The sequence below is a fragment of the Pristiophorus japonicus genome, chromosome 15 (assembly GCF_044704955.1).
Source record: "Pristiophorus japonicus isolate sPriJap1 chromosome 15, sPriJap1.hap1, whole genome shotgun sequence".
Lineage (NCBI taxonomy): Eukaryota > Metazoa > Chordata > Chondrichthyes > Pristiophoridae > Pristiophorus > Pristiophorus japonicus.
Genome location: NC_091991.1, coordinates 92615833 through 92687921, shown reverse-complemented (window position 1 = coordinate 92687921; position 72089 = coordinate 92615833). Strand labels below are relative to the sequence as shown.

Here is a 72089-nt window from a genome sequence, read left to right as displayed (position 1 = left end):
CACTGAGCAGCACGCACATGGTGCTGCTCTGGTATAAAAGGCCAGCCATTTTGTGAGTCAGGCACTTTGGGCCGTAATAAAGCAGAGCCAAGGTTATACCTTGTTCAGTTAAACAGTACTCAGTTTGTACCTTTATTGCATACATAACAGACACACTGGAGGAGGAGCTGCCCAGGTTATTTCCAAACATCCTGTCTCTCTACAAGAAGCAACCCGGGCATTTTTCCATCACAGAATGTACTGGATATTACCATAGAGATGAGCTATCTGGGGCTGAAAACACAGATGGACAGTCTGCTTAAAGGTCTCGACTAGCAGGTGTGTGTTGTGGGTGGTCCCCACCAGCAGGTGTGTGTTGTGGGTGGTCCCCACCAGCAGGTGTGTGTTGTGGGTGGTCCCCACCAGCAGGTGTGTGTTGTGGGTGGTCCCCACCAGCAGGTATGTGTTATGGGTGGTCCCCACCAGCCGGTATGTGTTGTGGGTGGTCCCCACCAGCCGGTATGTGTTGTGGCAGGGTATAATAACCATGTTGCTGCGAAGAAACGCTGTTTGGGAGTTCTGGCCCCAGCTTATGCAGACTCAATACTCAAACTTCTCCTCTCGCAGTTAGAGAACGCTGACAAAAAAATGAGGGTAGGAACACTCTATGTACTTAGGCACCTCAGCATATCGGTCTCTGCATATTTTCAGAGGAAGGCGGCTCAGATTGTGGCCGCCATAAAAGCACTGCTCCTGGACAAGAGCAGCAATCAGAAGAAGCTCATTGCCTAGGTGACCTGTGTCATGGCCCAGCAAGGTTACCTTGAGCTAGAGGGAGGAAAGGCAATGGTGGAACAGTGTGCTTCATCCGTTGATTCAAGGACCTTGGTATTGCCCAATCACCAGCCAGACCAGGTTACAGATGAGGAATTAGTCACTATGTGTGATCACAACTGCAGTTAAGATAACCCAGTACACCAGAGGCTAAATTTTAGGCTGTTCTGTTTTTGGGGCGGGAAAGTTTCTGGCTGGGAATCGTCTGCACTTTGGTAAGGAATTTTTGTCATCTGGGCCCTGTGTCAGGGGGCGCAGCGCGAAGGGAGGCGTTGTACACTTTTCAAGGGGCAAAAATAGGAAACTCGTAAACTAAAGAGCTGGGCCGTGTGCGCTCCGAGAGGCATTGGGGTGGGGGGGGGGAAACTTAAAATAAAATACAAAAACATTCCCAAAACATGACCCACGTCACCACAACACAAATCGCTAAAACAATGACGAGAACAAACACTCACACTCGTACTTTAGGTTCCTCACTGCTGCCGGCATGGTTGGACTGCTTTGGTTTCCCAGGCGGTCATTGTGAGGCGCGATCCCAGGCGGACGAGTCGGGTTCCAGTCAAAACGAGAGAGGTTGCACATCCGACGCAGCTCTTCCCGGCGGTGCTGCAAAAACAGATCGGAGGATGGCGGCGGGACGCAGGAGACCTGAACGCTGCCTTTCACGCCGCTCCGGGGCGAAACTCCGAGCGCAAAGGACCGGAAAATCAAGCCCCAAGGCTTTAACAATTATCTGTAACTGATTAGCACATCTTGGAAAAAAGAAACTGCAAGCCAACAGTGAAAGATTTTTCCTCACTTGCAATGAAGATGTCAATCTCCCTGCTGATCCGGCTCCTCGTCGTGTCTTGTTGGCCATATCAGGGAGAAGACCGAGGAGCGGCAGCACTGTGGCTAATGCAAGTCCTGAGCCTCTATATCCAGTGAGGGGGTGGGAAGAGGAGCTTCCTTCATTGGTTGGACAATTGCTGAAGAGTTCAAAGGAGTCACTGGCCCAAACGGAGTGGGAGGATAAATTATTGCTGGTCTTGTGCGGAACTCTCAGTACCATTGATGAGGTGTCAGCTCACTGATCAAATACATAAAGGGATCGACACCAGCAATCTTTCCCCACAAGAGAAGGGCTTTCTCTATAAAACGCTTGGGACAGTGCTCCATCAGACCCGCACAAAGGAAATAAAGGGGGAACTTTCCAAAATGCTACTGAGTGTGCAGCACAGCGAGAGTGCGGAGAGAGAGGGTGCAGCCCTCACCATTGGTTTCCGTGCCATGACACACTTTGATGTAAACCAAAACTGCATGCAGTATTCCAGGTGTGGTCTCACCAATACCTTATATAGCTATAGCAAGACTTCCCTGCTTTTATACTCCATCCCCTTTGCAATAAAGGCCAAGATACCTTCCTGATCACTTGCTGTACCTGCATACTATCTGAATATATGTGGAAGTGTATTTACTCTGTACAGCCACCAGAGGGCTCATTCCCCGGAGTCCCAAGGGATCCCATAATCCCTTGGGAGTACAGGTATTTAAGAAGGCTTCACAGGTTGGAGAGGCACTCTGGAGACCTGCAATAAAAGACTAAGGTCACACTTTATTTGAGCTCACAGTGTTCAGTCTGACTCTTTCTCCATACACAACAATTGGCGACGAGATACAGATAATGAACCCAAAGATGCAGAGAACAGTGGGCATCCTAGATAAATTTTCAGAGGGAGATGAAAACTGCACCGATGCTCTCAGTAGGGTGCCATTGCCCACCACCGGGGTGGAAATGGCGCAGCCCGCAGATCTAGCCATGGTAATGGAAGCGTTTGAGAGTAAGCAATCACCCATCACTGACCAGCAGATCAAAACCTGAACAAGCCAGGACCCCTTATTATCTCAAGTCAAAAGCTGTGTGCTTCACGGGAGCTGGTCCAGTGTTCCAGTGGAAATGCAGGAAGAGATAAAGCTGTTCCAGCAGTGCAAAGATGAAATGTCTATACAGACAGACTGCCTTCTGTGGGGCAATTGAGTAGTGGTCCCCAAGAAGGGCAGAGACAGCTTCATCAATGGCCTCCACAGTACCCACACAGGCATCGTAATGATGAAAGCGATAGCCAGATCCCACGTGTGGTGGCCTGGTATCGATGCGGACTTAGAGTCCTGCATTCACAGATGTAATACGTGCTCGCAGTTAAGCAATGTACCCAGGGAGGCACCGCTAAGTTTATGGTCTTGGCCCTCCAAATCATGATCTAGGGTACACGTTGATTATGCAGGCCCGTTCTTGGGTAAAAATGTTCCTTGTGGTTGTAGACGCGTACTCCAAGTGGATTGAATGTGAGATAATGTTGGCTCACACGTCCGCTGCCACTACTGAAAGCCTGCGGGCCATGTTTGCCACACACTGCCTACCCGATGTTCTGGTGAGCGACAACAGGCCATGTTTTACCAGTGCTGAGTTCAAAGAATTCATGACCCGTAACGGGATCAAACATGTCACATCTGCCCCGTTTAAACCAGCGTCCAATGGTCAGGCAGAGAGAGCAGTGCAAACCATCAAACAAGGCTTGAAGAGGGTAACTGAAGGCACACTGCAGACTCGTCTATCCCGAGTCCTGCTTAGCTACCGCACGAGACCTACTCACTCAATGGGATTCCACCTGCTGAACTGCTCATGAAAAGAGCATTTAAGACAAGACTCTCGTTAGTTCACCCTGATCTATATGAACAGGTAGAGAGCACAGGTACAAAGTGCATATCATGATAGCGCAATTGTGTCACGTGATCCTGTAGTTGTATTAAATTATGGACAAGGTCCCAAGTGGCTTCCCGGCACTGTCATAGCCAAAGAGGGGAGCAGGGTGTTTCGGGTCAAACTTTCAAATGGACTCACTCACCGGAAACACTTGGACCAAATCAAACTCAGATTCACGGACTATCCTGAGCAACCCACCTTGGACCCTACCTTTTTTGATCCCCCAACACACACACCAGTGGCAACCGACATCACGGTTGACCACAAAGCAGAACCCATCATCCACAGCAGCCCTGCAGGCCCAACACACCAGGCAGCCCAGCAAGGCCAGCTGCACAGCAGCCCAGCGAGGGCCCAACAAATGATTCAACAACACCAGCTTTCACACCGAGATGATCAACCAGGGCAAGAAAGGCTCCAGATCGACTCACATTCTAAATAGTTACACTATTGCTTTGGGGGGAATGTTGTTATATATCTGGACTTGTATTTACTCTGTACAGCCACCAGAGGGCTCATTCCCCGGAGTCCCAATGGATCCCATAATCCCTTGGGGGCACAGGTATTTAAGAAGGCGTCACAGGTTGGAGAGGCACTCTGGAGACCTGCACTAAAAGACTACGGTCACACTTTACTTTGAGCTCACAGTGTTCAGTCTGACTCTTTCCCCATACATAACACTATCCTTTTGTGTTTCATACACAAGAATCCTCAGATCCCGCTGTACTGCGGCCCTTTGCAATCCTTCTCCATTTAAATAATAACTTGCTCTTTGATTTTTTTCTGCCAAAGTGCAGGACCTCACACTTTCCAACATTATACTCCATCTGCCAAGTTTTTGTCCACTCACTTAGCCTTTTTGTCCTTTTGCAGATTTTTTGTGTCCTCCTCACACACTGTTTTTCCTCCCATCTTTGTATTGTCAGCAAACTTGGCTACGTTACACTCAGTCCCTTCTTCCAAGTCGTTAATATACTTTGAATCGGGTAGAAGTCTGGATCATTTCAACAGAAGCTCAGCAACAAGTGGGAGCCATAGACATGGCCTTAGAGTTCATGACATTTTACTGGGACAAGCTCGATGTTCATAATGTAGCAGCTGGAAATAACACAGGGACTTTCACTGGACGACTGATGCCGCGCTCTGTGGAACTATCGCTTCCCATTCGACACATGGCCCTGGACACCTTGAGCATCATACTGGCCATTCAGTTATCGTATGAAGGCACCAATCGGGATCAGCGAAAGGAGCAGTTGGAGGTTCTGAAAGCAGTCAAAGAACAGTTAGTTAACCCTGATGCTTCTCTCCTCTTTCAAACATGCTACCAGATCTCGGAGATCATTTCCAAGTGTTTGCCCTATGACCAGCTGGCCAACTTGCTCTTCGTGGCCTTCAAAGGACTCTCTAACCAACACCCCAGCTGTTCCAGTGCAGCCACTGTGCTCCTGCAAACCATCATTGAAAGACGTGGCAGTGAACTTCGGGATCGGTCTCAGAGATACTTCACTGTGATATCTTCTCTACGGCATCACAGACATTTAGACTTTACAAGATGGCTCCAATCATCATGGGACTTATATTGTATATATAGCAGTAGTTGCATTACCACAGTAGCCCACTAGGTTGTGTAGTAGTACACTGGGGGTGCTCTACTACACTTCTACCTCCTTAATGAAGAAGTAATCATAACAAAGTAATCATCATACATAACTTGCATGGTTATACACAACAAAAGATATGGACTTATTTTGCCATATTTAGAAATCAAACTTAACCACTGGTTTTCTGTTTTGAAGAGGATATCTTCACTCTCGAACAGATCTTTCCAAACTTGGTGTTAAACTTAGACTCATTCTAGGCTGAGCCTGCGGAGAGTTTATCTCCAAGGGCAATTTTTGATCTACATTTTGACTCTCTACAACTTCAGACTGTTTGTCTGCCTGACTCGGACTCAGACTGAAATTCTGGCTTTCTCTTGGATTTGTTTCTCGAACATCTGATGTCGGATTTGTTACTGGTACTCTATTTGTAACAAAACTATCTGATGAGTCAGAAATAATCGAATCATTCCAACTCAACTGCTTCCACATCTGTGGGTAAAATATGATCAATGTGAACAAACCTAACCTTTACATGATCAAACATCTTGACCAAATATGTACGAGGGCCACATAGCTTCACCACTCTCCCTTGTAAACACTTTAACCATTTATGGTGATGGTTCTTCACTCTCACCTTCTGATTCAATTTCACATTTCTCTCTTTTACTCTACCTCTATATGATAATCTTCTGCCTTAATTGTTTCTCTTCTACTACTGTCAGGTTTGGCTTTAACTACGAGCACCTGGGTCATGGTTGTCATTTAAGAAACAACTCTGCTGGTGTTCTACCAGCAGTTATCTGAGGAGTATTATGAAAAGTAATCAGAAAATTTTCCAATTTGTGGTCCAATGACAACTTATTTGGATTTGGATCCAACATCTGTTTGATGAGGGCACATTTTACAATTTGTACTGTGCACTCTGCTGCACCATTTGAAGCAGGGTGGCACGGTGGAACCTTGGTATGTTTCACACCATTTCTGCTCATGAATTCTTCTGAACAAAATTGTGGCCCATTATCAGACACAATCTCTTCTAGGAGGTCATATCAAGAAGATAATCTTCGCAAATTGTCTAGTGTTTTACTTGTTTTTTTCTGCATCGGAAACACCTCTACCCAGTCCAAATGGGTATCAACCATAATGAACAATTGCTGTCCTTCTAGCTCAGCAAAATCTACATTTAACCTTTGCCACACCCTGGGAGGCCATTTCCATGGCTGTAATGGTGTTTTTTTGCTTACCGATTGACATGACTAACGATGTACTTTATGGGCTAGACTTCCCACTTCACATCGCCCATCTATGGCTCATATATCACCCAAAATGAACCTCTCTCACCCATTTTGAGGAAAAACTGGAAACTAGGCCAGAAAGATTGCCGGAAAAATAAGCCCCCAAGTTTCGGCTCATTTCGCTGAACTGATCGCCGAGCTGATCGCCCACACATGCCCCAGCCCAACTTTCGGCACATCACCTTCACAAGGCCGGGCTGATCACTCACCGAGAACAAAGCTGGGTAATAGTTTCTTTTCCCGGTCTTTACAGAAGGGCACTATGGTCACCATTTTGAAGATCGGAGGAAGGGTGGAGGCAGCTAAAAAATCATGCTTAGATAGTTGTGAGTTATTTAAGGGAGCTGTATAGATAGATCTACTCAGATAATTAATTATGTTTAATTTTAATAAAACTAGCCTAGTGGATTAGGCATTTTTTAATAAAAAGTGCATTTATAGCAAGTGAAAATAATTATTGAAAGTGATGGCGCCTAGTGAACATTACCAAGAGATGTTACATATCAATATTTTTTACAACCCCAGAAAGCTGTAGCTGCTGCAATCCCTGCTTCTTATGCATGCATGAAATGACATGACATCATTAGTACATCATAAGCACATTACAAGTATATTGCATTTTGCATTATAATTACAGGACATTAGATCAGTTACATACTTAAGTTTTTAATACTGTTTTTAATACAGTTCGACAAATTACAAATTACTCACGGGACGCATGGCTGGGTTCGGCCAGACCACGGGTGGTGGCCGAACGGTTATCACGGCCAACCAGCGCGACTGCACACTCTTCGATTTCAGGTAATGGCTGCAGCTGAGCAATGCCGCCACCCCCGTCCGCCGTTGCTCGGTGCGAGTGATAGATATCTTCTTCTGAAAAAGAGAAAAGAGCATGGCATGGCATGGCATAAGCTAATGGACTAGGTAGTATCTTGAGGTCACAACAGTTTAAAATGTTTAAAATGTTACATGCTGCTGGTTCAGAACACTGTCTGGATCTTAACAATATTTACCTAACACATTTAAGAATGACAAACATAAATTCAATACAGGAGATTCATTGTTATAATAAAAATTTGCATGCATGCATCAGTAAAGTATTAAATATAAAATTTGGAATAGAAAATGAAACATACTGTCAACATGGTTTCATTAATACAATAAAGAATATCCAACTTGAATTAAATGCAGGACATTCATTGCTCTAATAAAAATGTCCATGCAAAAGTAAAATATTACATATAAATTATAAAATATTAAGTGCAAATTACTGTTAACATGGTTTAACTAATACATTCAAGAATTAGATTAAATGCAGTAGATTCATTGTTCGAATAAAAATTTGCATGCATCAGTAAAATAAAAAATAGAAAAAACAACTTACTCTTACTGCAGCCACCAAGCTATTCCAGCGTTTTCTGCACTGGTCAGCCCCCCTCGCTTCATGGGATGAAGACGAAACCACGGCTGCAATCTCCGCCCAAATTTTTCGGTAGACACGGGGAGGAGGTTTCCCATGCACACCCCATGTCAAATTCGCCCACCTGGCATGCACCTCGTCGACCAGGGTCTCGTTTGCCTCATCACTAAAGGGTTTAGCACTTTTCCTCTTTGATTCAGTCTCCGAAGTCATTTTCAGAATGGATATACTATCATACAATTATTTAGATACAATTATTTCGATTTAAATTTTATTTTTCAATTGGAATCGCTGCAAATATATCGAGTCTAACCTTCCTGCTTCCTCCTCTATCAATCTCCTCTCTCTCTCCACCCCTCCCTCAACCTTCTGAGCATGTGTGATGACCCCTGACCTTCAGAAACACGGTAAAACCAGTTGGCCAAAAAAAAACCTCACACATGCGCAGAAGGCCGTTGATAGAGAAGCTTTTGACTGGCTCACTCGGTGAGCGAACACAACATCACCGAAAAATCAGATCGCCCATTCCACATTGCCGGCCTAAGGCCGAGTGGAAAATCGCAAAAAATTTGGCCATGTAACAGCGATCAGCAAGGCTGAGACATCCTATATCACTGGAACAAGGCCCATCTTTTGGGGCGATGGCCACCTAGTGGAAAGTCTAGCCCTCTATATCTTTATCAAGACCTGGCCACCATAAGTAACTGCACGCAAAACTCTTGGTCAAGCACATTCCCAGGTGCTGGTCATGAAGAGTTAATAATAATTTGGACCTGAATTTATTTGGTATAAACTCCTGCACCACACATGATACAATCTTTATCGACTGATAATTCATTCCTATGAATGAAGAATGGATGAATATCTTTGTCTGTTACCTGGTTTGGCCAGCCATTTGCGATGCAATCATACACCTTTGACATAACTGGGTTACGTTTGGTTGTTCTACCAATCTCTTCAGCTGTGACTGGCAGTTCATCAATGTATGAAAAATAGAACACTTCTTCCCTATTGGGTGTAACTTGTGATGGGGATGGAAACCTAGACATAACATTAGCATTACCATCTGACTTAGGTGCAACAACAATGGGTGTAGCCCTATTTCTTAGATCTACCTTAGAGATAATGTTCTCAGTTTCTAGTCTTTTGAGTTCTTGCTCAACTCTCTTTGAGTGCGTATGGTACAGGACGTGGCTTGTAGTAAACTGGTCTTGCGTTCTTCTGCACCTTGACACTCATATTGAAGCCTTGGATCCGACTGCCTGTTTCACAGAACACCTTCGGATATTGCTTGATGACATCATCCTTCGATGCAAATAACGTTTCAATACAAAAAATCTTATTCCAATCCAGCTTCAGTGATTCCAATCAATTTCTACCTATCAAGGCAGGCTTGGCTCCTGCCAGTACTAAGAGAGGCAAGCTCTGAAACTTATCCTTGTATTTCACCGGTACGGTGATATGTCCTACCACAGGGATTTGCTCTCCTGAGTAGCCTCACAGCTCAATCTTCGACTTCTCCAGTGGAAAATCACTCAACTTATCGAGATAAAGCGAATCAGGTACTGTGCTCACAGATGCACCAGTGTTGATTTCCATGAGTATCCTGGTTTGCTGTTAGATACCCTCACGCTCCTGATGACATATATCTCCAGAACCTCCTCGTCCTGTTGCTTCTCTTCAATTCTATGTCGTCTCTGGCAATTTCTACTTATAGCTTTAAAAGTTGGTTTATTCTTCAGTTGGCATGTCCTGTTTTCTTGCAGAAGAAACATTCTGCCTTCACGTATGGATAGCTTTGAGTGAGATTTTGCCCCAGGCACCGATAGCATGACTTCAATGTACTGTTACCATGGCCAGTTGCTGAGATCTTGGGGCCCAGCTGCCTTTTACGTTTAACTTAGCAGGTGATTCACCTCGGTTGTCTGACGGCTGGAAATCGTGCAATCTCTGGAGTATTGACCAGCCATATGCATCGACATAGCATCTGACAAGCTAAATCAAAAGTCAAGTTAGAGGTTGTCAACAATTTTTTTCGGATTGCTTCATTTTTCATTCCACAAACAAAGCGGTCACGCAATGCTCGGTCCTGAAAGTTTCCAAAATGACAGTGAATGGATAGCTTCTTTAAAGCTACAATGTACTCACTGATACTCTCAGCATTCAACTGATTTCATGTTCAAAAACAATAACTTTCAATGATTTCCAGGGTCTCAGGACTGTAGTGCTGGTTAGAATCTCTGTAAGTGGCTTATCCTTTGGCTTGACAGGAACAAGCAATTTTTTCAGGGTTTCATACACCTCGGGGCCTTCTTCAGTCAAGAAAATAGTCTGTTTTCATTCTAAAACCACCCAGTTACGGTTTTCATCATCGGGGACTTTGATGACACTATTCATGGTGAACAACATTTCTAGCCATTTCACACATGCTCTGAAAGTTTCTTGGTCACGCTGGATCTCACCCAAGGGCCCTATTATTCCCATAGCCGCAGCCATCTGGATTCCAAGTTCAGCCAATTGTGCTTGTAACTTACAGTGGGTTTTTAGCTGTGCTGCAAAACAAAGAACCTCTCAAAGTATCTCTGTCAGTTGGCCGAATCATCCACCAACAAAAATTTCAGTTAAGGAATCCAATTATCCTATCTATGTCGCCAATGTAATATCTTCTTTACGACATCACAAACACAGGCATTACAATATGGCTCCAATCATCATGTGACTTTTATTGTATAAACAGCAGTAGTTGCATTACCACAGTAGTCCACTAAGTAGAGCAGTAGTCCACTAGGTGGAGCTATATTACATTTACGTGCTGAGCATTCAATTGTAGTCAGTTCCTTATGAGGAGGTGAAGCTTTTGGTTCTACGGAGTATCGCCATACTGGCCTCACACAACACAGCAACAGTTGTGTCCTATCTCCTCATGTATCCCCCTGTCCCTTTGGACAAGTACATCAATGGCATGTGGCGATCACTGGCCGAGGACACAGAATGTGCCACAAGTAAAATGGGAGAGCTGCTGGACAGACTAAACAAAGAGTTACGATTTGCGAAAAGCAAAACCTATCCCGTCAGAGATAAGACAACCCAGCATTCGACCCTTGAATGCCTGGCTGCCATCGATGGTCTGCATGAAATGATAACTGAGCCTGAGTCAGCAAAGCGGTGTTTACGTTATTCCCGCAGATATTTAATGCCCTACTCATTAATCTGAAGTCTTGTGTGAATGTTTGTCTGGGCAATGGTTTTACTCCTGATGATCAATCGCAGCAGAGAGAATTCTCAGTTGAGCCTCTAACACCTGAAAGCAGCACTGTGTGTGTGGACCGTGTGGAGACACTGAAGGACCTGCTAGCTCAGATAGATAATGAACCAGTGCCTAATGTCATGCTGCAAAGTGGAGGATGGGACCAGATGCTGGATCTCTGCAAGTCCGACAAGCGTGTCCTGCTGGCCAGAGCAATGGTGAAATATGCTGGCCCCAGACTGACTGGCATTGTGAAACAGCTGGCAGCTCAAAATCTTACGGTCCAAGATTGTCAGCCAGTCACCGTGGTTTCCTTTGGAGAGCTTTTAAAATCTCCCCTGGTTTCACAGCTGCAGCTCACAGACGCTCTGGTGAGCAGATTGCTAAGATGTTTGCTCTATGTTTGCCCAGCTGCTGTGTGTCAGGTGCCTGAGCAACATTACAATTGGAACACATCACAAGACTGAAAGCTGGTCCTGGAAAGTGATGCACACAATGATTGCTCTGTTGGGGAAGCAAGAGAACCAGAAGGAGGTGCTAATATTTGAGGTGCTGTCGTGCCTCTCGAAACACTTCATTCAGTTGTGAGAAAACACCATACAACCCTTTGGAAGGAAATTCCTCGCCAGGATTCAACCACTCTTTGAGGCAGAGTGTGATCACGTGCGGGTTGAAGCATTCAGCGTGTTGGGGAACTCGGCCAAATGTGGAATCAGAGGTTCCCGATCCTCCTCCTGCCGACGGGTCCACTCCGACCTGGTGCGATTGTTGTTGTACCTGGATGGACAGAGTGAGGAGGTCACCAGGTCTTGTTGTTCAACACTACGGTTGTCATTGGCTCTGTCGAGGCTTCCTCGTTGATTGAGGAGTATCAGGAGAAGCCCACCAGGAGCTACATGCACTTCCTAAGTGCCTTTCACAGCAGTTGGCTCAAGATATCCCCAAATGGATCATCTCATATGTCACTGATTGTGAGTCCTACTTCCAGAACCCCCAGGAGTAACTGTGATCACATGCAGTGGCCTTTGCATCTTTACTTCACCGACGGTCAGGACCTGTCCAACCCACGTGGAGGGTCACCTGGTGGAACATGTGCGTCATGACCTGCTACTGTTCACCATCAGACTGAAGACTAAAGGCTCAGGCCACCAACCTTCTCCACCTCCTCTTAGCGGCAGACTGATCATTCATTTAACATCATTTATAAATATGTAATTTTGTGGATTGTAAATAAATCGGTATCCTGTTGTTCCATTGTAATTATTGATGGATCTTCAAACGCTGCAGGTCCCGTTGTTGCGTGACTGGGAGTGAACTCCCCTGATACTCTCTCACACACACCTGACATTACACACAGATCCTGCTCCTCACTCCCTGCAATTCCTCGCTGGATCACCATATTTTATTTATAGACGCCCGTGCACTCCCAAAGTGCCTCACTTCACACGTATTCACATTAACTTGTATCTGCCATGTGTTTGCCCATTTCACCAGCCTGTGTGCCCCTGAAGTCTGATACTATCCTGCTCACTAGTTACTGTGTTGCCAACTTTTGGATCATGCGCAATCTTTGACATTGTTCTCCCTAGCTTAGAGTTTCCACTAGGTAGCGCTGTTTTTTTCACGGCAATCTGCCTGAAATCGGCCAATCCCGCGCAAAAGATCACGGAATTTCAAGCACAAATTATGTTTAGCACTAATCGAGTGTCTGCAGTCTCAGGCTATGGCATAAAACTTTGGGCTGGAAGATGGCCCCGTCCACATAACTAGCCCCGCCCCCAGGCTGAATCAATCACCATGGTGAGTTTCCGCTGATTGCGCTTGTTTGTGGGCCTTTGAGGAGGCTCCTAAAATCAAGCATTTTTTAAAGGGGCAAGGACAATAATAGGTGCATTTTAAAAGTTTTTAAAATATAAAAAAGTGGAACGAGAATTCCGGCCTCGCTGGGTGCGTACGAAGTGCGCATGGATCCAGCGAGGTCTGATGCACACGCGCCATAAACCGGCTTTTCCAATCTGTCAAGATTTCTCTTGACAGATCGAACACATCCCCGGGTGAAGGACATCTGCCCGGACATCCCTGCACTGTTTGTAAGGGGACTGCGTCTATAAATAAAATACGGTGATCCAGCGAGGAATTGCAGGGAGTGAGGATGTCCTTCAGAAGAGGTACTGCAGAAGATAAAGGTATGCAGGGCCAGTGGAAATGTATTAGCATGGATAGAGAATTGGCTGGCTAACAGAAAGCAGAGAGTCGGGATAAATGGGTCCTTTTCGGGTTGGAAATCGGTGGTTAGTGGTGTGCCACAGGGATCGGTGCTGGGACCACAACTGTTTACAATATACATAGATGACCTGGAGGAGGGGACAGAGTGTAGTGTAACAAAATTTGCAGATGACACAAAGATTAGTGGGAAAGCGGGTTGTGTAGAGGACACAGAGAGGCTGCAAAGAGATTTAGATAGGGGTTAAGCGAATGGGCTAAGGTTTGGCAGATGGAATACAATGTCGGAAAGTGTGAGGTCATCCACCTTGGGAAAAAAAACAAAAAAAGGGAATACTATTTGAATGGGGAGAAATTACAACATGCTGCGGTGCAGAGGGACCTGGGGGTCCTTGTGCATGAATCCCAAAAAGTTAGTTTGCAGGTGCAGCAGGTAATCAGGAAGGCGAATGGGATGTTGGCCTTCATTGCGAGAGGGATGGAGTACAAAAGCAGGGAGGTCCTTCTGCAACTGTATAGGGTATTGGTGTGGCCACACCTGGAGTACTGCGTGCAGTTTTGGTCGCCTTACTTAAGGAAGGATATACTGGCTTTGGAGGGGGTACAGAGATGATTCACTAGGCTGATTCCGGAGATGAGGGGGTTACCTTATGATGATAGATTGAGTAGACTGGGTCTTTACTCGTTGGAGTTCAGAAGGATGAGGGGTGAAACATTTAAAATAATGAAAGGGATAGACAAGATAGAGGCAGAGAGGGAGACTAGAACTATGGGGCACAGCCTCAAAATACGGGGGAGCCAATTTAAAACCGAGTTGAGAAGGAAGTTCTTCTCCCAGAGGGTTGTGAATCTGTGGAATTCTCTGCCCAAGGAAGCAGTTGAGGCTAGCTCATTGAATGTATTCAAGTCACAGATAGATAGACTTTTAACCAATAAGGGAATTAAGGGTTACGGGGAGAGGGCGGGTAAGTGGAGCTGAGTCCACGTCCAGATCAGCCATGATCTTTTTGAATGGCGGAGCAGGCTCGAGGGGCTGGATGGCCTACTCCTGTTCCTCATTCTTATGTTCTTATGTTCTTATGAGAGATCGGACTATTTGCCCAACTCATGCCCAGCGAATGTCCTTCAAACTCTTACGCCTGGCAAAAGCAGGCATATAGCTTACTTTTACCAGTGTAACAGTTTTAAAACATATAAAAATGTAATTTAAACACTCATTTTTATATTATAAACCTTGTCCATTAAGGTAAGTTTATTTTTAACACTATTAAAACACAGTTAAAAAAATTCCAAAAATATATATTTTTTCTAAAACATTTAATTACATTTTATTTCAATTAATTTTAAATATGTGAGGTGTTTTATTTATTTATTATGCTGTGTTTCGGTGTTTTAGGGGGTTTTCTCATTGATAGTTTTGTGAGCCCATACAAACAGAACTCCCATTTTTATCAGTGAGAATACTGCATCGTTATTGGTGGTCCAGGTCCATGTAACTCTAGCTTGTACGTACGTACCTGAAAGGCATCTCCCCGTGCCCTGTGCAGTGAATCTCAGCCTCCGGCCGGACTCTCTACGTTTCTCTGGGACCACCAGGTACTTTTGTAAGTTTTTTTCGGGTCGGAGGCATTTGTACGAAGGAAGCCTCCGATCGCAATTTCCCCCAATAGTTAATTTGCTAAGAAACTGACCGCTGTACACCAATGAAATAGTAAATGGTTCTGTATAGTTTTTAAAACTCATTTTCACTTATTTAAAATCAGGTTACTCACAGGTGGTGGATCTTAATAAAAATGTTTTTTGTGTGATAAACCCATTTCCAGGGGTATTAATCAAACTGCACCAGGTTGCCCCTCTTAAATATAAAAGCAATATTTTTCATGCAAGAAACTTATGGGGGCCGATTTTCAGCACCTCTCTGCCTGCTGTCGCTCGCTGCCGTTGATATTCCTCCTGCAGATCCGCCCAGTGCCACTTTCGGGGTGGGCTGGAGCGAGCGGGAGGGGAGAGCAACTGAGCTCCCGCCCGCCGAGCTCCCAGATTCCTGCTGGCGGGACTCGGCGGCAAAACGGGGATGGATCGCTGGCTGGAGGCTGGTCTGTCCCCGACGGTGAGTCTGAAGAATCTGTAAAAAGGTTAGTGAACATTTTAATACTTTTTTTCAACAGCGACTTACCTGGATGGTCCCCTGAAGCTCCTTGGATATTTAAAAAAAATTTTTGCTATTGTTTTTTTTTCAGCTCTTAGACCCTGTGTGGGCCCAACTCCATCCTCGGCGGCACTTGGGCAGCAAGCGCCTCTGCTGCCGAGAATGAGAGCTCCTGCCCGCTGCCGCCCAGATTGGTGGCGTATGTCGTCCATTTGTCGTCCGCCAACCTTCGAGGGACCTTCTTCCAGAATATCCTGCCCAAAGTACCGTCCGGTACCTCGGCGGCCATCGGCGGCACTTTGGGCGGCACTTGGGCGGGTGGAGGCCTTGCTGAAAATCGGCCCCATGGTGTTGTAAAATGCTGCTTGATTGAGCTGGTTCAGGGAAGGGTTTACAGTTGGCAATATGCAAATGTGCTTGAGGGAAACGAGCAAAAATTTCAATTTGGAAACAAGTGCAATTCGAGCGCAATTTGCGCCTGATTGCCGATTGCGCCTAAAGCAAAACCTCTTCCTCTCCAAACCCAAGTCCAGGCCAATTTGTATAACAATCACACCAATGGTCCTAATACCGACCTTACTGCATACTTCTCTCCAGTCAGAAAACACCCGTTCACCACTCATCTCTGCCTCCTGTCCCTTAGCCAATAACGCACCCAAGTTACCATCATCTCTTTAAGAACACGTGCTTCTATTTTCCGAATCAATCTGTTATATGGTACTTTATCAAATGCTTTTTGAAAGTCCATTCCAATCTGCCTTCTAATTTTCATTTTGGGGTTGTGGCCCCTTGAAGGGTATGTGCGACCCATTCAAAGTTTTCCGCACGCATGAAATTTCACATCTGAAAAGCTGTCCAGGGCTGCACGGGACCAGCATACAGCTGTACGGCTCACAGAGAATGCTGGTCCATACATGTACTGCACCACCATTACCAACCCTCTCTGATACTTCATCAAAGAACTCAAATCGGGTTAATCAGACAAAGAATCATAGAAATTTACAGCACGGAAGGAGGCCATTTCGGTCCATTGTGTCCGTGCCAGCTGACAAATAGCTATCCAGCCTAATCCCATTTACCAGCTCTAGGTCCGTAGCTGTGTACGTTATGGCACTTCAGGTGCACATCCAAGTACTTTTCAAAGGTGGTGAGGGTTTCTGCCTCTACCACCCTTTCAGGCAGTGAGTTCCAGATCCCCACCACCCTCTGGGTGAAGAAATTTTCCCTCAAATCCCCTCTAAACCTTCTACCAATTACTGTAAATCTATTACCACTGGTTGTTGACCCCTCATGCTAAGAGAAATAGGTCCCTCCTATCCACTCTATCTAGGCCCCTCATAATTTTATACACCTCAATAAAATCTCCCCTCAGCCTCCTCTGTTCCGAAGAAAACAAACCCAACCTAGCCAATCTTTCCTCATAGCTAAAATTCTCCAGTCCAGGCAACATCCTCGTAAATCTCCTCTGCACCCTCTCCAGTGCAATCACATCTTTCCTGTAATGTGGTGACCAGATTTGAAAACAGTACTCCAGCTGCAGCCTAACCAGTGTTTTATATAGTTCAAGCATAACCTCCTGCTCTTGTATTCTATGCCTCGGCTTGTCATGTATTCAACCAGCATTGTAACCCATGTATAATCTGACCTAAGTTGTGCACTGTGAGAACAATGACCACTAGGTGGGAGACACTCCTAACCTGGACCTTCAGGTATAAAAGGGGAAGCTCCACCCACCTTCATCACTTGAGTGCGAAGGAATAAAGGACAGGTCACAGACTGACCTTCTCTCAAGCATGGGCCTCGTGTGCATTTATACTGTATAGTAAGGACGTATCAATGGCGACGAGAAACTGGGATTTAAACCACATGAGCATGGCCACTAGCAGAACAGACGAGAGGTACTGTGTTAAGGAATGGTTGGGACAGAGATTCAACATTGTTAAAGCAGCACACAGTTCTCCAGGCAGACAAGGGCAGTCGGGCATGCCCCAACATGTAGTCAAACCCAGAGAGGGAGTTCGACAGAGACAATGGCAAGTTGAACGGCGATTAACGCCATTGCAAGGGACAATGCGACCAGTAATGGGGCCATCAACACCTGTCAATGGCACACTCAAGGACAGTCACAGGGGCAGTCAGGGATGATCAACTGGCAAGGGACCTTTTGTTTCCAACAGCAGCCCATGTTGGAGGCGTGGAGGCACACACTCAGCCAGAGTTTGCAGAGATGAGCAAAATACCTGCAGAAATTGCAGAAATGAATGCTGGGGGAAATCGCTGGAAGCTGAAGTTCAGCGAGTTCATGTGGAGCACGTATACAATTCATATACCAGGACGCCACCGATAATGATGAAAGTGCTCCTCAATGGCATCCCAGTATCAATGGAGTTAGATACGGGGGCCAGCCAATCCCTGATGGGTATCAAACAGTTCGAAAAGTTGTGGGGGTCCAAGGCCAGGAGGCCAAAATTATCGCCGATTGACGCACAGCTAGGGACTTACACAAAGCAGATCATTCCGGTGCTAGGCAGCGCCACGGTAGTCGTGACCCACAAAGATTCGGAGAACAGGTTGCCACTCTGGATTGTACAAGGGGACGGTCCTGCACTACTGGGGAGGAATTGGCTTGCTGTCATGAACTAGAAATGGGGCGATGTCAATGCAATTTCCTCTGTGGAGGGAGTATCATGCTCACAGATCCTGGACAAATTTGGCTCATTATTTCAACCCGGCATCGGCACTTTCATGGAGGCCAAGGTAGTGATTCACATAAACCCGGACGCCAGGCCAGTACACCACAAGGCCAGAGCGGTGCCGGACATGATGCGGGAAAAGATAGAAGGCAAATTGGACCGCCTGCTGAGGGAAGGCATCATCTCGCCAGTCGAATTCAGTGACTGGGCGAGCCCAATCGTGCCGGTGCTCATGGCGGATGGGTCGGTCAGGATATGTGGTGATTACAAGGCTACCATCAATTGGGTGTCACTCCAAGACCAGTACCCGCTACCGAGAGCGGAGGACCTCTTTGCGACGCTATCCGGTGCCAACCTTTTTCAAAATTGGACCTGACCTCAGCTTACATGACCCAGGAGCTGGCGAGTGAGTCGAAGAAGCTGACCACCATCATGACACATAAGGGGTTGTTTGAGTACAACAGATGTCCGTTCGGGATTCGCTCGACCGCCGTGATCTTCCAACGAAATATGGAAAGCCTCCTCAAGTCGATTCTAGGGACGGTGGTTTTTCAGGACGACATCCTCATCACGGGTTACGATACTGAAGAACCTGGAGGAGATGCTACGCAGACTGGACCGGGTAGGGCTGCGACTGAAAAAGGCGAAGTGCACCTTCCTAGCTCCAAAGGTAGAATTTCTGGGGATGAGGATAGCAGCAGACGGGATCAGCCCGACTGCATCCAAGACAGAAGTGATCCAGAAAGCACCCAGACCTCATAACATGACGGAGCTGCGTTCGTTCCTGGGGCTCCTGAACTATTTTGGAAACTTTCTTCTCAAATTGAGCACGCTGTTAGAGCCGCTACACGTGCTCCTATGCAAAGGTCGCAAATGGGTCTGGGGGGACAGCCAGGAAAGGGCTTTTAATAGAGCTCGCAATTTGTTATGTTCCAACACTCTGTTAACACTATACGACCCATGTAAGAAACTTATGTTAACGTGCGATGCGTTGTCCTATGGTGTCAGGTGTGTGTTGCAGCATGTCAATGTCAAGGGTCAGTTACAGCCGGTAGCTTATGCCTCCAGGACTCTGTCCCAGGCAGAAAGGGGTTACGGGATGGTAGAAAAGGAGGTGCTCGCTTGTGTATATGCGATAAAGAAAATGCACCAGTACCTGTTTGGCAGGAAATTTGAACTGGAGACAGATCACAAACCCCTAACGTCCCTTTTGGCCGACAACAAGGCCATACATGTTAAACGCATCGGCCCGCATACAGAGGTGAGCACTCACGTTAGCCGCCTATGACTATACAATTTGGCACAGACCGGGCACCGAAAACTGCGCCGATGCACTCAGCAGGCTCCCACTAGCCACCACTGAGGGGGCTACCGAGCATGCTGCTGAGATGGTCATGGCTGTTGAAGCTTTCGGAAGCGAAGGCTCACCCGTGACAGCCCGTCAGATTAAAGTCTGGACAAATAGAGACCCGCTATTGTCTCTAGTTAAGAAATGTGTCCTGAATGGGGACTGGGCAGCCACGTAAAGGGCAAGCCCTGAGGAATTTAAACCATTTCACAGGTGCAGGGATGAACTCTCGATTCAGGCCAATTGCCTACTGTGGGGAAACCGCGTAGTCATGCCCCAGATGGGCAGAGAGGTGTTCATCAGAGAACTCCACAATGGGCACCCGGGCATTGTCACGATGAAGGCTATTGCCAGGTCACATGTTTGGTGGCCAGGTGTAGACGCAGATCTGGAACTTTGTGTTCGCAGGTGCAACACGTGTGCCTAGCTGGGCAATGCGCCCAGGGAAGCCCCCCTTAGCCCCTGGCCATGGCCTGCCAAGCCTTGGTCACGCATCCGTGTGGACTACGCAGGTCCTTTCATGGGAAAAATGTTTTTGGTTGTAGTAGACGCCTACTCCAAATGGATCGAGTGTGACATTTTAAATTCAAGCACATCCTCTGCCACGGTAGAAAGTCTACAGGCAATGTTCGCCACCCACGGTCTACCGGACGTCTTGATCAGTGACAATGGCCCGTGCTTCACAAGCACTTAATTCCAGGACTTCATGGCAGGCAATGGAATTAACCATGTCAGAACGGCACCGTTCAAGCCGGCCTCAAACGGCCAGGAAGAACAAGCAGTGCAGATAATCAAACAGGGGATGCTCAGAATCCAAGGCGGTTCCCTACAAAGGCGCTTATCACGCCTCCTGTTGGCCTATAGATCCCGACCACACTCGCTCACAGGGGTTCCAGCCCCAGAGCTGCTAATGAAAAGGACGCTCAAAACCCGGCTATCCCTTATACACCCCACCATGAGAGAAATTGTCGAGAGCAGGCGCCAGCCACAATATGACTACCTTGACAGGAATGCGAGGGCGCGATGTATTGATGTAAATGATCCTGATTTTGTCCTCAGCTACGCTGCAGGGCCCAAATGGCTCGCAGGCACTGTGATTGCCAAAGAGGGAAATAGGATTCTGGTAGTTAAACTTATCAATGGACAAATCTGCCGCAAACATGTGGATCAAACAAAAAGGAGGTTCAGCAACCCCATAGAAGAAGCAGAGGAAGAACACAATATAGAGTTCACTCCACCACAGGTGACCGCACACCGGAACCAAAGAGAGGAGAGCCCAATCACTGTGGGCAGTCCGGACAGGCCTGAGGCACCGCAAACAGCAGACACTCAGGCCAGCGCCTAACAACCGGAGCCCCAACTCAGGCGCTCTACAAGAGAGCGTAAACCACCAGAGAGACTCAACCTGTGATCCCAATAAGACTTTGGGGGGGAGGTGATGTCATGTATTCAACCAGCATTGTAACCCATGTATAATCTGACCTAAGTTGTACACCGTGAGAACACTGACCACTAGTTGGGAGATACTCCTAACCTGGACCTTCAGGTATAAAAGGGGAAGTCCACCCACCTTCATCACTTGAGTGCTAAGGAATAAAGGACAGGTCACAGACTGACCTTCTCTCAAGCATGGACCTCGTGTGCATTTATAGTATAGTGTGGAAATGTATTTTTATTTAGGCTGATACCACATGGTATTTTTGTGCCCTTTTTAATATATAACAAAATGGGGTCCTGGTCCTTCCAGAAATTTCTGCATAAAGCAGTCGCTTGCATAAACAGCTAAACCTGGCTTGAAAGGGCTGATAGCCACCAGACAGCTAGGAGGCAAGTCCTGCTGAGACAAGTAATCTCCCCCCCCCATGGTGCTCTCCTATTGTCTATACGACACCAGTTCCACACCACCACACCCTTTTCGAAGTACTCAAACCACCAGCCATTATCTCTTGTAGAGACCTCATCCATTTGATGCAAAAAGATTACTGACTAGGAAACTGGACAATCCTGACACAATGCAACGCAGGTAATAGCTCATTACCACACTCTCATCGAATAATGGCCGGCTGGCCAACTAATAACCTTGACAAAAGGAAATATCTGGAAACCATGTCAGGACAAGGATGTAGTAATTAACTCTTTATCTGTATTCACTGACTGCGAGACAGAGCCAATACACAGGGAGAGGCCATAACTTGGGTTTTACTGTATAAATATCTCGTGAAACTGTACCATTTGGGAGGTGTTCACTTAGCCATTGACTGAGTGCGACCTTTCCCTTGCTAGCAAGTAAATTAAAGAAACTTCTGCCGGAGCTGAAGGTGTCTGAGTCATTTATCGGAGGTTGAGATTTCGACAGTTACTTCTTGGAGGTTCCCCCGAGATGCATACTCTCTGTCCTGTGAGTAAAACGGATACAGGCATAGTGCCTCTCCAGTGAAAGGCTTCAGTGGCCAAAACAAGGTGAGCCTTTTGCTCACAAGAGGTTTCTTCACTGTTGAATCGCATATGTAATCTGTTGTCCACAGGGGAGGTACTGCAATCTACGAGACTCGACATTTAAAAGCAAAAGTTATTTTTTATAATCATTTCTTTCTCCGCTCGCAAGCAGAAGAGAACTGGTTCTGGAAAAATCTCGAAACAGCCCGGGGAAGGTTTCAGTAGGTAAGGTGGAAACAGTGCTATTAGGGGAAAAAAAAGGTTCTTAAAGGTTCTTATGTGATAAGATTAGAAAAAAAGTGCTAATCGATCGAAGGTTCTTATGTGATAAGAGTTAATTTGGAAAAGGTTCTTATGTGATAAGAGTAGGAAAAAAAAGCGCAATCGATCGAAGGTTCTTATGTGATAAGAGTTACGGTAATGGAACCATAAGTTTTATAAGTTTTATTAGGATAAGTTAAGGACTCGGTCTGTAGTGGCGTACAATGCAGACTGAGAATTGATTATTTGTTTAGATAGAGTTTAAGGTTATGATTTGTGTACTTGCGTGAATGTTGTTTGTCCTAGCTGTCCTTGTTATACTGTTGTGTGCGACATTGCAATTAGAGAAACGGGAAGAGTCACTGGGGAAAATTGTGATTTGGAAAAAAAAACAAGGATTGATTGAGAAAAGAAACAGTAACTGATTGATCAACTACGGTTGGTTCGTGCCAACATATCTCACACACCCAGACTGAGCCCGAATTAAGAGCCTTTTCAGGCCACGTAACGGCCAGGAGAAGTGGGCGTAGAGAACTCGGTTGGCCGAAAGGATTGTGAGATCAGAAACTGTGGAAAATCTTAATCATCCAGAATGGGCTGTCACAGGTGAGCCTTCGCTTCCGAAAGCTTCAACAGCCATGACCATCTCAGCAGCATGCTCGGTAGCCCCCTCAGTGGTGGCTAGTGGGAGCCTGCTGAGTGCATCAGCGCAGTTTTCGGTGAATGGTCTGTGCCGAATTGTATAGTCATAGGCGGCTAACGTGAGTGCCCACCTCTGTATGCGGGCCGATGCGTTTGCATTTATGGCCTTGTTGTCGGCCAAAAGGGACGTTAGGCGTTTGTGATCTGTCTCCAGCTCAAATTTCCTGCCAAACAGGTAATGGTGCATTTTCTTTACCGCATATACACATGCGAGCGCCTCCTTTTCTACCATCCCGTAGCCCCTTTCTGCCTGGGACAGACTTCTGGAGGCATAAGCTACTGGCTGTAACTGACCCTTGGCATTGACATGCTGCAACACACACCCGACACCATAGGACGACGCATCGCACGTTAAAACTAGTTTCTTACACGGGTCATATAACATTAATAGATTGTTGGAGCATAACAAATTGCGTGCTCTATCAAAAGCCCTTTCCTGGCTGTCCTCCCAGACCCATTCGCAACCTTTGCGTAGGAGCACGTGTAGCGGCTCTAGCAGCGTGCTCAATTTGAAGAAAGTTACCAAAATAGTTCAGGAGCCCCAGGAACGAATGCAGCTCCGTCGTATTACGGGGTCTGGGTGCTCTCTGGATCGCTTCCGTCTTGGACGCAGTAGGGCTGATCCCGTCTGCAGCTACCCTCATCCCCAGGAATTCTACCTTTGGAGCTAGGAAGACGCACTTCATCTTTTTCAGTCGCAGCCCTACCTGGTCCAGTCTGCGTAGCACCTCCTCCAGGTTGTGGAGGTGTTCTTCAGTATCGCAACCCGTGATGAGGATGTCGTCTTGAAAAACCACCGTCCCTGGAATTGACTTGAGGAGACTTTCCATATTTCGTTGGAAGATCGCGGCGGCCGAGCGAATCCCAAACGGACATCTGTTGTACTCAAACAATCCCTTGTGTGTCGTGATGGTGGTCAGCTTCTTCGACTCACTCGCCAGCTCCTGGGTCATGTAAGCTGAGGTCACATCCAATTTTGAAAAAGGTTTGCCACCGGATAGCGTCGCAAAGAGGTCCTCCACTCTCGGTAGCGGGTACTGGTCTTGGAGTGACACCCGATTGATAGTGGCCTTGTAATCACCACATATCCTGACCGACCCATCCGCCTTGAGCACCGGCACGATCGGGCTCGCCCAGTCACTGAATTCGACTGGCGAGATGATGCCTTCCCTCAGCAGGCGGTCCAATTCGCCTTCTATCTTTTCCCGCATCACGTGCGGCACCGCTCTGACCTGGTCGTGTAATGGTCTGGCGTCCGGGTTTATGTGAATCATTACCTTGGCCCCCATGAAAGTGCCAATGCCGGGTTGAAATAATAAGTCAAATTTGTCCAGGATCTGTGAGCATAATACTCGCTCCACAGAGGAAATTGCATTGACATCGCCCCATTTCCAGTTAATGACAGCAAGTCAACTCCTCCCCAGTAGTGCGGGACCGTCCCCTGGGACAACCCAGACTGGCAACCTGTTTTCCGAATCTTTGTGGGTCATGACTACCATGGTGCTGCCTAGCACCGGAATGATCTCCTTTGTGTAAGTCCGTAACTGTGCGTAAATCGGCGATAATTTTGGCCTCCTGGCCTTGGACGCCCACAACTTTTCGAACTGTTTGATACTCATCAGGGACTGGCTGGCCCCCGTGTCTAGCTCCATTGATATTGGGATGCCATTGAGGAGTACTTTCATCATTATCGGTGGCGTCCTGGTGTATGAACTGTATACGTGCTCCACATGAACTCGCTGAACTTCAGCTTCCAGCGATTTCCCCCAGTGTCCATTTCTGCAATTTCTGCAGGTATTTTGCTCATCTCTGCAAACTCCGGCTGAGTGTGTGCCTCCACACCTCCAACATGAGCTATTGTTGGAAACAAAAGGTCCCTTGCCAGTCGATCGTCTCTGATGCTTCTGTGACTGTCCTTAAGTGCGCTATTAGCAGGTGTTGATGGCCCTATTATTGGCCGCAGTGTCCCTTGCAATGGCGTGAATCACCGTTCAGCTTGTCATTGTCTCTGTTGAACTCCCCCTCTGGGTTCGACTACATGTTGGGGCATGCCCGACTGCCCTTGTCTGCCTGGAGAACTGTGTGCTGCTTTAACAATGTTGATTCTCTGTCCCAACCATTCCTTAACACAGTACCTCTCGTCTGTTCTGCTAGTGGCCATGCTCACATGGTTTCAATCCCAGTTTCTCAACGCCACTGATACAGTATAAATGCACACAAGCCCCATGCTTGAGAGGTCAGTCTTTGACCTGTCCTTTATTCCAGAGCACTCAAGTGATGAAGGTGGGTGGAGCTTCCCCTTTTATACCTGAAGGTCCAGGTTAGGAGTGTCTCCCAAAAGTTCACCATCTAGTGGTCATTGTTCTCACAGTGTACAACTTAGGTCAGATTATACATGGGTTACATTGCTGGTTGAATACATGACAATCATATTGATTGGTGGTGCAGGCTTGAAGGGCCGAATGGCCTGCTCCTGCACCTATTTTCTATGTTTCTATGTTTACTATCTAAAGTTGAATGTGTTTAATTGTCGGTTTTAGTGCCCCCCTTTAATCAGGGGACACTTGATTTACAGATCACTAGAAATAGTTGAAGAGGGTATGCTTTGTCACTGAGCAGCCACACTTTAAGGTTCATTCCAGTTCAGAACATGTTGGGGAGATCCTGGACTGCCGCAGTATGAACGTATCACAGCAGCTCCCAGGGAATCTGTGCAGACCTGTATGAACCTTTTCCTGTGGTTGGGCCGAGTGTAACGTAGCCAAGTTTGCTGACGATACAAAGATGGGAGGAAAAGCAATGTGTGAGGAGGACACAGAAAACCTGCAAAAGGACATAATAGACAGGCTAAGTGAGTGGACAAAAATTTGGCAGATGGAGAATAATGTTGGAAAGTGTGAGGTTATCCACTTTGGCAGAAAAAAATCAAAGAGCAAGTTATTATTTAAATGGAGAAAGATTGCAAAGTGCTGCAGTACAGTAGGACCTGGGGGTACTTGTGCATGAAACACAAAAGGATAGTATGCAGGTACAGCAAGTGATCAGGAAGGCCAATGGTATCTTGGCCTTTATTGCAAAGGGGATGGAGTATAAAAGCAGGGAAGTCTTGCTACAGTTATACAGGGTATTGGTGAGGCCACACCTGGAATACTGCGTGCAGTTTTGGTTTCCATATTTACGAAAGGATATACTTGCTTTGGAGGCAGTTCAGAGAAGGTTCACTCGGTTGATTCCGGAGATGAAGAAAGGTTGAGTAGGTTGGGCCTCTACTAATTGGAATTCAGAAGAATGAGAGGTGATCTTATCGAAACGTATAAGATTAAGAGGGGGCTTGACAAGGTGGATGCAGAGAGGATGTTTCCACTGATGAGGGAGACTAGAACTAGAGGGCATGATCTTAGAATAAGGGGCTGCTCATTTAAAACTGAGATGACGAGAAATTTCTTCTCTCAGAGGGTTGTAAATCTGTGGAATTCGCTGCCTCAGAGAACTATGGCAGTTGGGACATTGAATAAATTTAAGACAAAAATTGACAGTTTCTTAAGCGATAAGGGAATAAGGGGTTATGGGGAGCGGGCAGGGAAGTGGAGCTGAGTCCATGATCAGATCAGCCATGATCATATTAAATGGCTGAGCAGGCTCGAGGGGCCGTATGGCCTACTCCTGCTCCTATTTCTTATGTTCTAACCCCTTGCAGTTGACGTACGCTCCTGGTTGATCAATCAGGGAGTGCCCGAATTGCCACGTGTCTACACCTGTGTGAAGCCAGCCAGAGATGGGAATCCCAGTACTCACTCATTCCGCTTATTGTCATCACAGAGGAAGATTATATAACCCACAGCCCTGGCAAACAATCCATCCATTACATGCCTTATGCATTTATGTGCAGCTGACTGCGGGACCCTCGTTATGTCTCTGGTAACGCCCCAGAAGAAGCCGGAGGCAAAGAAATTGGTGACTTTCACAGCCACCGGTAATGCGTGGCCACCAGGCCCACCAGGAAGCAGCTCTTCTTCTGGGAGGCTGCAGATGTCTGCGACCACCTGCCGTGACGATCTCAGCCTTCGGAAGCTCTCCTCCGAGGTTAAGGAAGCTGAGCCTCTGTCTGTGCACCTGGTTAGGTGGGCAGTGCCTCCTGCGACCTCGCCCTCCCTGTTACTGGCCACCTGCAGCCCCCTCCACAGCACGCCCTTGCTGCTGGCGATGCTGATTGACTTCCTCGTTCAAAGTCCAACCGAGCGCAGGCATGGAGCCGCCCATCGTGAACTTCTCCCGCTGAACAACCCAAAGCTCTCCAAATTACTCTCTCACACCAAGTACTCTCACTAAACCGTGTCCCAGCAGGAACTGGGAAAGCAGCTGTGAGCACTGAGCATTTATTGACATCGGGCCTCCTGATCTTTAACCACCCGATAGAGTGCCGAGCAATCGCACCTCCCTTTCACTGGCGACCTTCCCACCCCTCAGAAAACACATGCTGCACCAGCTAAATTCAGTTTGGGCTCCCAACTGCATTATAGGAGCCCATTGTCAAAGAATCTTTCCTTCCATCTTCATTGTTACCTTCAGCCTCTGGAAGTAGCAAGCCTTCCTTTATCGATGTATCCAGGTATCGAAAATGGGACCTGAGAATTCTCAATGACACTTTGTTGTCGCATGGGCCTTACTGCTGCCCTGCTCAGTCTATGGGAGTCTTACTGGAGTCTTTAGCCATGACTGGTGGGGATAGCCCTGATCACCAATCAACCATCTTCATAAGGCTGCTATAGTAGATTGTCGCATCATGACAGCTTCCTGGCATTTATATGCAGGATAAGGAGATTGGCAGCACACACTAGCTGCATTTTAATCAAATTAAAGCCTTTTCTCATAAAATGAGGGGAGTTATATGAAGCTGTAAGTGGCACATGAATTCCGTCAAAACCCTGCCAGACTGTAGAACTGATAACTCTCTTTGTCTGTTTTCATTGGGAAGGATATGAATTGCACAGCTCTCCTGAATAGGGCATTGTGATACATTCTTTACATCACTAACGCACACAAGATGGCTCGACTACATCGTGACTTTTAGTGTATTTACATCAGCAGTTGCATTACCACAGTAGACCAGGTGGAGCGCTATATTACAGGCATCAGTGACTACCTTGAAACAATGGTGAGCAGCCGATTGACAAATGTGGGAAAGGTCACCTGATGCTGTCTGCAAAGCTCCAGACACAAAGAGATTCAGGTGAGTGGTGACCTTGATTGGTACAGACAATGCTGCTCTACTGGTGGAAGTAGGCTGCAGGTCTTCAGCCAAATCTGGCCAATAGCCTCCGAGAGGGGGCACAGTCTCCGGGGCTACTGAGTCAGGAAATTCTCGGTTTGTAAAGCCTGGTGAGTGGTTGTGAGCATGTTGGAAACAAATACCTTCTGTGATGCTTCTGTAAGAGCCTCCAGTCCAGCCTCTTCCATGCCCTTATCCAGCTCTTGTTTATAGCACAGAATAGAGGGATTGCCGTGGGAAAATGTACGTCCCCAATGTAAAGCAGGATGTTAGAACATAAGAATTAGGAACAAGAGTAGGCCATCTAGCCCCTCGAGCCTGCTCCGCCATTCAACAAGATCATGGCTGATCTGGCCGTGGACTCAGCTCCACTTACCTGCCCGCTCCCCGTAACCCTTAATTCCCTTATTGGTTAAAAATCTATCTATCTGTGATTTGAATACATTCAATGAGCTAGCCTCAACTGCTTCCTTGGGAAGATAATTCCACAGATTCACAACCCTCTGGGAGAAGAAATTCCTTCTCAACTCGGTTTTAAATTGGCTCCCCTATATTTTGAGGCTGTGCCCCCTAGTTCTAGTCTCCCCCACCAATGGAAACAACCTCTCTGCCTCTATCTTGTCTATCCCTTTCATTATTTTAAATGTTTCTATAAGATCACTCCTCATCCTTCTGAACTCCAACGAGTAAAGACCCAGTCTACTCAATCTATCATCATAAGGTAACCCCCTCATCTCTGGAATCAGCCCAGTGAATCGTCTCTGTACCCCCTCCAAGGCTAGTATATCCTTCCTTAAGTAAGGTGACCAAAACTGCACGCAGTACTCCGGGTGCGGCCTCATCAATACCCTGTACAGTTGCAGCAGGACCTCCCTGCTTTTGTACTCCATCCCTCTCGCAATGAAGGCCAACATCCCATTCGCCTTCCTGATTACCTGCTGCACCTGCAAACTAACTTTTTGGGATTCATGCACAAGGACCCCCAGGTCCCTCTGCACCGCAGCATGTTGTAATTTCTTCCCATTCAAATAATATTCCCTTTTACTGTTTTTTTTTCCAAGGTGGATGACCTCACATTTTCCGACATTGTATTCCATCTGCCAAACCTTAGCCCATTCGCTTGAGCAGAACCATGTGAAACTAGCTGCAAAGTCCTGACTGAGTCTCCAAAGTACTAAACCTTCAGCAGCAACACACAAAATGACCTCCTCAATGTGGTATCTGCTTCAGGGATACTTAACTCCATCCTGTACCATCGCTTATATAGAGGCAGTAATTATTTCGGGGAGGTTTGGGCAAGAGGAGTTAGCCACACCCCTTTGACATCATTTCCAGTGGGGTTTGGGCTCCTGGTGATTATTTTTGTAGGATAATTCAGGTGCAGATTTTAGTGTGAATTTGAGGCAGCCATGTTTGACCCTGGATACCACTCAAATCCTTCCCAAAACAGGCGGTAATTCAAAGGAAATTCCAGCCTGATATGTGAGTCGGCTGAACAGTGGCAGATGAAATTGAATGCAGACAAGTGTAAAGTATTATATACAAGAATAAAAAATGAGAAGCACGTAGAGTTCAGGATGAACATGCTCAGTCAATGCAGTGCAGCAACCAACAACACACACAGAATGTGGAACTACATCACCAACACTGTAGAATACAAGCCAGAGGGAGTTGTGATCATATTGGACAGAGCTCTGATCAGGTCACATCTTTAGTTCCTTGTCCAGTTCTGGCCGCCAAGACACAGGAAGACATTGAAATGCTGGAGATAGTGCAGAGAAGAGCCACATGGCTGATTCCCAACGTCAGGGGCCTGAGTTATGAGCAATGTCTTAAGAAGCTTGTTCTTTACTGGAGGCATCTGAGAGATGATCTTATAGAGAGGAATCTTTTTTCTTTAATCATTCATTGGATGTGGGCGTCGCTGGCAAGGCCGGCATTTATTGCCCATCCCTAATTGCCCTTGAGAAGGTGATGGTAAGCCCGCTATCCTGGCAAAGTGACGTATGCGCTCCTGCTGTTTCTCTCTGTTTGGAGAGAAGACAATGATGTCCCCTCTCCTGGCATACATGGGCGCTGTGACCTCCCGGACGCAGCGATGAACGGCGAACTGCGAGATGTTTGCTATGTCGCCTGTTCCAGCCTGGAAGGATGTGCTGGTGAAAAAAAAATCATGGCAAGGGTCTCCTTGAGAGACACTGGCAGTGTTGGCGTCACCCTGCTCTGAGGCTGCAGGTCTGGTTGCAAGAGGTGGCAGAGTTGTGTGACCACCTCCTTGGTGAAGCAGAGCCACCGACCGTACTGCTCCTGGCTTGGGTGCAGCTTGGAGAAGTGCTCCCTGAAGACCATAGGTGAGAGCCTCCCTCCCACTCTGTGAGCAGCTTGTGTGGGGGGGGAGGGGGGTGGGGCCGTAGTGCAGATGAATGCACGTTCAGCTGAGAGTGTTTCAGAGAAAGGCATTGAATGGAGTGGCAGCGTTGAAAATGGCAGGCAGTGCATCAAAACAGCGTTACACGATTTTTCTACTCTGCATACTGAGTGCACACTCGCACCTCCCGCGCTATCGCCCTCACCAAGATGGCCAACAGGGTGGGCCACACCGGAAGTGGGCGGACGCCACTTACAAACAAAATGCCCAAAACTCCCGGCACTACAGGGGTGAATTTCGCGGCCAGAATTTGACACCGAGTCACTTGTCACCTGTCCCAATATCTTATGTGACTCAGTGTCAAACTCTGGCCGCGAAATTCACCCCTGTAGTGCCGGGAGTTTTGGGCATTTTTTGGTTTAAAAAGATAGGTTTTAAGGAGCGTCAATGGAGGAGCGAGAAGGAGAGAGGCGGAGAGGTTTAGGGAAGCGTTTCCAGAGCTTAGGGACCAGGCAGCTGAAGGCACGGCCGTCGTGATTAAAATTGGGATTGGTCAGGAGGCCAGAATTGGAGGAGCGCAGAGATCTTGGAGGGTTATAGGGCTGGAGGAGGCTACAGAGGTAGGGAGGGGCGAGGCCATGGAGGGCCCATGGAGCTGGAGGGGAAGGCTCTTGAATTAAGCGGCATCTCTATCTCTTTTTTGAGGATGTAACTAGTAGAGTGGATAAGGGAGAACCAGTGGATGTGGTGCATTTGGACTTTCAAAAGGCTTTTGGCAAGGTACCACACAAGAGATTGGTGTGCAAAATTAAAGCACATGGTATTGGGGGTAATGTATTGACGTGGATAGAGAACTGGTTGGCAGACAGGAAGCAAAGAATGGGAATAAATGGGTCCTTTTCAGAATGGCAGGCAGTGACTAGTGGGGTGCCACAGGGCTTAGTGCTGGGACCCCAGCTATTTACAATATACATCAATGATTTAGACAAAGGAATTGAATGCAATATCTCTCAGATGACACTAAGCTGGGTGGCAGTGCGAGTTGTGAGGAAGGTGCTAGGAGGCTGCAGGGGGACTTGGACAGGTTAGGTGAGTGGGCAAATGCATGGCAGATGCACTTTAATGTGGATAAATGTGAGGTTATCCACTTTGGTGGCAAAAACAGGAAGGCAGATTATTATCTGAATGATGACAGATTAGTAAAAGAGGAGGTGCAGAGAGACCTGGGTGTCATGGTACATCGGTTATTGAAGGTAGGCATGCAGGTACCGGGAGTTCCAGGTGCATGTAGAGGCTCGGGAGGTGCGTTGCTGAGGCCTATAAAAAGGCCCAACATGTTGGAGGAGGCGAGCCAGTGCAGCTGCGGCAGAGTGAGAAGGTAAAAAAGTAGAAAGAAATCAAAAGGTGACATCACAGCCAAGAGGGTAAGTGATTGGCTGGTGATTGGTGAGTAGTTTTTCGTTTTCTTTTTCTTTCTTTATCAGTAAGTAACCACTTAACATTGTTGTTGCCCAATTAGGTTAATCTAAGGGTTAAGTCATGGCAGGACAGCTCGGACACGTGTTGTGCTCCTCCTGTACTACATGGGAACTCAGGGACGCTCCCGGTGTCCCTGAGGACTATGTGTGCGGGAAGTGCATCCGCCTGCAGAACCTGACAAAACGCATTGCGGCGCTGGAGCTGTAGGTGGATGAACTCTGGAGCATCCACAATGCTGAGAATGACGTGAATAGCACGTTTAGTGAGTTGGTCTCACCGCAGGTAAAGGGTACACAGTCAGATAGGGAACGGGTGACGAACAGGAAGAGCAGTGCAAGGAAGGTAGTGCAGGGGTCCTCTGCGGTCATCCCCCTGCAAAACAGATACACCGCTTTGGGTACTGTTGAGGGGGTGACTCATCAGGGGAGGGCAGCAGCAGCCAAGTTCATGGCACCCTGGGTGGCTCTGCTGCACAGGAGGGCAGGAAAAAGAGTCGGAGAGCTATAGTGATAGGGGATTCAATTGTAAGGGGAATAGATAGGCGTTTCTGCGGCCGCAACCGAGACTCCAGGATGGTATGTTGCCTCCCTGGTGCAAGGGTCAAGGATGTCTCGGAGCGGGTGCAGGACATTCTGAAAAGGGAGGGTGAACAGCCAGTTGTCGTGGTGCATATAGGTACCAACGATATAGGTAAAAAATGGGATGAGGTCCTACGAGACGAATTTAGGGAGCTAGGAGTTAAATTAAAAAGTAGGACCTCAAAAGTAGTAATCTCAGGATTGCTACCAGTGCCATGTGCTAGTCAGAGTAGGAATCGGCGGATAGCTCAGATGAATACGTGGCTTGAGGAGTGGTGCAGAAGGGAGGGATTCAAATTCCTGGGACATTGGAACCGGTTCTGGGGGAGGTGGGACCAGTACAAACCGGACGGTCTGCACCTGGGCAGGACCAGAACCAATGTCCTAGGGGGAGTGTTTGCTAGTGCTGTTGGGGAGGAGTTAAACTAATATGGCGGGGGGATGGGAACCTATGCAGGGAGGCAGAGGGAAATAAAAGGGAGACAGAGGCAAAAGATAGAAAGGAGAATAGTAAAAGTGGAGGGCAGAGAAACCTAAGGCAAAATTCTAAAGGGGCAAAGTGTTAAAAAGACAAGCCTGAAGGCTCTATGCCTCAATGCGAGGAGTATTCGGAATAAGGTGGACGAATTAACTGCACATATAGCAGTTAATGAATAGGATGTAGTTGGCATCACAGAGACATGGCTCCAGGGTGACCAAGGCTGGGAACTCAACATCCAGGGGTATTCAACATTTAGGAAGGACAGACAGAAAGGAAAAGGAGGCGGGGTGGCGTTGCTAGTTAAAGAGGAAATTAATGCAATAATTAGGAAGGACATTGGTTTGGATGATGTGGAATCGGTATGGGTGGAGCTACGGAATACCAAAGGGCAGAAAACGCTGGTGGGAGTTGTGTACAGGCCACCAAACAGTAGTAGTGAGGTTGGGGACAGCATCAAACAAGAAATAAGGAATGTGTGCAATAAAGGTACAGCAGTTATCATGGGCGACTTTAATTTACATATAGATTGAGCTAACCAAACTGGTAGCAATGCGGTGGAGGAGGATTTCCTAGAGTGTATTAGGGTTGGTTTTCTTGACCAATATGTCGAGGAACCAACTAGAGAGCTGGCCATCCTAGACTGGGTGATGTGTAATGAGAAGGGACTAATTAGCAATCTTGTTGTGCGAGGCCCCTTGGGGAAGAGTGACCATAATATGGTCGAATTCTTTATTAAGATAAAGAGTGACACAGTTAAATCAGAAACTAGGGTCCTGAACTTAAGGAAAGGTAACTTCGACAGCATGAGGCGTGAATTGGCTAGAATAGATTGGCAAGTGATACTTAAAGGGTTGACAGTGGATAAGCAATGGCAAACATTTATAGACCACATGAATGAACTTCAACAATTGTACGTCCCTGAGTGGAGTAAAAATAAAACAAGGAAGGTGGCTCAACCGTGGCTAACAAGGGAAACTAAGGATAGTGTTAGATCCAAATAAGAGGCATATAAATTGTCCAGAAAAAGCAGCAAACCAGAGGACTGGGAGGAATTTAGAATTCAGCAGAGGACGACAAAGAGTTTAATTAGGAGGGGGGAAATAGAGTACGAGAGGAAGCTTGCCGGCAACATAAAAACTGACAGCAAAAGCTTCTATAGATATGTGAAGAGAAAAAGATTAGTGAAGACAAACGTAGGTCCCTTGCAGTCGGACTCGGGTGAATTTATAATGGGGAACAAAGAAATGGCAGACCAATTGAACAAATACTTTGGTTCTGTCTTCACGAAGGAAGACACAAATAACCTTCCGGATGTACTAGGGGACCAAGGGTCTAGTGAGAAGGAGGAATTGAAGGATATCCTAATTAGGCTGGAAATTGTGTTGGGGAAATTGATGGGATTGAAGGCCGATAAATACCCGGGACCTGATTGTCTGCATCCCAGAGTACTTAAGTGGCTCTAGAAATAGTGGATTCATTGGTGATCATTTTCCAACAGTCTATCGACTCTGGATCAGTTCCTATGGACTGGAGGGTAGCTAATGTAACACCACTTTTTAAAAAAGGAGGGAGAGAGAAAACGGGTAATTATAGACTGGTTAGCCTGACATCAGTTGTGGGGAAAATGTTGGAATCAATTATTAAGGATGAAATAGCAGTGCATTTGGAAAGCAGTGACAGGATCAGTCCAAGTCAGCATGGATTTATGAAAGGGAAATCATGCTTGACAAATTTTCTGGAATTTTTTGAGGATGTAACTAGTAGAGTGGACAAGGGAGAACCAGTGGATGTGGTGTATTTGGACTTTCAAAAGGCCTTTGACAAGGTCCCACATAAGAGATTGGTGTGTAACATCAAAGCACATGGTATTGGGGGTAATGTACTGGCGTGGATAGAGAATTGGTTGGCAGACAGGAAGCAGAGAGTCGGGATAAACGGGCCCTTTTCGGAATGGGAGGCAGTGACTAGTGGAGTGCCGCAGGGCTCAGTGCTGGGACCCCAGCTCTTTACAATATACATCAATGATTTAGATGAAGCAATTGAGTGTAATATTTCCAAGTTTGCAGATGACACTAAACTGGGTGACGGTGTGAGCTGTGAGGAGGATGCTGAGAGGCTGCAGGGTGACTTGGACATGTTAGGTGAGTGGGCAAATGCAATGCAGATGCAGTATAATGTGGATAAATGTGAGGTTATCCACTTTGGTGGCAAAAACACAAAGGCAGAATATTATCTGAATGGCGGCACATTAGGAAAAGGGGAGGTGCAACCTGGAAGATCTGGGTGTCATGGTACATCAATCATTGAAAGTTGGCATGCAGGTACAGCAGGCGGTGAAGAAGGCAAATGGCATGTTGGCCTTCATAGCTAGGGGATTTGAGTATCGGAGCAGGGAGGTCTTATTGCAATTGTACAGGGCCTTGGTGAGGCCTCACCTGGAACATTGTGTTCAGTTTTGGTCTCCTAATCTGAGGAAGGACATTCTTGCTATTGAGGGAGTGCAGCGAAGGTTCACCAGATTGATTCCAGGAATGGCTGGACTGACATATGAGGAGAGACTGGATGAACTGGGCCTTTATACATTGGAGTTTAGAAGGATGAAAAGGGATCTCATAGAAACGTATAAGATTCTGATGGGACGGGACAGGTTAGATGCGGGAAGAATGTTCCTGATGTTGGGGAAGTCCAGAACCAGGGGACACAGTCTTAGGATAAGGGGTAGGCCATTTAGGACTAAGATGAGAAGAAACTTCTTCACTCAGAGTTGTTAACCTGTGGCATTCCCTGCCGCAGAGAGTTGTTGATGCCAGTTCATTGGATATATTCAAGAGGGAGTTAGATATGGCCCTTATGGCTAAAGGGATCAAGGGGTATGGAGAGAAAGCGGGAAACGGGTACTGAGGTGAAGGATCAGCCATGATCTTATTGAATGGTGGCGCAGGCTCGAAGGGCCGAATGGCCTACTCCTGCACCTATTTTCTATGTTTCTAGGTACAGCAGGCGGTGAAGAAGGCAAATAGCATGCTGGCCTTCATAGCGAGGGGATTTGAGTACAGGAGCAGGGAGGTCTTACTGCAGTTGTACAGGGCTTTGGTGAGACCACACCTTGAGTATTGTGTGCAGTTTTGGTCTCCTAATCTGAGGAAGGACATTCTTACTATTGAAGGAGTGCAGCAAAGGTTCACCAGACTGATTTCCTGGATGACATATGAAGAAAGACTGGATCGACTAGGCTTATATTCACTGGAATTTAGAAGAATGAGAGGGGATCTCATAGAAACATATAAAATTCTGGCAGGATTGGACAGGTTAGATGCAGTAAGAATGTTCCCGATGGGGAGGTCCAGAACCAGGGGTTGCAGTCTAAGGATAAGGGGTAAACCATTTAGGACTGAAGTGAGGAGAAACTTCTTCACTCAGAGAATTGTGGGCATGTGAAATTCTCTACCACAGAAAGTTGTTGAGGCCATTACATTAGATATATTCAAAAGGGAGTTAGATGTGGCCCTTACGGCTAAAGGGATCAAGGGGTATGGAGAAAAAGCAGGAAAGGGGTACTGAAGTTGCATGATCAGCCGTGATCATATTGAATGGTGGTGCAGGCTCGAAGGGCCGAATGGCCTACTCCTGCACCTATTTTCTATGTTTCTATGTCTCTTTCAAAGAGCCAGCATGGGTACAATGGGCCAAATAGTCTCCTTCTGTACTGTATCATTCTATGATTCTAGGAGGTTTGTAGCTTGTATTATGGTGGGTTGGAAGGATAACATTTATTGAGATGAGTGGAAGCAGAGCAAAGTCTGAGCCCAGCTTCAACTAGTCATCCTGGATGTTGTGCTGGGAGCGGTAAGGACCAGGAGAGAGGTCCTGTTTCCCAAATAATGACCACATCATCTGTTGTTGTTATGTTGATTGAGGGATACAGGGGAGAACTCCCCTGCTCTTTGCCGAATCACGGTCATGGGATCTTTTACATCCACCTGAGAGCAGACGGGGCCTCGGTTTAACGTCTCATCCGAAAGACGACATTGCAGCACTGCACTGAAGTGTCAGCCTAGATTATTGTGCTCACGTCTCTGGGGCGCGACTTGAATCCACGATTGAGGCCAGCGTCCTCTTGGCCACAATGCCGAGCTGTGGCTGACACACTGTTAATCCATTCACTATTTTATGAGGGTCAATTTCCGCAGGGGCTTTCCGATTACCTACAACTTCGGCAGAGCACTGCGGAAATCTCCTTTACGCCACTTGTCCCGTAGTCGGAGAACCCCTGTGGTAGCTCACGAAAACAGGTGCAAAAGCTCTCGAAGCTGCACCATAGCATCATGGACCTTATTATAGTGGATTTTTTTCATGTGTATAATTGAAAAATCAGTTGAAGTGTGTTTAATCCGGCAGAGACAGGGATTGCTGCTGTACTGTTTGCCCACTCTGAAACTTCTGGGAGGGTGCCTGCATTGCACAGAAATCAGGCATCACGCTATCACCGCCGAAGGTCAATGAATGTACGTCGGGAGAGTGATCGCTGTAAAACAAGACTATTCTCATGCTGATGCCGTCTGAGTGCAGGGACAACAATGATGACCCATCTGCTGTGGGGAGGCACCAGTGTTCATTATTTTGTATTAAGGGAAGACGGGTTTTACTTATTGAACTAAGGAAGCCCGATCACAATTGTCATTGTGTGTGTTCACTTGGTGTGAAATAAAGCAGCTATAGGATCGGCTCTGTCCTCAGCTCACCAGCGCTTCCTCCGTCTGCATTTGAAAAGTTTGGAGAATCACACGCGAGAACGCACGCAAAACTCACGATATCGATACGGCAAAGGGGCCACACCGCTTCCTCCGCTGGGTCACACTATTATCCAGATGTTGGGCAGTGCAAGTCATGGAGCCCACGTCCCAGAGTGACTAAAGCCACCTAACCCAAGCAGGTATCCACAGGGAGATCCTAAACGTGCAACGGCATCCCGTGCCACTGCGGCTCACCGTCTGCTCAATCCCCTCAATCTCAATACTGCTTTCCACACCCATCTTCCTGCTCTTCCATTGGCTTCTGTGGTCAGCCCCCATGGGCGCTCTCGTCTCTGGAGACATTTGGGCTTGGGTCCGCTGCCAGAAAGGCATATTCACTCTCGGGATGCGGGCCTCGTTGGCCAAGCCAGCATTTATTGCCCATCCGTAGATGCCCTGAGAAGGTGGCGATGGGTCTTCTTGACCCGCTAAGAGCAGATTGATACAACGGAGTGGTTTGCTGGGTCACCTTAGAGGGCAGTGAAGGGTCAACCGCGTTGGTATGGGACTAGAGTCACAAATAGAGCAGAGCGGGTAAGGACGGCAGGCTTCCTTCCATAAAGGGCATTTGTGAACCCGTTAACTGTTTAACAATCCGACAGCCCATGGTCACTCTCACTGATAGCAGCTTTTCAAACTGGCATGGTGAGATTTGAACTCACATTCTCCGATTATTAGTCTAGGCCTCTGGGTTACTGCTCTAGTAACATAAGCACCATATTCCCGTACCCCTCCGGAACACATGGTCAAGACATGGTGAGTATGAAACAACTAAACGGGCTTGGGCAAGTTCTTGGGGCCACTGTTCTCGCTAACAGTGGTTCTCCAGGAGTTTGAGCGATTGCTTAAGGGAGTCAGGAGAGAAATTTCCTAGAGGTTTTCCGGAATTGGCCACAGGCTTTATTTGGCCAGGTCCACAGGGTTGGGTGGACAGTGCCTGAGGCTGCAGTTGACTGGATGAGGGAAGTCTTTTCATATCTGGAGTCAGGTCACAGATCCGCTGTGAGCTCATCAAATGGCGGAACAGGCACAAGGGGCTGTTCCTATATACAATTGCTCCAAGTGACCAACTCCTCCATGATGTCAGTCACAGTCCAAGCCTCATGCAACGAGGAAAAGCTGGGACGAGAATCTGATTCAAACAGAGATGAAGCAAGGCATCTGTCACCCAGATTCCTGAAGGTATTCATTTAATATTCAAATAAAGATGTGGATAATAAATGGACAGACAGTGCTCGCCCATCATCTAGTGGGTTCACACAGTTAGTGCAGCACCCCAGCCTTCCAGACCCGAGGGTCGGACTTCCAGCCCCAGTTCATTTACCTGACCTGGGGCAGCAGCTCTGGGATTGGCCTTGACCCCAGGAGCCTAGATTGGGTGGGGTGAGGGGGACGGAAACCAACCAGTGTTCCTGAACACAGTGACCTCTGCTGGAAGGAGTAAGGACAGGATGGGGCCTGGCTGGGAGGCCTGCCATGCTTGAATAAGCCAAGGCTCAGACTCGGCTCACAAAGAATGCCCACTTGAGCAAGGTACTGAGCGAGGAGCTGCTGGTGCCTGCGGAACCATATCCCAGAAAGATCCAGAGAGGAGCGATGTAACAGGAAGGGGACTGACAATCCTTTTGTTATATGTACTTTCAGGGCCTCGTGTGGCTCACCCCCATCTCTTCTCAGATTTTAGCCAGGCTTGTTCAGGTAGATAATTTACAAACACATCTTTAAGTTCCCAGCGAACAAACTGAACGACATCAGGCAGCCGACACATTTCAGCATTTATTACAATAGTAGGGCCACCTGCTGGACTTGTACTGCACCCCAGCGACCAGTTTATGTCACAATATTGGGTCACACTGCGCCCCAGCGACCAGTTTATGTCACAATACTGGGTCACACTGAGCGAGTGACCAGTTTAAGTCACAATACTGGGTCACACTGAGCGAGTGACCAGTTTAAGTCACAATACTGGGTCACACTGCGCCCCAGCGACCAGTTTAAGTCACAATACTGGGTCACACTGAGCGAGTGACCAGTTTATGTCACAGTACTGGGTCACACTGAGCGAGTGACCAGTTTATGTCACAGTACTGGGTCACACTGAGCGAGTGACCAGTTTAAGTCACAATACTGGGTCACACTGAGCGAGTGACCAGTTTATGTCACAATACTGGGTCACACTGAGCGAGTGACCAGTTTATGTCACAATACTGGGTCACACTGAGCGAGTGACCAGTTTAAGTCACAATACTGGGTCACACTGAGCGAGTGACCAGTTTAAGTCACAATACTGGGTCACACTGAGCGAGTGACCAGTTTAAGTCACAGTACTGGGTCACACTGAGCGAGAATCCATCAGTCAATTACACTCTCACCTCTCTGGCCCGCGGTTACAAGCTGCCGTCAATCTCAGGCCGCTTGTGCAGTCGCAACAGTCGGAACCATTCGGGACAGTTAAACACCCCAATTCAACCCAACTAGTGGTGACAAGCTGCCTGGGGCTCTACCAGCTTAAAAGATAAAAAAAGCCCAGCCCACAATTCTCCCTGAGCATATCAAACTGTCACTCTCCCTCCCTCCCTTGTGCACTCAATGGTGAATGGGGACACTGGCTGCCATTCAGTGTCTTGAATCGATGCCCTGGGGAAGGCAGAGGCAATGAAATGGGTAGCGGGGGAAAGGGGGGTGGGGGGGGGGGGGGGAGAAAAGGCGAGACTTATGCAGCCTCCCACAGCTGATCAACCGAGACTGGGATGGGAGAATCAGAGCAGCATTGCGATAGTCCTGGTCCAGTTAGTCCATGCTCCCTCAGGATGTGTTTCATCAATAGAACATAGTTTTCTTTTTTTTGCTGCAGTCACACTCCAGGCCCCATCCCCGGTAAGCAGACAGACTGACTCGTTTCCCTTTCACCTTCTCCCTGCACCGTCCCTTTGTACAGGGGCTTGGTTCCGCAGGTAGTGCTAGCCTTCCAGTGCCTCCCTTCTTGGTCGTTCACCAGGGGACAATCAGCACGGTGAGTTGCTGGGCTATTCAACTGCAGGCAGGCATCACAGTGGGGCCTAATTCTGTCCTCAATGTTTCCGTGAACTTATTTTTGGGTGTGCGGCCCCCGTTAAAGGGTTGTGTGGCCCACATTACTGCACATACGCAGTTTATGTCATTGGAGGGTTGCGCAGCTCAAAGGGAACGTTGCCCTACACGGTTCGCTGGATAGCAACCGGGACGTGACCTTTACCAGATTTGTGCCCTCCCTCTCCATCCCCCCACGCTAATCCAAGAGTGTCCTCAACAACTATCACCTTGACTGAGGTCGCGCTAACTCAGCAGAGATCAGGGACTGAAGATGGCAGCCTCTACTCTCTATGGGTTAATAGCCACACACTACCTGAGCACCAGGGGCAGGGGGAGACCGAGTAACTTGGCTTGTCTTGCTCCCTCACACTCAGGGCTCAATCAGTAACTTTGCCGCATTGGAAACTGCAGACACAACACAATGAGGGGGAAAAAATAAAGGAAACGGGGAGGAAAAGACAAATTCAATTCTCCATTTTTTTATAAAAATAAAAATACCCAAACAGAGAGACTCAGTGCAGCTGGGAGCGAGGCAGCCTGAGGGGTTTGATCATCCAGAGGGTGAGCCTGTGGCCTGACCTCACGCCTCTCTATTTCTTCTTCATGGCCCGCTTCCCTTCTCCTTTCTTTGGCTTCCCTTTGCCTCGCAACTTCCTGAGCCGCCTCATTTCCTCTTTGAAATCTTCGTGCTCGTCTCTGCGGAGGCAAAAAGAGTGTGACAGTCACAGCCGATCGGGCCAGGCAGCATCCTGACCCCCCGACGTGCTGCTGAATCCGCCTGCCGCCCTGCTGCTGACCCCCCCGGGCAGATCTCTGGGGCCCATCCCCAGTCACTTTGGATTCAGTAACGCCGCCTTGTGTTGTTAGCATGTTATTACACCACTGGCCTTTTCAGTTTTAGAATATTCCCACCCCACAATTTCCTCCCGAAAGCAGAAACCTCAAACCTGTTCTGGTTCCACAGAGAGCCAGAGGTCTTTGGTACTTCGTGCAAGCGCCCGTAGTTCAAACAGACTATTTGACCATGGCTGGCATCACAGCCGAGCCTGATCCTGTTCTCACCAGATCTCTACGTCTGTGCTCCTCCAGTGGGGAACACAAGAATGTTCTCAGACAGAAGAATGTCGCAGCATGCTCGGGAAGGACAGGTCACTTTGCTTCCACAATGCAGACCAAGGCCCCGTGACTTAGGAGGTTTCCCAAGGGGGGGGTGGGGGAGGGCAGAATAGAAATGTGGTAATCTATAATTAGGGGGATAGATAACGTCCTCTGCAACCAAGAATGAGAATCCCGGTGCCAGGGTAGAGGGTATCTCACGGCAGCTGGAGAGGCACTTGGAAAGGGAGGGGGTAAATCCAGTTGTCGTGGTCCATGTTGGAACAACCGGTAAAGGTAGGAGCAGGGAGGAGGTCCTGCTGAAAATGTTTCAGGAGTTAGGAACTAAATTTAAAAAGCAGGACCTCGAGGGTAATAATCTCTGGGTTATTGCCCGAGCCACATGCAAATTGGCATAGAAGCCGACGGATCAGGAGAATTAACACGTGGCTATCGGGCTGGTGTGGGAAAGAGGGCTTCCTTTTCATGGGACACTGGCACCAGTTCTGGGACAGGATGGAGCTGTACCGATGGGACCGGCTCCACCTGAACCGGGATGGGAGCCATGTCCTAGCGGAAAGGGTAAATAGGAGGTGGCACAGGCTTTAAACTAGTAAGATGGGGGGAGGGATCTACAAGAAACGTAACCTGCCTAAATATAAACAAAACAGGAAAGGAGAGCATAGGAAAGAGTAAAGTAAGGGAGGACAAGGGAATAAATGGAGATATAGAATAGAAGTCTAAAAAGATGGTTAAACGTAAAGTGAGAGGAACTGCTATTAAAAATGAATACAGCTCTGTACAGCAATAAAACAGGAGCTGGAGGCAATCATGTGTTGTAATAGTAAAAGTGGAGGGCAGAGAAACCGAAGGCAAAAATCAAAAAGGGCCACATTACAACATAATTCTAAAGGGACAAAGAGTGTTAAAAAGACAAGCCTGAAGGCTTTGTGCCTCAATGCGAGGATTATTTGTAATAAGGTGGATGAATTAACTGCGCAGATAGCTGTTAACAAATATGATGTAATTGGGATCACAGAGACATGGCTCCAGGGTGATCAAGGCTGGGAACTCAACATTCAGGGTTATTCAACATTCAGGAAGGATAGAGAGAAAGGAAAAGGAGGTGGGGTAGCGTTGCTGGTTAAAGAGGAGATTAACGCAATAGTAAGGAAGGACATTAGCTTGGATGATGTGGAATATATATGGGTAGAGCTGCGGAATGCCAAGGGGCAGAAAACGCTAGTGGGAGTTGTGTACAGACCACCAAACAGCAGTAGTGAGGTTGGGAATGACATCAAACAGGAAATTAGGAATGCGTGCAATAAAGGTACAGTAGTTATCATGGGCGACTTTAATCTACATGTAGATTGGGCTAACCAAACTGGTAGCAATACGGTGGAGGAGGATTTCCTGGAGTGTATTAGGGATGGTTTTCTAGACCAATATGTCGAGGAACCAACTAGAGAGCTGGCCATCCTAGACTGGGTGATGTGTAATGAGAGAGGACTAATTAGCAATCGTATTGTGCGAGGCCCCTTGGGGAAGAGTGACCATAATATGGTAGAATTCTTTATTAAGATGGAGAGTGACAGTGTTAATTCAGAGACTAGGCTTGTGAACTTAAGGGGAGGTAACTTCGATGATACGAGACGTGAATTGGCTAGGATAGACTGGCGAATGATACTTAAAGGGTTGACAGTGGATAGGCAATGGCAGACATTTATAGATTACATGGATGAACTTCAACAATTGTACATCCCTGTCTGGAGTAAAAATAAAAAGGGGAAGGTGGCTCAACCGTGGCTAACAAGGGAAATTAGGGATAGTGTTAAATCCAAGGAAGAGGCATATAAATTGGCCAGAAAAAGCAGCAAACCTTAATTTAGAATTCAGCAGAGGAGGACAAAGGATCTAATTAGGAGGGGGAAAATAAAGTATGAGAGGAAGCTTGCAGGGAACATAAAAATTGACTGCAAAAGCTTCTATAGATATGTGAAGACAAATGTAAGTGCTTGCAGTCAGAATCAGGTGAAGTTATAGAAACATAGAAAATAGGTGCAGGAGCAGGCCATTCAGCCCTTCTAGCCTGCACCGCCATTCAATGAGTTCATGGCTGAACATGAAACTTCAGTACCCCCTTCCTGCTTTCTCGCCATACCCCTTGATCCCCCGAGTAGTAAGGACTTCATCTAACTCCCTTTTGAATATATTTAGTGAATTGGCCTCAACTACTTTCTGTGGTAGAGAATTCCACAGGTTCACCACTCTCTGGGTGAAGAAGTTTCTCCTCATCTCGGTCCTAAATGGCTTACCCCTTATCCTTAGACTGTGACCCCTGGTTCTGGGCTTCCCCAACATTGGGAACATTCTTCCTGCATCTAACCTGTTTAAACCCGTCAGAATTTTAAACGTTTCTATGAGGTCCCCTCTCATTCTTCTGACCTCCAGTGAATACAAGCCCAGTTGATCCAGTCTTTCTTGATAGGTCAGTCCCACCATCCCGGGAATCAGTCTGGTAAATCTTCGCTACACTCCCTCAATAGCAAGAATGTCCTTCCTCAAGTTAGGAGACCAAAACTGTACACAATACTCCAGGTGTGGCCTCACCAAGGCCCTGTACAACTGTAGCAACACCTCCCTGCCCCTGTACTCAATGGGGAACAAAGAAATGGCAGACCAATTGAACAAATACTTTGGATATGTTTTCACTAAGGAAGACACAAATAACCTTCTGGAAATACTAGGGTTCGAGGGTCTAGTGAAAAGGACGAACTGAAGGAAATCCTTATTAGTCAGGAAATTGTGTTAGGGAAATTGATGGGATTGAAGGCCGATAAATCCCCAGAGCCTGATAGGCTGCATCCCCAGAGTACTTAAGGAAGTGGCCCTAGAAATAATGGATGCATTGGTGATCATTTCCAACAGTCTATCGACTCTGGATCAGTTTCTATGGACTGGAGGGTAGCTAATGTAACACCACTTTTTAAAAAAGGGAGAGAGAAAACAGGGAATTATAGACCAGTTAGCCTGACATCGGTGGTGGGGAAAATGTTGGAATCAATTATTAAAGATGAAATAGCAGCGCATTTGGAAAGCAATAACAGGATCGGTCCAAGTCAGCATGGATTTATGAAAGGGAAATCATGCTCGACAAATCTTCTGGAATTTTTTGAGGGTGTAACTAGTGGAGTGGACAGGAGAGAACCAGTGGGTGTGGTGTATTTGGACTTTCAAAAGGCTTTTGACAAGGTCCCACACAAGAGATTAGTGTGCAAAATTAAAGCACATGGTATTAGAGGTAATGTATTGACGTGGATAGAGAACTGGTTGGCAGACAGGAAGCAAAGAGTCAGAATAAATGGGTCCTTTTCAGAATTATAGGCAGTGACCAGTGGGGTACCGCAGGGTTCAGTGCTGGGACCCCAGCTATTTACAATATACATCATTGACTTCGATGAAGGAATTGAATGTAATATCTCCAAGTTTGCAGATGACACTGAGCTGGGTGGCGGTGTGAGCTGTGAGGAGGATGCTAAGAAGCTGCAGGGTGACTTGGACAGGTTAGGTGAGTGGGCAAATGCTTGGCAGATGCAGTATAATGTGGATAAATATGAGGTTATCCACTTTGGTGGCAAAAACAGGAAGGCAGAATATTATCTGAATGGTGACAGATTAGGAAAAGTGGAGGTGCAACGAGACCTGGGTGTCATGGTACATCAGTCATTGAAGTTTGGCATGCAGGTACAGCAGGCGGTGAAGAAGGCAAATGACATGTTGGCCTTCATAGCTAGGGGATTTGAGTATAGGAGCAGGGAGTTCTTACTGCAGTTGTACAGAGCCTTGTTGAGGCCACACCTGGAATATTGTGTTCAGTTTTGGTCTCCTAATCTAAGGAAGGATGTTCTTGCTATTGAGGGAGTGCAGCGAAGGTTCACCAGAATGATTCCCGGGGTGGCAGGACTGACATATGAAGAGAGACTGGATCAACTGGGCTTGTATCCACTGGAGTTTAGAAGAATGAGAGGGGATCTCATAGAAACATAGAAAATTCTGATGGGATTGGACAGGTTAGAGGCAGGAAGAATGTTCCCATTGCTGGGGAGTTCCAGAACCAGGGGTCACAGACTAAGAATAAGGGTTAAGCCATTTAGAAACATAGAAAATAGGTGCAGGAGTAGGCCATTCGGCCCTTCTAGCCTGCACCGCCATTCAATGAGTTCATGGCTGAACATGCAACTTCAGTACCCCATTCCTGCTTTCTCACCATACCCCTTGATTCCCCTAGTAGTAAGGACTTCATCTAACTCCTTTTTGAATATATTTAGTGAATTGGCCTCAACTACTTTCTGTGGTAGAGAATTCCACAGGTTCACCACTCTCTGGGTGAAGAAATTTCTCCTCATCTCAGTCCTAAATGGCTTCCCCCTTATCCTTAGACTGTGTCCCCTGGTTCTGGACTTCCCCAACATTGGGAACATTCTTCCTGCATCTAACCTGTCTAACCCCGTCAGAATTTTAAACGTTTCTATGAGGTCCCCTCTCATTCTTCTGAACTCCAGTGAATACAAGCCCAGTTGATCCAGTCTTTCTTGATAGGTCAGTCCCGCCATCCCGGGAATCAGTCTGGTGAACCTTCGCTGCACTCCCTCAATAGCAAGAATGTCCTTCCTCAGGTTAGGAGACCAAAACTGTACACAATACTCCAGGTGTGGCCTCACCAAGGCCCTGTACAATTGTAGCAACACCTCCCTGCCCTTGTACTCAAATCCCCTCGCTATGAAGGCCAACATGCCATTTGCTTTCTTAACCGCCTGCTGTACCTGCATGCCAATTTAGGACCGAGATGAGAAACTTCTTCACCCAGAGAGTGGTTAACCTGTGGAATTCACTACCGCAGAAAGTTGTTGAGGCCAGTTCGTTAGATATATTCAAAAGGGAGTTAGATATGGCCCTTGCGGCCAAAGGGATCAAGGGGTATGGAGAGAAAGCAGGAAAGGGGTACTGAGGTTGAAAGATCAGCCATGATCTTATTGAATGGCGGTGCAGGCTCAAAGGGCTGAATGGCCTGCTCCAGCATCTAATTTCTATGTTGTGAGGAACCAGATGAAGTGAGCCATGGCTACAGAAAAATCTGGACTGCGAATTAAACATTTCAAGGTATAACATATAACATATAAAAGATAGAGGGAAAAGGAGGTGGAGTAGCTGTACTTATTAGTGATAACATAATGCCAGTAGAAAAAAGTGATGCAGCTATCAGCAAGACAGAAATATAATCCATGTTGATAGAGACAAAAGATAATAAAGGATCAATTACACCAGTAGTGGTAGTCTACAGGCCATCTATAGTGGAAGGGAGGTGGAGGAAGAAATATGCAGACAAATTAGGGAAATGAGTAAAACACATAGAATAATAATCATGGGGGATTTTAAAAGGGGTAGGTAAACATAGAAACATAGAAACATGGAAAATAGGTGCAGGAGTAGGCCATTCGGCCCTTCTAGCCTGCACCGCCATTCAATGAGTTCATGGCTGAACATTTAACTTCAGTACCCCATTCCTGCTTTCTCGCCATACCCCTTGATCCCCCTAGTAGTAAGGACTTCATCTAACTCCTTTTTGAATATATTTAGTGAATTGGCCTCAACAACTTTCTGTGGTGGAGAATTCCACAGGTTCACCACTCTCTGGGTGAAGAAGTTTCTCCTCATCTCGGTCTTAAATGGCTTACCCCTTATCCTTAGACTGTGACCTCTGGTTCTGGACTTCCCCAACATTGAGAACATTCTTCCTGCATCTAACCTGTCTGAACCCATCAGAATTTTAAACGTTTCTATGAGGTCCCCTCTCATTCTTCTCAACTCCAGTGAATACAAGCCCAGTTGATCCAGTCTTTCTCGATAGGTCAGTCCCGCCATCCCGGGAATCAGTCTGGTGAATCTTCGCTGCACTCCCTCAATAGCAAGAATGTCCTTCCTCAAGTTAGGAGACCAAAACTGTACACAATACTCCAGGTGTGGCCTCACCAAGGCCCTGTACAACTGTAGCAACACCTCCCTACCCCTGTACTCAAATCCCCTCGCTATGAAGGCCAACACGCCATTTGCTTTCTTAACTGCCTGCTGTACCTGCATGCCAACCTTCAATGACTGATGTACCATGACACCCAGGTCTTGTTGCAACTCCCCTTTTCCTAATCTGTCACCATTCAGATAATAGTCTGTCTCTCTGTTTTTACCACCAAAGTGGATAACCTCACATTTATCCATATTATACGTCATCTGCCATGCATTTGTCCACTCACCTAACCTATCCAAGTCACTCTGCAGCCTTATAGCATCCTCCTCGCAGCTCACACTGCTACCTAACTTAGTGTCATCCACAAATTTGGAGATACTACATTTAATCACCTCATCTAAATCATTAATGTATAATGTAAATAGCTGGGGTCCCAGCACTGAACCCTGCGGTACCCCACTGGTCACTGCCTGCCATTCTGAAAAGTACCCATTTACTCCTACTCTTTGCTTCCTGTCTGACAACCAGTTCTCAATCCATGTCAGCACACTACCCTCAAACGGGATAAAGGAATGTCGTTCCTGCAATGTGTACAGGATTCCTTTCTAAACCAATATATAAAAAGCCCAACAAGGGAGCATTCGCTATTGGGGAATGGACCAGAGCAGATAAGAGAAGTAAAAGTGGGGAACATCTGGGCAATAGTGACCATAATATAATACGCTTTAAGATGATAATTGAGAAGGACACAAATGTGACAAAAACCGGGGTAATAGATTGGAGAAAAGCTGATTTTAAGGGGCTGAGAATAGAACGTGGGGAAATAAACTAGGCAACAATATTGGCAAAAAAACAATGTAGAGCAGCAATGGGAAACATTTAAAACGGTGTTTAACAGAATGCAGGAACAATATATTCTGCTAAAAGGAAAGAACAAACTAAACACTAATGAGACTCCATGGATGAATAAAGCCATAAGGGAACAATTGAGGGTAAGGAAAGAGACATACATTAAGTGCATAGGCAGCAGGGGAGTGCACGAAAAGGGAGAATACGAAAAGATTAGAGAAATAAAAAAAAAACAATTAGGAAGGCAAAGTGGAACTATGAATTTAAATTATCAAGGAACATAAAACAAAATAGTAAAATATTTTACAGGCATATCAATAAAAAAAGGAAGGTTGGGATGGGAATATAGCCATTCAGGGATAGATAGGATAATACCACAGGTAATAATAGATAAATTGGAGAAATATTAAATAAGTATTCTGCTTCAGTATTTACCAGGGAGATAGAACAGGTGGACGTGACATTGGATGATGAGATTAGTAATGAGAAAAGTACATTGAAAATAAAAAGAGGGGATATACTAAATAAACTAATCAAACTCAAAGAGGAAAAAATCCCTGAATTGCATCCATGCATTTTAAAAGAATCTAGGGAAGAGATAGCAGAGGCATTACTACACATATTTAATAAAAGGTGTAGTGCCAGAGGACTGGCGGATAATTAACGTAAACCTATATTTATGTCCAGGGAATTATAGACCAGTCAGCTTAACATCGGTGGTAGGAAAAATAATGGAATCCCGACTAAAGGAGAAAGTAGAAGAACATCTAGAAACCCAAAATATAATAACGAATAGTCAGCATGGATTTCAAAAGGTAAAGTCTTGCTTGACCAACCTCATTGTTTTTTTTGAAGAGGTAACAGAGAGTAGACAATGGTAATGCAGTAGATGTAATTTATCTAGATTTTCAAAAGGCCTTTGATAAGGTACTCCATAATAGACTGATGAACAAGGTCAGAGATTGTGGAGTCAGGGGACAAGTAGCAGAATGGATCGCCAGCTGGCCTCAGACAGAAAGCAGAGAGTGGGGGTAAAGGGTTGCTATTCACAGTGGCAGAAGGTGGGTAGTGGTGTTCCACAAGGATCAGTGCTGGGACCACTGTTCACAATTTAGATTAATGATGTAGACTTTGGAATCAAAAACACAATTTCTAAATTTGCGGATGACACCAATGCGGGGACAGTCAATGCTGAGGAGGACTGCAACAAATTACAGGAGGACTTTAATAAACTTGCAGAATGGGGATATAATTGGCAAATGAAGTTCAACAGAGATAAACGTGAGGTATTACATTTTGGTAGGAAGAATAAATGTGAGGTATTACATTTTTGCAGGAAAAATAGGGAGGGTGAGAGTCTGGGTGAGGTAGAGGAACAAAGGGATCAATCACTAAATGTTGCGCCACAAATTAACAAGGCCATAAAAAAAGCAAACCAACCACCAGGGTTTATTTCTAGAGGAATAGAATTGAAAAGTAGGGAAGTTATCGAACCTTGGTTAGACCACACTTAGACCACTGCGTACAGTTCCGGTCGCCACATTATAAAAAGGATATAGAGGCACTGGAGAGGGTGCAGAGAAGATTTACAAGGATGATACCAGAAATGCAAGGGTATACCTAAAGGATGAACAGGCTGGGTCTCTTTTCTCTTGAATAAAGAAGGCTGAGGGGGTGACCTAATAGGTCTTTAAAATTATGAAAGGCTTTGTTAGAGTGGATACAGAGAAAATGTTTCCACTTGTGGGGAAGAGCATAACAGAGGCCATCAATATAAGATAGTCACCAAGAAATCCAATAGTAATTCAGAAGAAACTTCTTTAACCAGAGAGTGGTGAGAATGTGGAACTCGCTGCCACAGGGAGTGGTTGAAGCGAATAGTATCGATGCATTTAAGGGGAAGCTATGAGGGAGAAGGGAATAGAGGGTTACGCTGATGGATTTAGATGAGGAGAGACAGGAGGAGGCTCGAGTGGAGCATAAACGCCGGCATGGACTGGTTGGGCCAAATGGCCTGTTTCTGTGCAGTATATCCTATGGAATCCATAGGAACAGAAGTATGCCATTCAGACCCTCGAACCTGTTCCGCCATTCAATTAGATCAAGGCAGGTTTGTATCTTAACTCCATTTACCCGCCTTGGTTCTGTAACCCTTAATACCCGACAAAAATCTATCAATCTTCGTTTTGAAATTTTCAAATGACCCCAAGCCTCAACAGCTTTTTGAGGGAAGGAGTTCCCGATTACCATTATTCTTTGTGTGAAAAGCTTCCTGAGATCACTCCTGCTCTAATTTTAAGATTATGCCCCTTGTTCTAGACTCCCCACCAGAGGGAATCATTTCTTTCTTTCTACCCTCTCAACTCCTTTGATCATCTTAAACGCCCCAAAGAGTCCAGCACTGGGGATTTCCTCAACTCATGTCTGGGTTTGTTGTAGACTCACTGATATAGATTGATCGCCGTGATTGGTCAACAACTCCATTATTGTTGCATCATGTGACTACCAGGATGTAGAAGGGCAATTACATGGACCGTGGTCTTTTTCCATCCAGCAATTCCTAGCCACAAAAGGAAAGTATGCAGGCACAGCAAGTGATCAGGAAGGCCAATGGTGTCTTGGCCTTTATTGCAAAGGGGATGGAGTATAAAAGCAGGGAGGTCTTGCTACAGCTAAATAAGGTATTTGTGAGGCCACACCTGGAATACTGCGTGCAGATTTGGTTTCCATATTTACGAAAGGATATATTTGCTTTGGAGGCAGTTCAGAGAAGGTTCACCAGGTTGATTCTGGGGACGAGGGGGTTGATTTATGAGGAAAGGTCAAGAAGGTTGGGCCTCTACTCATTGGAATTCAGAAGAATGAGAGGTGATCTTATCGAAACGTACAAGATTATGAGAGGGCTTGACAAGGTGGATGCAGAGAGGATGTTTCCACTGATGGGGAAGACTAGAACTAGGGGGCATAATCTTAGAATAAGGAGCCGCCCATTTAAAACTGAGATGAGGAGAAATTTCTTCTCTCAGAGGGTTGCAAATCTGTGCAATTCGCTGCCTCAGAAAGCTGTGGAAGTTGGGACATTGAATAAATTTAAGACAGAAATAGACAGTTTCTTAAACGATAAAGGGATTAGGGGTTATGGGGAGCAGGCGGGGAAGTGGAGCTGAGTCCATGATCGGATCAGCCATGATCTTATTGAATGGCAGAGCAGGTTAGAGGGGCCTACTCCTGTTCCTATTTCTTACGTTCTTATGTTCCTGCGTTATTTTTCTCAGCTCCCTAGCCCAGGTTGATTGCAATGTCCCAACTGCTACACAGGAACATAGGAACAGGAATAGCCATTTAGCCCCTCGAGTCTGTTCCACCAGAATGAGAGCTTGGTTGATGTGTGACCTAACCCCATATACCTGCCTCTGCCCCACATCCCTTCATACTTTTGGTTAACAAAAATATATTTGTTTCAAATTTAAAATGAATTATTGATCTAGCATCAATTATCATTTGAGGAAGAGAGTTCCAAACTTCTACCACCCTCTGCATGTAGAAGTGTTTCTTAATTTCACTCCTGAAAGGCCTGGCTCTAATTTTGTAGGCGATGTCCCCAAGTCCTACACTCTCCAACCAGTGGAAATAATTTCCCTCGACCTACCCTATCAGTTCCCTTTAATATCTTGAAAACGGGCTCAAATCAGAGACGGCCGGTTTAGGAGCGGTTTTGTGCTATGGGCCCATGTTCCTTCTGAACTGGGCTGCAAGAGCCCAATCTCACTGTTATATAGGCTCCTTACAACTAGCAGAAAATAAAGAGAAACTTTTTCCACTGACGGGATGGTCAGGAAGCATATGACACAGATTTAAGGAAATTGGAAAAATAACCAGAGGCGAGGAGAATTTCTTTACGCAGCAAGTTGTGATCTGGAAAACACTGCCTGAAAGGATGGTGGAGGCAGATTCAATAATGTCTCTCAAAAAAGGAATTGCATACATACCGGAAGGTGAAAGATTTGCAGGGAAAGAGCAGGGGAGTGGGACCACCTGAAAGTATAGCTCTTTCACAGAGCAGGTACAGCACAAATAAGCCGAATGGCCTCCTTCTGTGGTGTAACCTTGTTTTCAAATCGCCCCATGGCCTCACCCCTACCTATCTCTGTAATCTCTCCAGCCCTACAACCCTTCGCGATGTCTGCGCTCCACTAAGTCTGGCCTCTTGAGCACCCCAGAATTTAATCGCTCCACCTATTCCATTCAGCTGTCAACCCCCTAAGCTCTGGAATTCCCTCCCGAAAGCTCTATAACTCTCTTTCCTCCTTTAAGACGCTCCTTAAAACCTAGCACTTTGACCCCTACTCCAATAACTCCTTATGTGGCTCGGTGTCAAATTGTGTTTTATCAAGCACCTGTGAAGCATCTTAGGATATCTTACGACGGTAAATGTGCTATATAGATACAAGTTTCTATTGTTGCGATAGAACGATCCCATCAGTGCAGGCTGGGGACTAAGCCTGATCCCAGATGTGGAAGGACTGTATGCTCCTGTTGGATCCAAACAGTTCAGCGTTAAACTGTCTGTTAGCTGCCAGACACAAAGCTCCTGAGCCCTCACCCACCACCAACAAGGGCAGTTAATCGAGAAAGCTACGTGGCGATGGGGCCAGAGTGAAACGAGCACCGTTACCTGTACAAACCCAGGAATCGCAGCTTCCTCATCAGGCTGTAGTACTGGTTATGCTGTGGGTACCAGTCGTACACCTCTTTCCGCAGTGCGAGTGGCTGCTCACTAAACAGCTTCACCACTTTCATTGAGCGGTCATCAGTGGGCCGTGCAACCTCCTGAAAGATCTGTGCACTGAGTCGCGCCATGCGCCGCGCGTAATTCGACAGCGTCGCCATCACAGCGTCCCGGGTACGACAGCGGGCAGTCCCTGCAAGGCAAATAGCACAAGGTGGCAGTGTCGGCGGCAGTATCAACAGACCAATGGTCGGAAAACAAACACTAAAGTTCAATGCTGTGCGACTTGCTATTGTCAAAAGGAACCTTCGACCACTCCGTGACAGACCTGTACCCACCAGTACTGTACCCCAGTATTATACAGTGACAGACCTGTACCCACCAGTACTGTACCCCAGTGTTATACAGTGACAGACCTGTACCCACCAGTACTGTACCCCAGTATTATACAGTGACAGACCTGTACCCACCAATACTGTACCCCAGTGTTATACAGTGACAGACCTGTACCCACCAGTACTGTACCCCAGTGTTATACAGTGACAGACCTGTACCCACCAGTACTGTACCCCAATGTTATACAGTGACAGACCTGTACCCACCAATACTGTACCCCAGTGTTATACAGTGACAGACCTGTGCCCAACAGTACTGTACACCATTGTTATACATGATAGACCTGTACCCACCTACTGTGCCCCAGTGTTACACAGTGACAGACCAGTACCCACCAGTACTGTACACCATTGTTATACATGATAGACCTGTACCCACCAGTACTGTACACGTGATACCGTGACAGACCTCTACCCACTGGTACTGTACCCCAGTGTTATACAGTGACAGACCTGTACCCACCAGTACTGTACCCCAGTATTATACAGCAACAGACCTGCACCGACCAGTATTGTACTCCAATGTTATACAGTGACAGACCTGTACCCACCAGTACTGTGCCCCAGTGCTTTAGTGACAGACCTGTACACATCAGTACTGTACCCGTGTTGAACATCGACAGACCTGCACCCACCAGTACTGTACCCCAGTGTTAAACAGTGACAGACCTGTACCCAGCAGTCCTGTACTCCAGTGTTATACAGTGACAGACCTGTACCAACCAGTACTGTACCCCAGTGTTTTGCAGTGACAGACCTATACCCACCAGTACTGCACCCCAGTGTTTTGCAGTGACAGACCTGTACCCACCAGTACTGCAACCCAGTGTTATAGTGACAGACCTGTACCTACCAGTACTATACCCCAGTGTTATACAGTGACAGACCTGTACCTACCAGTACTATACCCCAGTGTTATACAGTGACAGACCTGTACCCACCAGTACTGTACCCCAGTGTAAAACAATGACAGACCTGTACCCACCAGTACTGTACCCCAGTGTTATACAGTGACATACCTGTACCCACCAGTACTGTACCCCACTGTTATACATGTTAGACCTGTACCCACCTACTGTGCCCCAGTGTTACACAGTGACAGACCAGTACCCACCAGTACTGTACACCATTGTTATACATGATAGACCTGTACCCACCAGTACTGTACACGTGATACCGTGACAGACCTCTACCCACTGGTACTGTACCCCAGTGTTATACAGTGACAGACCTGTACCCACCAGTACTGTACCCCAGTGTTATACAGCAACAGACCTGCACCGACCAGTATTGTACTCCAATGTTATACAGTGACAGACCTGTACCCACCAGTACTGTGCCCCAGTGCTTTAGTGACAGACCTTTACCCATCAGTACTGTACCCGTGTTGAACATCGACAGACCTGCACCCACCAGTACTGTACCCCAGTGTTAAACAGTGACAGACCTGTACCCAGCAGTCCTGTACTCCAGTGTTATACAGTGACAGAACTGTATCAACCAGTACTGTACCACAGTGTTATACAGTGACAGACCTGCAACCACCAGTACTGTACCCCAGTGTAATACAGTGACAGACCAGTACCCACCCATACTGTACCCCAGTGTCATATAGTGCCAGACCTGTACCCACCAGTACTGTACCCCAGTGTCATATGGTGACAGACGTGTACCCATCAGTGCGGTACCCCAGTGTTATACAGTGACCTGTACCCACCAGTACTGTACCCCAGTGTCATACAGTGACAGACCTGTACCCACCAGTACTGTACCCCAGTGTAAAACAATGACAGACCTGTACCCACCAGTACTCTACCCCAGTGTTATACAGTGTCATACCTGTGCCCACCAGTAATGTACCCCAGTGTTATACAGTGACAGACGTGTAACCACCAGTACTGTACGCCAGTGTTATACAGCAACAGACCTGTACCCATGTACTGTACCCCACTGTTATACAGTGACAGACCTGTACCAACCAGTACTGCATCCCAGTCTTATACAGTGACAGACCTGTACCCACCAGTATTGTACCCCACTGTTGTACAGTGACAGACCTGTACCCACCAGTACTGTACCCCAGTGTTACACGGTGACAGACCTGTAACCACCAGTACTGTACCCCAGTGTTATACAGCAACAGACCTGTACCCATGTACTGTACCCCAGTGTTATACAACGACAGACCTGTGCCCACCAGTACTGTACCAGAGTGCTATACAGACCTGTCCCCACCAGTACTGTATCCCAGTGTCATATAGTGACAGACCTGTACCCACCAGTACTGTGCCCCAGTGTTATACAGCAACAGACCTGTACCCACCAATACTGTACCCGTGTTATACAGTGACAGACCTGTGCCCACCAGTACTGTACCCCAGTGTTATACAGCGACATACCTGTACACACCTACTGTGCCCCAGTGTTATACAATGACAGACCTGTACCCACCAGTACTGTACACATGTTATACCGTGACAGACCTGTACCCCCGTGTTATACAGTGACAGACCTGTACCCACCAGTACTGTACCCCAGTGTTATACAGCGACAGACCTGTGCTCACCAGTACTGTGCCCCAGTGTTATACAGTGACAGACCTGTACCCACCAGTACTGTACCCCAGTGTTATACAGTGACAGACCTGTACCCACCAGTACGGTACCACAGTGTTATACAGTGACAGACCTGCACCCACCAGTACTGTACCCCAGTATTATACAGTGACAGACGTGTACCCACCAGTACTGTACCCCAGTGTTATACAGTGACAGACCTGTACCAATCAGTACTGTACCCCAGTGTTATTCAGTGATAGACCTGTACCCACCAGTAATGTAGCAGTGTCATATAGTGACAGATCTGTACCCACCAGTACTGTACCCCAGTATTATACAGTGACAGACGTGTACCCACCAGTACTGTACCCCAGTGTTATACAGTGACAGACCTGTACCAATCAGTACTGTACCCCAGTGTTATTCAGTGATAGACCTGTACCCACCAGTAATGTAGCAGTGTCATATAGTGACAGATCTGTACCCACCAGTACTGTACCCCAGTGTTATGCAGTGACAGACCTGTACCCACCAGTACTGTACCCCAGTGTTATACAGTGACAGACCTGTACCCACCAGTACTGTGCCCCAGTGTTATGCAGCAACAGACCTGTACCCATGTACTGTACCCCACTGTTATACAGTGACAGACCTGTACCAACCAGTACTGCATCCCAGTCTTATACAGTGACAGACCTGTACCCACCAGTATTGTACCCCACTGTTGTACAGTGACAGACCTGTACCCACCAATACTATACCCCAGTGTTATACAGTGACAGACCTGTACCCACCAGTATTGTACCCCACTGTTGTACAGTGTCAGACCTGTGCCCACCAGTACTGTACCCCAGTGTTACACGGTGACAGACCTGTAACCACCAGTACTGTACCCCAGTGTTATACAGCAACAGACCTGTACCCATGTACTGTTCCCCAGTGTTATACAACGACAGACCTGTACCCACCAGTACTGTACACAGGTTATACCGTGACAGACCTGTACCCCCGTGTTATACAGTGACAGACCTGTGCCCACCAGTACTGTACCCCAGTGTTATACAGCGACATACCTGTACACACCTACTGTGCCCCAGTGTTATACAATGACAGACCTGTACCCACCAGTACTGTACACATGTTATACCGTGACAGACCTGTACCCCCGTGTTATACAGTGACAGACCTGTACCCATCAGTACTGTACCCCAGTGTTATACAGCGACAGACCTGCACCCACCAGTATTGTACTCCAATGTTATACAGTGACAGAGCTGTTCCCACCAGTACTGTGCCCCAGTGCTTTAGTGACAGACCTGTTCTCACCAGTACTGTGCCCCAGTGTTATACAGTGACTGACCTGTACCCACCAGTACTGTACCCCAGTGTTATACAGTGACAGACCTGTACCCACCAGTACGGTACCCCAGTGTTATACAGTGACAGACCTGCACCCACCAGTACTGTACCCCAGTATTATACAGTGACAGACGTGTACCCACCAGTACTGTACCCCAGTGTTATACAGTGACAGACCTGTACCCACCAGTACTGTACCCCAGTGTTATGCAGTGACAGACCTCTACCCACCAGTACTGTACCCCAGTGTTATACAGTGACAGACGTGTACCCATTAGTGTGGTACCCCAGTGTTGTACATCGACAGACCTGTACTCACCAGTACTGTACCCCAATGTTATACAGTGACACACCTGTACCCACCAGTACTGTGCCACAATGTTGTACAGTGACAGACCTGTACCCACCAGTACTGTACCCCAGTGTTATACAGTGACAGACCTGTACCCACCAGTACTATACCCCAGTGTTATACAGTGACAGAGCTGTACCCGCCAGTACTGTGCCACAATGTTGTACAGTGACAGACCTGTACCCACCAGTACTGTACCCCAGTGTTGTACAGTGACAGACCTGTACCCACCAGTACTGTACCCCAGTGTTATACAGTGACAGACCTGTGCCCACCTACTGTACCCCAGTGTTATACAGTGACAGACCTGTACCCACCAGTACTGTACCCCAGTGTTATACAGCAACAGACCTGTACCCACCAGTACTGTGCCCCAGTGTTATACAGTGACAGACCTGTACCCACCAGTACTGTGCCCCAGTGTTATACAGTGACAGACGTGTGCCCACCGACTGTGCCCCAGTGTTATACAGTGACACACCTGTACCCACCAGTACTGTGCCCCAGTGTTATACAGTGACAGACCTGTACCCACCAGTACTGTACCCCAGTGTTATACAGTGACAGACCTGTACCCACCAGTACTGTGCCCCAGTGTTATACAGTGACAGACCTGTACCCACCAGTACTGGACCCCAGTGTTATACAGTGACAGACCTGTACCCACCAGTACTGTGCCCCAGTGTTATACAGTGACAGACCTGTACCCACCAGTACTGGACCCCAGTGTTATACAGTGACAGACCTGTACCCACCAGTACTGTACCCCAGTGTTATACAGTGACTGACCTGTACCCACCAGTACTGGACCCCAGTGTTATACAGTGACAGACCTGTACCCACCAGTACTGTGCCCCAGTGTTATACAGTGACAGACCTGTACCCACCAGTACTGTGCCCCACTGTTATACAGTGACTGACCTGTACCCACCAGTACTGGACCCCAGTGTTATACAGTGACAGACCTGTACCCACCAGTACTGTGCCCCAGTGTTATACAGTGACAGACCTGTACCCACCAGTACTGTACCCCAGTGTTATACAGTGACTGACCTGTACCCACCAGTACTGGACCCCAGTGTTATACAGTGACAGACCTGTACCCACCAGTACTGTGCCCCAGTGTTATACAGTGACAGACCTGTACCCACCAGTACTGTACCCCAGTGTTATACAGTGACTGACCTGTACCCACCAGTACTGGACCCCAGTGTTATACAGTGACAGACCTGTACCCACCAGTACTGTGCCCCAGTGTTATACAGTGACAGACCTGTACCCACCAGTACTGTGCCCCAGTGTTATACAGTGACAGACCTGTACCCACCAGTACTGTACCCCAGTGTTATACAGTGACAGACCTGTACCCACCAGTACTGTACCCCAGTGTTATACAGTGACACACCTGTACCCACCAGTACTGTACACTGTCTCTCACCTTTCTCAGGTCTTTGGGTCCGTCTCTCTTGCTCATCCGCCGCGTGCTTCCGGCGGAAGCCGGCCCGGGCGGATTGGCGCCGAGTTTATCTGCTGTCGGTGCGGTACAAGTCTGGAGCGGGCCGGGGGAGAGCTCGGGGCCCAGACTCAGAGCTCGGGGCAAGTGGCCGACAGCAGCAGCCCGGCCTCGCAGGGTGCAGGGTACACCTAGAGTCAGGTTCGGCATACAGCCTGCTCTCCGGAGACCGTGCCTGCGCCTTCTCCTGCTCTCCGGGGCCGGGACCTGCTCCTGTTCCCCGGGGCCGGGACCTGCTCCTGTTCCCCGGGGCCGGGACCTGCTCCTGTTCCCCGGGGCCGGGACCTGCTCCTGCTCCCCGGGGCCGAGATCTGCTCCTGCTCCTGCTCCCCGGGGCCGGGTCGGCTGGCTGTGGGACCCACCCCTGGCCGCACTGTGTCTATCCCGGGAGTAGAGCCGCTCGGAGAGAAGCCTGTCCCAGTGAGGCGTGTAATGTTGAGACAGACTGGGAGCGGTCTGACAGCACAGCTCCATCAAGGCAATGAACTTCTCCACAATTTGGCTATGAGGAAAGGTTGGAGATGCTGGGTGGGACTGCACTCGCCTGGTTCCATTCTTCTATATCTAATCATAGCCAGAAATCTCCTGCAACGGTTTGTTTTCCAGCTTCTGCATCGTTAGCTCTAGTGTCCCTCAAGGAACTGTCCTTGGCCCCCTCCTAGTTCTCATCTATATGCTACCCCTCGGCGACATCATCCAAAAACACAGCGTTAGTTTCCACATGTACGCTGATGACATCCAGCTCTACCTCACCACCACTTCTCTCGACCCCTCCGTGGTTTCTGAATTGTCAGACTGCCTGTCCGGCATCCAGCATTGGATGAGCAGAAGTTTCCTCCAACTGAATACTGGGAAGACTGAAGCCATTGTCTTTGGTTCCCTCTGTCCCCGAGCCACTGACTCCATTCTTCTCCCTCCCTCTGTCTGAGGCTGAACCAGACTGTTCACAACCTTAGCGTCATATTTGACCCTGAAATTAGCTACTGACCACATATCTGTGCCATCACTAAGACCTCCTATTTCCACCTCTGGAGAATTGCTTGACTCTGTCCCTGGCTCAGCTCATCTGCTACTGAAGCCCTCATCCATTCCTTTGTTACCTCTAGACTTGACCTTTCCAACGCACTCCTGGCCAGACTCCCACTTTCTATCCCCCATAAACTTGAAGTCATCCAAAACTCGGCGGCCCATGTCCTAACTCGCACCAAGTCCCGCTCCCCCAGTACCCCTGTGCTCGCTGACCTACATTGGCTCTTGCTAAGCAATGCCTCAATTTTAAAACACATCCTTGTTTTCAAATCCCTTCATGGCCTCTGTAATCTTCTCCAGCCCTCTGAGATGTCTGCGCTCCTCTAATTCTGAATTCTTGAGCATCCCTGATTTTAATCGCTCCACCATTGGTGGCCGTGCCTTCAGCTGCCTGGGCCCTAAACTCTGGAATTCACTCCCTAACCCTCTCTGCCTCTCCTCCTTTAAGACTCTGCTTAAAAGACACCTCTCTGCACCAATATCTCTATGTGGCTTGGTGTCAAATTTTGTTAAACAAGCACTTTGGGGGGTTTTACTATGCTACATAAATAAGTGCTTATGTAGCATTGCTTGTGAGCCAGGCAGAGCAGTAATGCTCCCTCGACCTCTCCAGCAAACCGGTCGATCGCTACCTCTCTTCGCTACCGCATTCGGCTGACCACTAACCCGCGATCTTTCCCTCCTGATTGCAGAGTACCACCTTTCTGCTCCGTGATCGTTCCCGATTGCCGGGACCATCTCCAACGGTCCTTGGCTGTGGCCGTCTCTGTCGCTGGCTTTCCCGCCGGCCAGCCTATCCATCTGTCTAGCTGCCATGCGGAAAATGGAATTAAAAAAGGGTAATGAATTGAGATCCTGCCATTACATTCAGCAGGACCTCCGCACCCCTGGGATTTCCACGTTCCTATGGCACACCCCTGCTCCCTCCCTGTAAATATCGGGGCCAGTTATGTTTTCGAACCGACAAGGGAATCGGCCATACTAGATTTAGTAATGAGTAATGAGCCAGAATTCATTAATAATCTGACAATGAAGACAAGTAAGTCCTTCTATAGGACTGACCACAGCAGAGAGCGAGAGAGGAGAGAATCACAGACAGGGGTCAGAAATGCTAACTACTGGTGGGAAAAGAGCGGCTACAAGTCCCTTCCTTTTCCAGCTCGTCATAGGATTACCAACTCTGGTTGAATGCTTTCCTGAAGGTTTCATCAAATGATTTCCCGCCTGCAACCTCCCCACCCAGTCAAACAGCCTTTGTTCCCTGATCTCCAATGTTTTTAGAACTAAAGTGTTCAAGGAAATGAAATAAAATACCTTCCCAGGTACTTCATGGGTCCAAAATGGGTACAGTGTGTGCAGGGGAATGTACGGTATTACCCCACTACTATGGTGACTGTAGAGTAGGATGGGAAAAGTCAGGAGATTACCGCAGGAATTGTACCAGGTCTCCCTCAAACAGATCCTGGAAAGGGGGGGTTTTCTGGAATTTGAAGTCCTTGTTGAAAACGAGGGTCAAAAACGGCCCATGTCAGACACGGACACTAATGAGGAGTTTGCACAAAATGTTCCCTTTGTGGATCTTGACCTATTTCAGGAGATTGGGAAAAAAACAGAAGTCTAACAGAGTGGGGGCGGGATAAAACTCAAGGAGCTCAAGAACAGGTCCCTACGATTTTAGTAGGAGATCAAATCGAGACCTCTTCCCCTCATAGAGCACCTCTGTCAGACACAGGGAGAAGGTTCCTGAGAGGAACTTCTCAGAAGAAGGGAAGGCTCCCCAGAGGAGTTTCACATGAGTCGGACAGATTTCAAACGGGAACAGGCTAATGACCCGGCTTTTCAGAACGTGAAAACGATGAATGGACACCCAGTGGAAGGTAAATGAAAAAGGGTAGGCCTTACTATATAATGGAGAATGATTTGTTGTACAGGTTGAACAATGAGCGCAGTGTATAGGTATTGGCTCCAAAACCCTTTTGATGGCATTGTATTAGATCTGCCCATGAACAATTGTAGGGAGGACATCTCAGTGGAGAAAACCCAGGAGTAAATCTTACAATGATCTTTTTGACCAGGGATTTATAAAAAAGTATTGTAATTCATGTCAGTTGGCATGATCTAAACCACATTTTCGTGCTCCGTTGGTCCCCCTACCCATAATTGATTTACCATTTGGAAGAATTGCTATAGACTTGGTGGGGCCTTTGGAAAGGTCTGCTAAGGGTTAACAGCATATTCTAGTGAAATAGGCAAAGATGCCTTTTCAGCGTTTCGGAGTTTAACGGACGTTCTGGCTCATAAAGGTTCTCGAGTTTCATTGAGGGAAGATTAGAAACTGCAATATTTCAATCCTTTCATGGGGGCTGTACTGGCACTGGACCTCGCCCTCCAGCGTCAATGTCAGAGGCAACCGAGGCACACAGAAAGAGGGGAGGTAAGGGTTTGCCCAACACTCATAATGAGAGCCATGCCGACACCAGGAACGTCATTGAGCAGACTATCCGAGTGCTGAAGCAATGGTTCCGTTGCCTTGACTACTCTGGAGGAGTCCTCCAGTACACGGCTGAGCTGGTAACCTTATTTGTCATCGTCTGCTGCATGCTGCACAACTTGGCCATCATGAGGGCGCAGCCATTGCCACCAGGCATAGCCGCACCACTTCAGGAAGAGGAGGAGGAAGAAGAGAACAAACTGCAGCGACGGAGGAGGCAGCACTCAATCGGACTTATGGACGATCGGTCCATGACCGCCTCATCAGATTTCATTTCCAGTGACTTTAAGGCCTCTTTCCGATTACTGAGCACGTCCCCATCAGCACATCAATTTGTCATTCCATACCACATCCCCAAACTGAAACAGGGAAATGAACAAATATTTTGTATCGGTCTTCACAGTAGAAGACACTAAAAGCATCCCAATAATAGATAATCAAGGGGCTATAGGGAGGGGGAAACTTAAAACAATCACTATCACTGGAGAAAACGTACGAGGTAAAATAATGAGACTAAAGGTGGACAAGTCCCCTGGAACTGATAGCCTATATCTTAGGGTCTTTAAAGAAGTGGCTGCAGATATAGTGGATGCATTGGTTGTAATCTACCAAAGTTCCCTGGATTCTGGGGAGATCCCAGTGGATTGGAAAATTGCAAATGTAACGCCTCTATTTAAGAAAGGATGGAGACAGAAAACAGGAAACTATAGACCAGTTAGCCTAACATCTGTCATTGGGAAAATGCTGGGGTCCATTATTAAGGAAGCAGTAACAGGACATTTAGAAAATCATGATACAGTCAAGCAGAGTCAGCATGGTTTTATGAAAGGGAAATCATGTTTGACAAATTTGCTGGAATTCATTGAGGATGCAATGAGCAGGGTGGATAAAGGGGAACCGGTAGATGTAGTGTATTTGGATTTCCAGAAGGGATTTGATAAGGTGCCACATAAAACGTTACTGCACAAGATAAGAGCTTACGTGGTTGCAAGTGATGACGGAGATAGAGGATTGGCTAACTAACAGAAAATAGAGTCGGGATAAATGGGTAATTTTCTGGTTGGCAAACTGTAACTAATGGGGTGCCACAGGGATCAGTGCTGGGGCCTCAACTATTTACAATCTATATTAATGACTTGGATGAAGGGATCGAGTGTAATATAGCCAAATTTTCTCATACAAAGAAAGGTAGGAAGAGGACACAAAGAATCTGCAAAGGGATATAGATAGGCTAAGTGAGTGGACAAAAATTGGCAGATGGAGTATAATGTGAGAAAATGTGTGGTAATCCACTTTGGTAGGAAAAATAGAACGCAAATTATTATTTAAATGGAGAGAGATTACAATATGCTGCAATACAGAGGGATCTGGGGGCCCTTGTCCATGAAACACAAAAAGTTAGCATGCAGGTACAGCAAGTAATTAAGAAGGCAAATGGAATGTTAGTCTTTATTGCAAGGGGGATAGAGTATAATAACATAAGAAATGGGAACAGGGCTAGGCCCATACAGCCCCTCCAGCCTGCTCCGCCATTCAATAAGATCATGGCTGATCTGATCATGGACTCAGCGCCACTTCCCCGCCCACTCCCCATAACCACTTATCGCTCAAGAAACTGTCTATTTGTCTTAAATTTATTCAATGACCCAGCTTCCACAGCTCTCCGAGGCAGCAGATTTACAACCCTCAGAGAAAAAATTCCTCGTCATCTCTGTTTTAAATGGGCGGCCCCTTATTCTAAGATCATGCCCCCTAGTTCTAGTGGAAACATCCTCTCTGCATCCACCTTGTCAAGCCCCCTCATAATCTTATACTTTTCAATAAGATCACCTCTCATTCTTCTCAACTTCAATGAGTAGAGGCCCGATCATCTCAACCTTTCCTCATAAGTCAACTCCCTCATCCCTGGAATCAATCTTGTGAATCTTCTCTGAATTGCCTCCAAAGCAAGTATATCCTTTCACAAATATGGAAATCAAAACTGCATGCAGTATTCCAGGTGTGGCCTCACCAATGCCCTGCAGCAAGACTACCCTGCTTTTATACTCCATCCCCTTTGTAATAAGGGCCAAGATTTCATTGGCCTTCCTGATCACTTGCTGTACCTGCATACTATCTTTTTGTGTTTCACGCACAAGTACCCCCAGGTCCCACTGTGCACTTTGCAATCTTTCTCCATTTAAATAATAACTTGCTCTTTGATTTGTTCTGCCAAAGTGCATGACGTCACGCTTTCCAACATTATACTCCATCTGCCAAATTTTTGCCCACTCACTTAGCCTGTCTATGTCCTTTCGCAGATTTTTTGTGTCCTCACACAGTGCTTTTCCTCCCATCTTTGTATCGTCAGCAAAGTTGGCTACGTTACACTCAATCCCTTCTTCCAAGTCGTTAATATAGATTATAAATAGTTGGCGTCCCAGCACTGATCTCTGCGGCACCCCACTAGTTACTGGTTGCCAATCAGAGAATGAACCATTTATCCTGACTCTGTGTTCTGTTAGTTAGCCAATCCTCTATCCATGCTAATATATTACCCCCAACCCCGTGAACTTTTATCTTGTGCACTAACCTTTTATGTGGCACCCTGTCAAATGCCTTCTGGAAGTCCAAATACACCACATCCACTGGTTCCCCTTTATCCACCCTGCTCGTTACATCCTCAAAGAACTTCAGCAAATTTGTCAAACATGACTTCCCCTTCATAAATCCATGCTGACTCTGCCTGACTGAATTTTGCTTATCCAAATGTCCTGCTACTGCTTCTTTAATAATGGACTCCAACATTTTCCCAACGATAAATGTTAGGCTAACTGGTCTATAGTTTCCTGCTTTTTGTCTGCCTCCTTTTTTAAATAGGGGCATTACATTTGCAGTTTTCCAATCTGCTGGGACCTCCCCAGAATCCAGGGAATTTTGGTAAATTACCACCAATGCATCCACAATCCCTGCCGCTACGTCTCTTAAGACCCTAGAAACATAGAAAATAGTTGCAGGAGTAGACCATTCGGCCCTTCGAGCCTGCACCGCCATTCAATAAGATCATGGCTAATCATTCCCTCAGTACACCTTTCCTGCTTTCTCTCCATACCCCTTGATCCCCTTAGCCGTAAGGACCATATCTGACTCCCTCTTCAATATATCCAATGAACTGGCATCAACAACTCTCTGCGGCAGGGAATTCCACAGGTTAACAACTCTCTGAGTGAAGAAGTTTCTCCTCATCTCAGTGCTAAATGGCCTACCCCTTATCCTAAGACTATGTCCCCTGGTTCTGGACTTCCCCAACATCGGGAACATTCTTCCGCATCTAACCTGTCCAGTCCCGTCAGAATCTTATACTTTTCTATGAGATCCCTCTCATCCTTCTAAACTCCAGTGAATAAAGGCTCAGTTGGTCTAGTTTCCTCATATGACAGCCCAGCCATCCCGGGAATCAGTCTGGTGAACCTTCACTGCACTCCCTCAATAGCAAGAACGTCCTTCCTCAGATTAGGAGACAAAACTGAACACAATATTCCAGGTGAGGCCTCACTAAGGCCCTATACAACTGCAGTAAGACCTCCCTGCTCCTATACTCAAATCCCCTAGCTATGAAGGCCAACATATCATTTGCCTTCCTCACCGCCTGCTGTACCTGCATGCCCACTTTCAGTGACTGATGAACCATGACACCCAGGTCTTGTTGCACCTCCCCTTTTCCTAATCTGCCGCCATCCAGATAATATTCTGCCTTTGTGTTTTTGCCCCCAAAATGGATAACCTCACATTTATCCACATTATACTGCATCTGCCATGTATTTGCCCACTCACCTAACCTGTCCAAGTCACCCTGCAGCCTCTTAGCGTCCTCCTCACAGCTCACACCACCACCGAGTTTAGTGTCATCCGCAAATTTGGAGATATTACACTCAATTCTTTCATCTAAATCGTTAATGTATATTGTAAAGAGCTGAGGTCCCAGCACTGAGCCCTGCGGCACTCCACTATTCACTGCCTGCCATTCTGAAAAGGACCCGTTTATCCCGACTCTGCTTCCTGTCTGTCAACCAGTTCTCAATCCACGTCAGTATATTAGACCCAATACCATGCGCTTTGATTTTGCACACCAATCTCTTGTGCGGGACCTTGTCAAAAGCCTTTTGAAAGTCCAAATACACCACATCCACTGGTTCTCCCTTGTCCACTCTGCTAGTTACATCCTCAAAAAATTCCAGAAGATTCGTCAAGTATGATTTCCCTTTCATAAATCCATGCTGACGTGGACCGATCCTGTTACTGCTTTCCAAATGCACTGCTATTTCATCCTTAATGATTGATTCCAACATTTTCCCCACTACTGATGTCAGGCTATCTGGTCTATAATTGCCCGTTTTCTCTCTCCCTCCTTTTTAAAAAGTGGTGTTACATTAGCTACCCTCCAGTCCATAGGAACTGATCCAGAATCAATAGACTGTTGGAAAATGATCACCAATGCACCCACTATTTCTAGGGCCACTTCCTTAAGTACTCTGGGATGCAGACTCAGGCCCCGGGGATTTATCAGTCTTCAATCCCATCAATTTCCCTAACACAATTTCCCGCCTAATAAGGATATCCTTCAGTTCCTCCTTCTCACTAGACCTATTGTCCCTTAGTACATTCGGAAGGTTATTTGTGTCTTCCTTCGTGAAGACAGAACCGATGTATTTGTTCAATTGGTCTGCCATTTCTTTGTTCCCCATTATAAATTCACCTGAATCCGACTGCAAGGGACCTACGTTTGTCTTCACTAATCTTTTTCTCTTCACATGCTTTTGCAGTCAGTTTTTATGTTCCCTGCAAGCTTCCTTTAGTATTCTATTTTCCCCCTCTTAATTAAACCCTTAGTCTTTCTCTGTTGAATTCTAAATGTCTCCCAGTCCTCAGGTTTGTTACTTTTTCTAGCCAAATTACATGCCTCTTCCTTGGCTTTAACACTATCCTTAATTTCCCTTGTTAGCCATGGTTGAGCCACCTTCCCCATTTTATTCTTACTCCAGACAGGGATGTACAATTGCTGAAGTTCATCCATGTGATCTTTAAATGTTTGCCATTGCTTATCCACTGTCAACCCTTTAAGTATCCATTGCCAGTCCATTGTAGCCAATTCACGCCTCATACCATCGAAGTTACCTTTCCTTAAGTTCAGGACCCTAGTTTCTGAATTAACTTTGTTACTCTCCATCTTAATAAAGAATTCTACCATATTATGGTCACTCTTCCCCAAGGGGCCTCACACAACTAGATTGCTAATTAGTCCCTTCTCATTACACATCACCCAGTCTAGGATGGCCAGCTCTCTAGTTGCTTCCTCGACATATTGGTCAAGAAAAGCATCCCTAATACACTCCAGGAAATCCTCCTCCACCGTATTGCTGCCAGTTTGGTTAGCCCAATCAATATGTAGATTAAAGTCACCCATGCTAACTGCTTTATTGCACACATCCTTTATTTCTTGTTTGATGCTGTCCCCAACCTCACTACTACTGTTTGGTGGTCTGTACACAACTCCCACTAGCGTTTTCTGCCCTTTGGAATTCCACAGCTCCACCCATACCGATTCCACATCATCCAGGCTAATGTCCCTCCTTACTATTGCATTAATTTCCTCTTTAACCAGAAACGCCACCCCACCTCCTTTTCCTCTCTGCCTATCCTTCCTAAATGCTGAATACCCTTGGATGTTAAGTTCCCAGCCTTGGTCACCCTGGAGCCATGTCTCCGTGATGCCAATTACATCGTACCCGTTAACTGCTATCTGCACAGTTAATTTGTCCACCTTATTCTGAATACTCTTCGCATTGAGGCACAGAGCCTTCAGCCTTGTCTTTTTAACACACTTTGCCCCTTTAGAATTTTGCTGTAATGTGGCCCTTTTTGCTTTTTGCCTTGGGTTTCTCTGCCCTCCACTTTTACTATTCTCCTTTCTATCTTTTGCTTCTGACTCCATTTTATTTCCCTCTGTCTCCCTGCATAGGTTCCTATCCCCCTGCCACATCAGTTTAACTCCTCCCCAACAGCACTAGCAAACATTCCCCCTAGGACATTGGTTCCGGACCTGCCCAGGTGCAGACCGTCCAGTTTGTACTGGTCCCACATCCCCCAGAACCGGTTCCAGTGTCCCAGAAATTTGAATCCCTCCCTTCTGCACCACTCTTCAAGCCACGTATTCATCTGAGCTATCCTGCGATTCCTACTCTGACTAGCACATGGCACTGGTAGCAATCGTGAGATTACTACTTTTGAGGTCCTACTTTTTAATTTTACTCCTAACTCCCTAAATTCGTCTCGTAGGACCTCATCCCATGTTTTACCTATATCGTTGGTACCTATATGCACCACGACAACTGGCTGTTCACCCTCCCTTTTCAAAATGTCCTGCACCTGCTCTGAGACATCCTTGACCCTTGCACCAGGGAGGCAACATATCATCCTGGAGTTTCGGTTGTGGCCGCAGAAACGCCTATCTATTCCTCTTATAATTGAATCCCCTATCACGATCGCTCTCCCACTCTTTTTCCTGCCCTCCTGTGCAGCAGAGCCACCCACGGTGCCATGAACTTGGCTGCTGCTGCTCCCCCCGATGAGTCATCCCCCCCCCAACAATACTCAAAGCGGTGTATCTGTTTTGCAGGGGGATGACTGCAGGGGACCCCTGCACTACCTTCTTTGCATTACTCTTCCTGTTGGTCACCCATTTACTATCTGGTTGTGGACCCTTTACCTGCGTTAAGACCAACTCACTGAATGTGCTATTCACATCATTCTCAGCATTGTGCATGCTCCAAAGTGAATCCACCCGCAGCTCCAGTTCCGCAACGCGGTCCGTCAGGATTTGCAGGCGGATACACTTCCCGCATACATAGTCGTCAGGGACACCGATAGCGTCCCTGACTTCCCACATAGTACAGGAGGAGCTTAACACGTGTCCGAGCTCTCCTGCCATGCCTTAACCCTAAGATTAACTTAAATTGACAATAACAGTGCTAAATGTTACTTACTGATAAAGAAAAGAAAAAGAAAAACTACATGCCAATCACTTACCCCCTTGGCCGTGTCGTCACCTTTCGATTTCTTTCTACTTCTTTTTTGCCTCCCTGCTGCAGCTGCATCAGCACAGGCCTCACCAGCGATCTCCCGACTCTGCCGCTCCGCCTCCGCTGACGCTACTCCCCAGACTCCCTGATGTGCCAATGGCTTCACCACCACGAGGATGCAAGCCATCAGGTCCAGGGAATTTATCTGCCTTTAGTCCCATTATCTTACTGAGTACCACCTCCTTAGTGATTGTGTTAAGTTCCTCCCCCCCCATAGCCACTTGAATATCCACCGTTGGAATATTGTTAGTGTCCGCTACTGTAAAGACTGATACAAAATATTTCTTCAGAGTTTCTGCCATCTCCATGTTCCCCATTACTAGTTCACTGGTCTCATCCTCTAAGGGACCAACATTTACTTTAACCACTCTTTTCCTTTTTATATACCTATAGAAGTAGGGAAATCCTGCCATAACTACAGGGTGTTGCTGAGACTACACCTGGAGTACTGCATATAGTTTTGGTCTCCTTATTTAAGGAGGGATAAACTTGCATTGACGGCAGTTCAGAGAAGGTTCACTTGGTTGATTCCTGAGATGAAGGTGTTGTCTTATGAAGAAAGATTGAGCAGGTTGGGCCTATACGCATTGGAGTTTAGAAGAATGAAAGATGATCTTATTGAAACATATTAGATTTATAAGATTATGAGGCGGTTTGACAGTGTCATGTATCTCACATTACTATATAACTGTATCTTACCATGCTATCCATGACTATAACTGGATATGACCAATAACAATAAGCATACCTTACCACCAGGGTTGCACTTGCAGGAGACACTCCATACCTGTCCCACTGTGGTATATAAAGGGAGGTCTCAGGCAAGTGCAGCACTGGAGAGCTGGAATTAAAGGTGCAGGTCCTGAGTGACCTTGACTTCAGCATGTGTCTCGTGTAAGTCCGTACATTAGAGTCAGGACTTAACAGTGGCGACGAGTTACGGGAGCACAGAATCCATAGAATGGCTACCAACAGCTCAGATGAGAAATACAGTGCTGGAGACAATTGGGATGACTTTATAGAAAGGCTCCAGCAAAGCTTTGTGACCAAAGACTGGCTGGGCGACAATAAAGCAGACAAGAGAAGAGCCCATCTCTTGACCAGCTGTGGCTCGAAAACATACGCTTTAATGAAAGACCTGCTGGCATCTGAGAAACCAGCAAGCAAGTCGTTTGAGGAGTTGAGCACATTGGTGAGAGACCACCTGAAGCCAGCGAGCAGCCTACACATGGCCAGACACAGGTTCTACAACTACAGACGCAGTGTGGGCCAAAGCATACCCGACTTCATGGCAGAACTTCGGGCTGACTAGTTCATGTGAGTTCCCCGATGAACTAAGGAGAGAAGTACTGAGAAACTTTTTATTGAAGGAATAAGCCATGCAGGCATATTCCGAAAGCTTATAGAGACTAAGAACTTGACTCTAGAGGCAGCAGCACTGGTCGCACAGACGTTCTTGGCAGGCGAAGAAGAAACGAGGCTGATCTATACTTCGGGTACGACAACCAACGAGGCATCGGAACAAGGGGTTCACATTGTGAAACAAACCGCTACCCCCACACACAGACAAAGGCAGGAGAGCAGGCCTTCAACAGCAGACAGTGGCGC

The 72089-nt window shown here is 46.9% G+C and overlaps 1 protein-coding gene across 1 annotated transcript; it reads right to left on the bottom strand.

The window, feature by feature from the left end:
* Positions 1-39662: 39662 nt before the first annotated feature.
* mrps33 (mitochondrial ribosomal protein S33) lies at positions 39663-60223 on the bottom strand. Its single transcript, XM_070900705.1, has 3 exons — positions 59769-60223; positions 53613-53859; positions 39663-41667 (listed from the first exon to the last, which is right to left on the bottom strand). The coding sequence occupies exons 2-3, from the start codon at positions 53825-53827 to the stop codon at positions 41562-41564; spliced, it is 321 nt and encodes a 106-aa protein (XP_070756806.1). The 5' UTR covers positions 53828-53859; positions 59769-60223; the 3' UTR covers positions 39663-41561.
* Positions 60224-72089: the final 11866 nt, after the last annotated feature.

Bases quoted from the DNA above. Each gene is read 5' to 3' on its own strand.
- mrps33 (XM_070900705.1), bottom strand. From the start codon at position 53,827: ATGGCGACGCTGTCGAATTACGCGCGGCGCATGGCGCGACTCAGTGCA. The intron at 41,668-53,612 runs GTAACGGTGCTC...TTGCCTCCGCAG, and splicing joins CGATTCCTGGGTTTGTACAG to AGACGAGCACGAAGATTTCA.